General features: G+C 38.4%; 2 protein-coding genes across 2 annotated transcripts in view; one reads left to right on the forward strand and one right to left on the reverse strand.

Moving 5' to 3' along the window:
* Positions 1–18588: 18588 nt before the first annotated feature.
* Positions 18589–51715, reverse strand: DGKE (diacylglycerol kinase epsilon). Its single transcript, XM_056816550.1, has 12 exons — positions 51409–51715; positions 49067–49550; positions 39158–39314; positions 36878–36997; positions 35544–35687; positions 34985–35142; positions 32986–33037; positions 32353–32466; positions 29498–29569; positions 28300–28427; positions 27658–27769; positions 18589–23137 (listed from the first exon to the last, which is right to left on the reverse strand). Exons 2-12 carry the CDS (start codon positions 49543–49545, stop codon positions 22940–22942), a joined length of 1734 nt encoding a protein of 577 aa, XP_056672528.1. The 5' UTR covers positions 49546–49550; positions 51409–51715; the 3' UTR covers positions 18589–22939.
* A 5224-nt stretch (positions 51716–56939) lies between these two features.
* The window catches only part of C2H17orf67 (chromosome 2 C17orf67 homolog), a 50454-nt gene continuing 35304 nt past the window's right edge, over positions 56940–72089 (forward strand). The window contains exon 1 of the mRNA XM_007481840.3: positions 56940–57480. Within this exon, the coding sequence (XP_007481902.1) occupies positions 57375–57480 (106 nt within the window). The 5' untranslated portion in view covers positions 56940–57374. The remainder of the gene's footprint in view (positions 57481–72089) is intronic.

Here is a 72089-nt window from a genome sequence, read left to right on the forward strand (position 1 = left end):
CCATTTCTTGTTCTAGATAGGCCTACCACTAGAATTCCTTAATCCCCTTCTTATTTGTTGCTTCTGGTATAGGTAAGCAAATGAACAAATTTGTAAAATGTAGATATGTAAATAACCAATAAATAGGTTTCCTCCTGGGGTTTTAGAGATAATGCTGAGAGATTGGGGGAGATCTCTCATGATTCCTGACTGATGTGCTCCTCCATTATCTATCTACCTGCTTGAAAATAAAAAACCTTAAAGAAGTTAATTTCTATTCAGCAAGTATAACAAAAAATTATGTGTATAAATGCACACATATATTTGGACACATGATTAAAATATATTTTATACTGCTATCCTCATTTTACAGATGAGGAACCTGACACTCAGATATGTGAAACAATTTGCCCATAGTCACATAGACATTATCCATTCATTGCCATTTACTTTTCCTTTGACATGAATATATTTAGTCTTTCCAACATTCTTCTGCTTCTACTTTTTCCTTTGTATTATTTCATAAAATGTTTTCTGAATTACTCTGTCAGTTTCAGGTGTATTTACCAGTTTCAGGTGCATTATGGTTTTCCTCTCTATTCATAGCCCACTGTTTAACCTTTTCCTCACCATGGATCATTTAGGTTGTTTCCAGTTCTTTTTTTTTTTTCATTTATATACAATGCTGCTTTGAAAATCTTTGCAGAGATCAACAGCTTTTTGTTTTTTGTCTTTGATAACCTTTCCAGGGAAATAACTGTGTAAAGGGTATGCCAGGGCCTATATCTACCAAGGTTCCCTCCTTCCAGCATGAGATAGACTAATTTTTTCCCTAAAAGATGATGACAAAGGACTTTATTGGCCCTGCAGTGGGACAAGGTTCAAGTTGTACTTTCCTTGATGTAACTTCCTGGTAACCTCTGTTGGTATAGATGGGGCTTCCTGGTCATCTAAGGTCATCAAAGGGTCTACCCATGTGAGGTCAGGGCTCTTCAGACTTGGCAAGCATCCCAAGTTTGCAAATCACCACACCCAACCCTAATGACAGAAGAGTTTCTGTATTGAGGCAAAAAGACACCTCCTCTATTTGAGCTCAGTCTTGTCTCCTTGATGAATATCCTTTCGATATTAGGGCTAAGAAAATCTACTTTTTTTTTTACTGGGTTATACATATATCCATTATCACTCCAATCCTATTTCCATATTATTTATTTTTGTAATAGAGTAATTTTTAAAAACCAAAACTCCAAATCAAAAAGCCATATAAATAAGTGATAAATTATGTTTTCTTCTGTGTTTCTACTCCCACAGTTCTTTCTCAGGATGAGGATAATCTTCTTTCTCATAAGTCTCTCAGATTGTGTCCTGGCCATTGCGTTGCTGCTAGTAGCAAAGTCAATCACATTTGATCACCCCATAATGTTTCAGTTATTGTGTATAATGCTCTCCTGGTTCTGCTCATTTCACTCTGCATCAGTTCATGGAGGTCTTTCTAGTTCTTATAGAAATCAAGCAGTTTATCATTCCTTATAGCACAATAGTATTCCATCACCATCATATACCACAATTTGTTCAGCCATTCCTCAATCAAGGAATACTCCCTCATTTTTCAAATTTTTGCCACCATAAAGATTGTGGCTAAGAATATTCTTGTATGAACATTTTTTATCACATCTTTGGGGTACAAACCTAGTAGTGGTATTGCTGGATCAAAGGATATGCATTCTTTTAAAGCCCTTTGGACATAGTTCCAAATTGCCTTCCAGAATGGTTGCATCAATTCACAACTCCACTAGCAATGCATTAGGGTCTGAAATAGGTGGTTAGAATAAGGGGTATAAACTATTAATATATAACAAAATAACAGTTTATTTAAACTAAAGGAAGAAAGGAAAGGGAGTCAGGGAATATCTAATTTTTTAACCCACAGCAGAGACTACTTTCTAAAACTATTCTAAACTAACTCCTTAATTACTATTTAAGATTAAGGAGGGCTGGTAAAAGCAAGAGCAAGGGCCAAAGTAAGTCTCACACAACTGGAGTCCTCTTTGGGTCTAGCAGAAGTCCCAGTAGGAAGAGCAGCACTGCAGGATCAGGAGGGGAATGATGATTTAACGCACATACCATTCACCAGTGTAATATAATCACTCACTCTACTATTCCCTTAAGATGGATTTTGATTGAAGTAAAGTTCAGTCTCCTGGCAAGTTCAAACCTCCCTCTCTCCTCCAGAGAAGAAGCCAACTGCTCCCAGAAACTGTCTTGTGTAATCAGTTCCTCAGCTCCTGAGAGTTCTGGAATGTTGGCCTGAAGGATCTCCTGCTTTCAGCTTGCTCCTACTAAATTCCCTTACAACATATCTCAATTAGTAAATCTACTGTTATTACCTGTTCAGTGCCCTACAAGTGCCTCACAGATCCTAAACTAACAGTGCATTGAGTCAGGTCTGTGCCTGATGAAGGGCACGATTATTTTTCTATTTTTTAAACATTACTGCCAGATTGCTTTCCAAAAATATTCTGAAAGTTTGTTTTGCACTAGCGATCTATAACTGTACCTGTTTATCTACAGTTTCACCATTGTTGAGCTTCATTGTTTTTAATAATGCTTACCCAGTGGGATGAGCGAGATGGAACTTCAAAGCTGTTTTTTAAAAATCTTTTAAAAATGTAACTCTTACTTTCCATCCTAGAATCAATACTAAATATTAGTTCCAAGGCAGAAAAGTGGCAAGGACTAGGCAATGGGGGTTAAGTTACTTGCCCAGGGTCATATAGCTAGGACCTGTCTGAGGCCAGATTTGAACTAGGACCTTCCAATCTCTAGACCTGGTTCTCTATCCATTGAGCCACTTAGCTGCCCCTCAAAGTTGTTTTAATTGTCATCTTTTTGACTACTAATGAGGCCAACATTTTCAAGTGATTATTACAAATAATTTATGCTTTTTCTTTAAAAATATTCATATCCTTTGACCACTTAGCTATTATAAATGGGAAATTAACATGATGACTTTTTAAATGTTGCTAAAATATATGTGTAAGGAATAGTTTTATACATATCACACAGATGTGTATATATTTTGTGTATACACACATACACAAATTCTAGGTAGCATTGGTTTCACATGTAGCAGAAGAAGTGGTGAATTTCTGTTCTGCGGTCTTATCAAAAATGATAATGATCTATTGAGTAAATAAGAACACTCCTATATTCTAGGAAATGAAACCAAACACAGCTGGGAAAGGTGATTAAGAGATGATAGTTGAGGTCAAAAAGTTTCTGCCAACTGAGATCAGATGATGTAAACATTACTCTATTCTTTACTTCCTGTTTATGAAGGTAGGGCAGACCAATGAAACACTGGGTACTGCCACATATTTTGGATCATCAATCTCAAATATTGGGGAAAAGCCAGCCTGAATTAGTGGCAAGAATGAATTCTCAAATACTTAAAGATCAGTAAAGCTGGAGGTACCTTGGAGAGTTCAATACTCTCATTTTACAGGTGAGGAAATTGAGACTCAAGAGGGTGAGGTGACTGACCTAAAGTTGATTTTAGGGATCAACCAAAGTCTTTCAAATCAGAGTATAGCTCTTTTTGCTCTGTTTCTCCTCCTCCTCCTCCTCCTCCTGCTCTTCTCTTTATCTCTCTTCTCTATCTCTCTTTGTCTCTTTCTCCTTTGTCTTTCTCTGTCTCCTCTCTATGCCTTTGTTTCTCTTTTCTGTGTCTCCTGCTCCTCTCACCTGTCTCTCAGTCTCTCTCCCCCCATCTATCACTTTGTCTTTCTTTCTCTGTCTTTTTCTGTCTCCTCTCTCTATGTCTGTCTCTCTTCTCTTTGTCTCTGTCTCTCCTCTTCCTCCTCCGTCTCCTCTCCCTATCTTCCTGTCTTTGTCTCTCTCCCCATCTCTCTCCCTATGTCTCTGTCTCTCTCCCTCTCTTCTGTTTGTCTGTCTGTCTCCTATTTCTCTATGTCCTTCTCTGTCTCTGTCTCTCTCTGTTTCTGTCTCTCTCCTCTATGTCTCTTTGTCTTGGCTTCTATAAGTATCCAGACTCAAAACAAAGTTAGGAGATTTGAGGTATCCACAATGCATATTGGTGGTCCCCATCTTAATTTGAGTTCCCTAGGTCTATCCACTGAGCCACTTAGCTGCTTTGCACATAGCACATGCCAGATATTTACTTAGGAAGGTGTGTTCTTGACTCTAGGCCTGGTGCTCTGTCCACTATAGTGAAACTATGATCTTTAAAAGGGACACCCAAAGAAAGAGGCATCATGATATAGGGAGGAGAGTCAGGAAGACCTGGTCTTGAGTCCCACCTACCTTTGACCCTTGCTAGCTGAATCACAATGAACAAGTCATAGACTCCTAGGTCTAAAGCTGGAAGGGCTCTCAGAGACCATGTGATCCAACTCCTTCATTTTACAGATGAGGATACTGAGGCCCAGAGGAATGAAGGCCTCAGAGGCAAAACTTAAGCCCAGGTTCTCTGTCTCCACAGTCAGTGCTCTTTACACAGTCCAATTCTATTTCCATTGAGTCCCTTAAACCCAAGACATTACCCAGTGATGTCATTGGCCCTTTCTGAAAATTAAGGATACAAGTGTATGACATTTCTTCAATATGGATTCTAGTTGGTGTGCAGAGTAGACATCAAATATTGTACCTTCATTCTGAACTTGTTCATCATCCACTTGCCCCATGAAGAGCAATGGATAATGTTTTAAAGAGTCTTTGGGTAGATGTAGAAAAATTTTCCCCGATTTATCACATTGAATAGTTGTTCCAATTTTTACACAAAAAGTCTCTCCCAAGAAGGTTAATTGGGTCTTTTGGAATTAACAAGAATGTGTGTTCTGTTGTTAGGGGTCCTAGTGTTACCATTTTTTATTTTAGTTTTGGTACTCTCTGTTTTTTCCCTGTAGCCCCCATTATTTGTACATAACTTGTGATTTGGCTGTCTTTGGGAGATGTTTTTAAAACAGATTTAGTTGCTCCTGTATCAATAAGAGCTGGGTAGATCTCATTACCGACTTTTATTATGACCCTTGGTTCTGTATTCTCATTTTGTTGGCACACTTGGACCATAGGTGCCTCTATTTTTATTTTGTTCAAATCCCAGATTTCCACTTCTCATGTTGACTGATGGATCTCTTCTTTCTTCCATGTTATGTAGTGATGCATGCTATTTCCCTAATATGTGAAATTACTTTCGTTTTATTATTTCAACACACTCAATTTTACATATAAGTCTTGTTTTCCATCTGTCCTCTAATATAAACAAATTTACAAGTTCAAAGTCTTAGCTGTCCATTTCAGCTTTTCCTCTTTGTTTCTTGTCTCTAGCATCTTTTCTTGATGCTTTTCCTCTGGGCTGGTTTAAAATCTTTTCCTCTGGGATGCTTTTCCTCTGGGCTGGAAAGTTGTCTCGAACATTATGTTTCACTATTATTTCTTTGTGGTATACTTTTTATGTTAATCAGTTTTTGTTTTCATTTCTCAGCACTATCTTTTGTCTAATTATCTTCTATGTCTGTTACAGTGATGTTGAACTTTTTCTGGTTTTACATGGGAACAATGAAACCATGAGTCTTTCCCTGCAACTTTTATAGCTGTTGGGGTAGTAAGCAATACTTCATGTGGTCCAGTCCATTTTATGTCTGTAGCCAATTTTCTATTGAAATTTTTTAAGTATACTATGTCTCCTGGTTTGATGTTGTGCAAATTATAATCCAGGGGTACTGTTTGTTGTATCAAGCCCATTTCATGCAATTCTGCTATTCTTGTCTCTAAAGCTTGTATATATTTTGTTAATTCACAATCTCCACCTATCATGGCAATGTAAGCTGGTTTACAAGTCCTTCCTTGCCAAATTGCGTGTCCATATAGCATCTCAAATGGAGAGATGTGCAAATCTCCATTGAGTCGTGTTCTAAGATGGAACAGAACTAATGGCAGAATGTTTGTCCATTTTTGGTGTGTTTCTGCACAAAATTTTCCTATCAATGTTTTAATGTCTTTATTTAATCTTTCCACTTGCCCTGAACTTTGGGGATGAAATAGGAAATAGGATTGGAAAAATGTGGGATAAAGGGAGGTTTGTATGGGGTATGGAAGAGAGAGGGAATATTGCTTGGAGAGGCAAAGGAGGGAGATGCCCCCTGCTGAGAGGAAACAGCAGGGGTCCAAAGAGGCCTGTTTATCTTTGAATGACTGAAACTGAAGTTCAGCTCCCTCTATGACCAGAAAAGATAGTCCACTTATCTGACTGCAAATTCAAATAATATAAAGTTTAATAATCCAGTTGGAATTGGAATTTTTCCTTAGCTTCAGAGTTTAGGGCCAGGCCCTAGAGGCTGGCGGAGGGTTTTCCCACTTCCGTCTCCTCTATATCAGTCCAGTTTTGTATACTTCAGAATCTTAGCAGTAGATAGAAAGCATATAAGGGGATAGAAGGGGATATATAAGCCCAATTGCCCAGCCCTTACTGTTCTTCTGCCTTGGAACTGCCTCTTAGGGGGGAGAGAGAGACAGAGACAGAGACAGAGACAGAGACAGAGAGAAGAGACAGAGGGAGAGAGAGAGAGACAGAAAAAAGGAGAGAGAGAGAGAGACAGAGAGGGAGGGAGGGAGACAGACAGACAGAGTGAGAGAGAGAGACAGAGAGAGAGAGACAGAGAGAGAGACAGAGAGAGAGAGAGAGGAGAGAGACAGAGAGGGAGGGAGGGAGACAGACAGACAGACAGAGTGAGAGAGAGAGAGAGACAGAGAGATAGAGAGAGAGACAGAGAGACAGAGAGAGAGGAAGGGGAGGGAGAGGGAGAGAGGGAAAGAGACAGAAAGATAGAAAAAGCGACAGAAAGACAGAGGCAGAGAACTGGGATTAGAGACACCTAGAGGCAGGGAAAGAAAGACATAGAGAGGGAAAGAATTAGGGTGAGAGGGGGAAAGAAAGAGAAAGAGGGGTTGACAGAGATAGAGTTGTAGAGACAGAGAAAGAGAGACAGGGAGAGAGAGCAAAAGAAAGAGAACAGGCATACCCATTGTACAAAACCGTCACTTTCAGCAGAGAGGGTCAGTTATATATAATGCCCAAACTTTGCTTTTGCACCAGTGCTGTGACTTGATGGGTGTAGCATGCACCTGGTAAGGAATTCCCTCTACCCACATATAGCTCAGCCCCTGCTCTGCAAATTCTAGTCTTTTTTTTTAACCCTTACCTTCCATCTTTGAATCAATACTGTGTATTGATTCCAAGGCAGAAGAGTGGTAAGGGCTAGGCAATGGGGGTCAAGTGACTTGCCCAAGGTCACACAGCTAAGAAGTGTCTGAGGCCACATTTGAACCCAGAACCCCCCATCTCTAAGCCTGGCTCTCAATCCACTGAGCCACCCTGCTGCCTCCTCAACTATTTTAGAAAATAATTTCGAAATTTTATTTTCACATATCTTTTCCTTGTTCAAGATTCCTATAAATATTTCTTCAAATAGTCTCGAGGAGAGTCATATAGGTGGGTATCGGGGAACTATACCAGTATGGACATCTTTCATCCTCCAAACTAGAAATGGCAAGAGTATAGATGAACAATATATCTATTAAGGGGGCAGCTGGGTGGCTCAGTGGATTGAGAGTCAGGCCTAGAGATGGGAAGTCCTAGGTTCAAATCTGGTCTCAGATACTTCCTAGCTGTGTGACCCTGGGCAAGTCACTTAACTACCATTGCCTAGCCCTTCTCTTCTGCTTTGGAACCAATGCACAGTATTTATTTTTAAGATGGAAGATAAGGGTTTTTTAAAAACACATCAACTAAAAATTATTTCTACCAGACTTAGGTCTACAACTTCTGTGAGTTCTAGGACAGCATTAGGAGTACTTAAATAGCACTTTGCATATGTTACAAATGTTAACTCATTTTAACTTGAAAACAAACCCTGGGAGGTAGTTGCTATTTTTACTCCCATTTTGTAGATAATAAAATTGAGGCAGACAAAATGATGTGGACTATGAAACCAAAGGGCCCAGTTGCATTCACTTGTGACATAGGGATTCTGCAGAAAGTGGAGCACAAAATTAGGATCATCAGTCCAAGTTTTATTGGGGGGAATTCCTTACAGGTATCCCCAGTGACAGCATCTCACCACAGACAGCCAGCAGCCAGGGCTGGGTCTGTGCAAGGCCTTTGTGCTTAAACTATTTCTGTGTTTTCTAGCAAAACTACTTAGAGGAGTCAGCCGAAAAACGGCAGGAAGTGTAGCAGGAGTGTGGCTGAAATTATAGCATGTATAACTGGTCAAGCAAAATTGAATTGACTGCCAGCCAGCTGCCATTCTTGCCCTTGCTAGCATCATGATGAGTTTCTTGTCCCTAACTGAAACCATAAAACCTACAAAGCTCCTAACTGTAACCATGATCTATATAACCCACCCAGAAGTTATGTGACTTGTCCAAGGTCACACAGCTATTCAGTGTCATGCAGGATTTAAAAACGAGGTCTCTATTACTGCAACATGTAGTTGATTAGAGGAGAATAGCAGGATACTCCAAAAGAACCCACTTGTGAAGAACTATTAAACTTGACCATAGCTTTAGTTTTCCTTTCAATTTCCACTTCATTAAAAAAAATATTTCCCTTAGTATCAATTCTTTTTTAAAATTATTTTTATTTTAATAACAAATTTTCACTGTTTTCTGAAGTTATATGATCCAAATTGTCTCCCTTCCCCCCTTCCCTCCCCTCTCCTGGGGCTGACAAGCAATTCAACCTCAGTTATATATGTATTATCATGAAAAAACACATTTCCATATTATTCATTTTTGTAAGTGAATATCGCTTGTAATACCAAAATCCTGAAACATATACACAAATAATGAAAAATCATCTGCTTTCATCTGCATTTCTCCTCCGCCAGTTCTTTCTTTGAAGGTGTGTAACACCTTTGTTCTAAAGAATTGTCCTGGATCATTGTGTTGCTGAAAGTAACCAAGTCTATCACATTTGCTCATTCCACAGTATTGCTGTTACTGTGTACAATGTTTTCCTGGTTCTGCTTATTTCACTCTGCATCAGTTCATGCAGATCTTTCCTGCTCTTTCTGAAATCATCCAGTTCATTATTCCCTATAGCACAATAGAATTCCATCACCAATATATGCCATCATTTGTTCAGCCATACTCTAATTGATGGACATGCCTTTAGTTTCCCGCTCTTTGCCACCATAAAAAAAGAGCAGATAGAAATATTATTGTACAAACATATCCTTTCCCATTAAAAAAATCTTTTTGGTATATAGACCTAGTAGTGGTATTATGCATTCTTTTTTAGCCCTTTGGGCATAATTCCAACTTGCCCTCCAGAATGGTTGGATCAGTTCACAACTCCGCCAGCAATGTGTTGGTGTCCCAGTTCCTTAGAATCAGTTCTAAGACAGAAGAGCAGCAAGGGCTAGCTAATAAGGGTTCAATGACTTGCCCACGGACACACAGTTAGAAATTGTCTGAGGTTAGATTTGAATCCAGGTCACCCAACTCTAGACCAGGGGCTGTATCTACTACATGAACTAGCTGCCCCAATTTCCACTAAATTTAAAGCTAAGCTATTAAGTCAAGTACTGGGGGAGGGAGTTAGGTAGCATGGCGGATAGAGCACTGGTTTTGGAATCAGGAAGATTCACCTTTCTAAGTTCAAATCCAGCCTTAGATACTTCCTAGCTGTGTGACCCGGGGCAAATCGCTTAACCCTGTTGGCCTCAGTTTCCTCATCTGAAAATTTATCTGGAGAAGGGAATGGCAAACCACTCCAGTGTCTTTGTCAAGAAAATTCCCAAATGGAGTCATGAAGAGTCAGACATGACTGAATAACAATAACAAAATTAAGCCGTTTCCCACAAGTTGTATAAGAGCAGCTTAGTATCTATTGAGATGGTCTATTTACAGTAACCCTATATTTCAATTATAAGAAAAGCAAATTTAGCAAGGCTTCACAAGAATTTATCCAATCATATGAGCAACTGGTAGTATAGTGGCCAGGGCTCTGGATTTGGGCTGAAAAGGACCCAAGTTTGAATCCTGCTTTAGATACTAGTTATGTGACCCAGATAAACCACTTAAGCACTCGAGCCTCAGTTTTGGCATCTGTAAAATGGGATTAATAACAGCTCCTACCTCACAGGGTGGTTGATGGGTTCAAATGAGATAATAAAGTATATGTAAAGTGCTTTGCAAACCCTAAAGTGTTATATAACCTCCACTCATTTTTAAAAAAATCACTTTTAGTTTGAGAAACATGGTCAGTGGAGATCTAGTACACCTTTCTTTCTTGAATAGCAAACAAAGGCATAGAAAACCATAAATGAAAGATGAAGAGGGCTCTGAGCAGCCACAATCAGTGTCACAATCCATTCACTAAAGCTCATGGTAAGCCTTCCCAGCTTTTTCTCAGAGGCTTCTGGCAAATGGCCCTATAGACTACAATGAGATTTGAAAGCATTCCTCTGAGATGGTAAGAAAGTAGGCTTAGACATTATCTGGTGTGGGAGGCAGCTAGATGCAACAGTGAATAGAATATCAGGTCTGGAGGTCCTGGTTTCAAATCTGGCCTTTTGACACTTCCTAGCTGTGTGACCCTGGGCAAGTCACTTAACACTATTTGCCTCGCCCTTGCCCTTTTGTCTAGTTGTTACTGAGATAGAAGGGAAAGTTTTTTTTTTTTTAAAGTCATCTAGCGTTATCAGTTCTTCCACCTTAGCCACCAATGCTGGATCTCAGAAGGCCCACCAGCCCAAAAACCTCCAGAGAAGAGACCCTTCCTCTCCAGTCTCATTTTTATTGCCATCCCTCTCCATGTCAGGTCCTTTCCCTCTGTGCTTGTCTACCACATCTCAGGAACCAAAGTCTCTGTTTGGAGTGTTCTAGTCAACCTAATGGGCTGGTTTGGACAAGCAGAAAGTTCGTGACACTGGGAGGAAGGGGTTCCCTTTACATACATGATCATACCTGTAGAAGCCAGATCAAATTGCTTCTCATCTCCAGGAAAGGGAAGAGAAGGGAGAGGGAACATTTAGACCTTGTAATTTTGGAAAACATATATTGAAAATTGCTATTATTGGGGGCAGCTGGGTAGCTGAGAGGATTGAGACCCAGGACTAGAGATGGGAGGTTCTGAGTTCAAATTTGGCCTCAGACACTTCCTAGCTGTGTGACCCTGGGCAAGTCACTTAACCTCCATTGGCTAACCCTGACCACTCTTGGTTCTAAGACAGGAAGTAAGGGGTTTTTTTTAATTGCTATTATGTATAATTGGTTAAATGAAATGTTTTTAAAAGTTCTAAATTTTAATTTTTTATCTATAAATATTTTATTTTTCCTAATTACATGTAAAATTTTTTACTATTCCTTTTTTATTAAATTTTTAAATTTAAAATTTCCAAATGACTTCTCTCCTTTGGGAAGGTGTTTCCTCCCTCTTCCCTGAGATGACAAGCAATCTATTACAGATTTTACACAAACATTTTTCCATATTTGTTATTTTGTAGAAGAAAACTAAAAAAGAGGGGAAAAAAAAGAAATATAGTACGCTTCGGTTTGCATTCAGATGCCATCAGTTCTTTCTCTGGAAGCAGAGAATTTTGGGATTGACTTGGATTATTGGATTGCTCAGAATAACTGTCATTCTAGCTCTTTATCATACAATATTGCATAAATCACTTTGCACAACTTATAGCGTTACAGAAATGCTAGTGATTATTATTTTGGTGATGATGGCAGATAGGGGATTGAGAAAAAAACTAGGCATTAGTGTGAGTGAGTGAGTGTGTGTGTGTGTGTGTGTGTGTGTGTGTGTTTGTGTTAAGGGAGGGAAGGAGTACAAAATGCCTCATCACTTAAGGCTTAATGAATTTATAACAAGGGGCAGAGATTGACCCCATGTTATAAGAGTGGGGCAGGTCTTTAAGTAAGGGGCTTTGGGCATTGAGACAAAAGAGTGACATAGGGACAGACTAGATGGGATGACACCTACATGCATCACTTAGTGTAGACAGGATCAGAGGAGTCATTTAATCCTAAACCCTCATTTCCCAAAAGGGAAACTCAAAATCTGGAGAGGTTATTTGCCCAAGGTTGCCTAGGAATGAGTATTAGCAGAGCTGGGATTTGATAGCAAATCCATCGTAATCTCTTCTGATTCCAAATCAAGGATTCTTTCTATCCTATCTCAGCTCTATAGGGAAGAATCATAACCTTTGTTTGTGACTTTGGCATGATTACCATAGTAAGAGCACACTTTGTGGTGGTTCAGTTCTCTCCGACTCTCTGTGACCCCATTGTTCTATCAGATTTTCTTGGCAAGATGGTAGAGAGCTTTCCATTTCCTTCTCCAATGTGCCCCCATTTTGTAGATGAGGAACTGAGGCAAATAAAGACTTGTCCAGGGTCCCTTAGTTAGGAGGTGTTTGATCTCTATTTTGAACTCAGATCTTCCTTACTCCAGGGCTGGTGCTGTATCCAATGCTGCCACCTAGCTGCCCAGGAGCACACCAGATCTGGTTAAAACATGAAAATGACACTGAATCATTGACCCTGGGCAAGTCATTTAAACCCATTTACTTTAGCTTCCTCATCTGTAAAATGAGCCAAAGAAGGAACTTTCAAAAACGAATGCAACATTTTTTGCCAAGAAAGTCCCAAATGGAGCCATGAAGTGTTGGGCTCAACAGAACAATCACATTGATTGGTGTGGGGTTTTCGGTATTTTTGTCTTTGTATTCCCAGAACCTAGCACAGTGCCTGTAACATAGTAGGTAGCTAATAAATATTGGTTAATTGGTTCAATTGGGAATGGTTTGGGTTTTATCTTCTCAACCATTTTGCATTGTACAACAGGGAGTCAAATGGAAAGAGGGCAAGGGGAGAAGGTAAAGGTCATCTTTAAGAGGTAACTTCTTCAAAGTGGGGACTTCCGATTGTCAGTCCAAATGACAGGGGTTCATAGCAAAGCTTGAATGTAGGAAAGAAGCAGCAAGGGGGAGTCCAGATGCTAGTAGAGGTGGCCGTGGAGTCTCATCTGGGTGGGGGAATCATGAGATATTATAGCATTAAGGGGCTTCAGGGGTAATACAACTTAGGTTGCCTCTATTGGTTATCTCTGGGGAAGGTGAGCTGCTTGGATTAACTTCATTGGATGTCCCAGAGAGGGATGGGATGTTGTAGGCAACAGTTTTGTTGGCTTTCTGCTGCCTAGTTGGGGTCTTTGGTTTATCATTGATCGATCTCAGCAACCTGGAGGATGGAAGCCCTTTGTTTTTGGAAAATATTTCAAAGTGATTAATGGCATCTCCTTCTTGAAGTTGAAACTCCATACCTCCTCCTCACGACCAAACCCATTTTAGGATAGTTAAAACATAGTAATAATAGTTGGCATTTATAAAGCCCTTTGAGGTTGGAAATGATGATTGATAGAGGCTCAGTGGACTTGATTCTTGCTTTTACTGGTGTGTTTCAGGAATTAATGTGCAAGAAAGTCACAGATTCCATAGAATTAGAATGCTTAAGCCTACATCCTTGCTTCCCAATAGTAAAATTTCTCTGTGCATTATCCCTCTTCGTTTTTTCAATGCAACAACATGGAAAACTGTTCTCTTTGTCTGTTCAAGAGATTAATGATGTTTTTTTTTCTAGGCTCCTACGCATAGAATTGGAATGTTACACTGAGGAGGATGATAATTTGTTCACACTTGACTAGGCTGAGCACACTGAGATCTGCTTGCAATTGTCTTACTTTCAGCAAGGCTGGTTTCTGTAGCCATCTCCTTTGGTGTTGTTCAGTCATTTTTTAGTTGTGTTCCATTTCTCATGATCCTCTTTGGGGTTTTCTTGGCAAAGATCCTGGAGTGGCTTGCCATTTCCTTTTCTGTCTCATTTTACAGATTTGGAAACCGAGGCAAACAGGGTGAAGTGACTTGGGTTACTTTGCTGCTATCAGCTTGCATATACACAGGAAGGGTCCCACAGACCATGGATCCCAGAAGCTAGCTCTCCACTGTGAAATGATTTGAGCCTGCTTTCCTACCACCCCAGAGGAATGTCTTCAGATCTCATAGTGCCATCTTCCCTTGGAGAAAGGAGAATCCTACTTGAGGTTTGTGTCTGCTGCTGCTGTAATATGTGGCACTATTGGGACATCACGTTATTGGGTCTGTGGGATGCTGGGTCCCATGTTTATTCTATTCTACTAAAAGTTTACTAAGGTCCTTTTAAAATTTTTTTTATTTTGAGCTCTTACTTTGTCTTAGAATTAATACTATCTGTTCCAAGGCAGAAGAGTACTAAGGGCTTAGGCGATTGGGGTCAAGTGACTTGCCCAGGGACACATAGCTAGTGTCTGAGGTCAGATTTGAACCAGGTCCACTCATCTCCAAGCCTGGCTCTCTATCTGCCAAGCCACCAGCCTGCCCCTAAGGTTTTTTTTTTTTAATTTTTTAGTCAATTTATGTATTTGTATTTTATTCATTTATTTATTTAGTCAATTTAGAACATTATTCTTTGGTTACAAGAATCATATTCCTTTCTTCCCTTCCCTCCCCCACTCTTCCCATATCCCATGCACAATTCCACTGGGTATTACATGTGTCCTTGATCAGAACCTATTTCCATGTTGTTGATGTTTACACTAGGATCTTCATTTAGAGTCTCCATCCACAATCATATCCCTTCGACCCAGGTAGTCAAGCAGTTGTTTTTCTTCTGTGTTTCTACTCCCACAGTTTTTCCTCTGAATGTGGATAGCGTTCTTTCTTGTAGATCCCTCCAAGTTGTTCAGGATCACTGCATTGCCACTAATGGAGAAGGCCATTACATTCAATTGTACCTCAGTGTATCAGGGTTTTCAGTTTTAATTGAACTGAACACACATCATTTTAGGTTCATGAATATCATTGGATAACAGGATCACAAATATAGGTTTGTAAAAAGGGACTTAAGAGGCTCCCTTATTTTACAGATGAGGAAACTGAGGCACGAGAGGCAATTCGCTCAGGGTTCCACAGCTAGTAGGCTTTGCTGTTCCTTGAACACATGCCAATCCATGACCCACCTCTGTGGATGGCTGCCCCCTCTCCTCATCTCCATATCCTGGCTTTCTCCAAATCCCAGCACAGCTCCCACCTTCCCCAATTTCCCTTAATGCCAGCGCCTTCTCATGGCGATCATCTCCCGTTTATCCTGTATAGATTTCGTTCCTATAAAGCTGTTTGATTGTTGTCTCCGTCAGTCAGACAATGAGTTCCTTGTGGGCAGGGACAATCTTTGCCTTTTTTTTGGTAATCCCCAGCACTTAGCACAGGGCCTGGCACATAGTAGGGACTTACTTAATAAATTCTTGTTGACTTAAAAGTGTCTGGAACTAGAGAAAACTAAGGTAGACCAGTTTCAGCCTTAGTTTAAAAAAGCAAACAAGGCCTTCCCTTCTGTCTTAGAATCAATCGATCGATTCTAAAGTGGAAGAGCTAGAAGGAAGTAGCCAAACACTTCCCTTCTGTCTTAGAATCAATCGATCGATTCTAAAGTGGAAGAACTAGAAGGAAGTAGGCAAACACTTCCCTTCTGTCTTAGAATCAATCGATTCTGAGGTGGAAGAGCTAGAAGGAAGTAGCCACTCTTCCCTTCTGTCTTAGAATCAATCGATTGATTCTAAGGTGGAAGAGCTAGAAGGAAGTAGGCAAACACTTCCCTTCTGTCTTAGAATCAATCGATTCTGAGGTGGAAGAGCTAGAAGGAAGTAGCCACTCTTCCCTTCTGTCTTAGAATCAATCGATCGATTCTAAGGTGGAAGAGCTAGAAGGAAGTAGGCAAACACTTCCCTTCTGTCTTAGAATCAATCGATCGATTCTAAGGTGGAAGAGCTAGAAGGAAGTAGGCAAACACTTCCCTTCTGTCTTAGAATCAATCGATCGATTCTAAGGTGGAAGAGCTAGAAGGAAGTAGGCAAACACTTCCCTTCTGTCTTAGAATCAATCGATTCTGAGGTGGAAGAGCTAGAAGGAAGTAGCCACTCTTCCCTTCTGTCTTAGAATCAATCGATTGATTCTAAGGTGGAAGAGCTAGAAGGAAGTAGGCAAACACTTCCCTTCTGTCTTAGAATCAATCGATCGATTCTAAGGTGGAAGAGCTAGAAGGAAGTAGGCAAACACTTCCCTTCTGTCTTAGAATCAATCGATCGATTCTAAGGTGGAAGAGCTAGAAGGAAGTAGGCAAATACTTTCCTTCTGTCTTAGAATCAATCGATCGATTCTAAGGTGGAAGAGCTAGAAGGAAGTAGGCAAATACTTTCCTTCTGTCTTAGAATCAATCAATTCTGAGGTGGAAGAGCTAGAAGGAACTAGGCAAGTGGGGTTGAGTGACCAAGGCCACATGGTTAGGAAGTGTCTGAGGTCAGATTGGAACCCGGGACCTCTTGCGTCTAGGCCTGGCTCTCAATCCACTGAGCCACCCAGCTCGACACCCCCACCCCCAACCCTGGGCCAATAATTTATAAAGGAATGTTTGCTCTTTAGGATTTTTACAACTGCAGGTGGCAACCTTCTACCCTGGAAGTAAAAGTTGAGATTATGGGACTTGACCAACAAAGGCCCAGTCATGGCATCATTCATTCTAGGTGAGTCTGCTTTTGCATGATGACTGAATTCGAGGGGGTTTCTGCATTTCAGAGTATGCACTGGCATCCTGCTGTTTCCTGTCTGCTCACTTCATGGTAAAGAATGGCTTTTTGGCTGGTTGCTGAGCCAGAACTGAGAGTACATCCAAAAGGCCCTAACAAACTCACCTTCCTGGTGGCCATGTGGTCTATGGATGCTGCACGCCAGAGGGCCTTCCTGCACAAGCCTGTGTTGGAGATGGGTCTGTCTCCTGTTTGGACCTTCTTTCCTTTGGTACAGGGCCTTGTGTGCCTTTAAAAAGTTGGAGCAAAGACCTAGTGCTGGGATTCTAGACAATAGTTTGTCCAAAGCCAAGCTTGGTGGAAGAAGCAATACCCCAAGAACGACCTGCTAATTTTTTTTTTTGGCATTATGAATAGTTGAGTATGTCTGTATTTTTGTTAAATAATCAAATGGTTTTAAAAGAAACATACCTTATCTAGACCCCTTTCCCCCCTCCCCCCCTGACTAAATTTTAAACTTCTTAATAGGAAAGAGGGTACCATTGCTTTCTCATCATTCATTTTCTAGCACCTGGGACAGCATCTTCTAGAATCAGAGGATGAGACTAAATGACTTCTTAAGATTCTTGATGTTCTAAATCATACAATCCTGTGGTCTACAATCTTGGGTCATCAAAAAAAAAGGTCAAATTGCAGATAGCATCTTAAGGAGGCAGGAAAATGTAGAAATATATTTTAGGGAGATTTCCATTAATGATGGTTGACATTTTGGGGGGTTTTATTTAAAAGGATTCTATTAGGATGATTTCAAAAAGAGCTGGAAAGGCCTACATGAACTGATGCAGAGTGAAACAAGCAGAACCAGGAGAACATTATACATAGTAATTGAAATATTGTGAAATGATCAAATGTGAGACTTTGTTACTAACAGCAATCCAGGTCAGCTCTGAGGGACTTATGACAAAGAATGCGATCCACCTCCAGAGAAGCAGATCACAGCATAAATTTTTTCATTTTAGTTTATTCTGTTTTTTATTTTGGATTTTTGGTTTTATATGATTTTTCTCTAACAAAAATGAATATGGAAAAAAATTTTTTTAAAGGGAGAATCCAAAAAAACAAAAAATAAAAGATTTCTGTTCTGACAAGTTTACTCACTCATGTGGGATACTTGTTTTCTAGCTATTAGAAGTCTGTGGAAGGCCTCCGTCTACCTCTGATTTTTAAGTTGCGTGTGCTGGCTACTGCATGTTCACACTAAGTGGTCAATATAACACCAAGGCATGTGGCAAACAGCCCTGGCCCTCTCAGCAATGATCAGGACTTTTCTATTAAAACAACAGAGAATTTTAGAGACATAGAGTTGCTCACAAATGCAAAAAAGAAAAAACAAATCCTTAATGATCCAACTTTAATAGTCCCGATTCTGTTTTTTGGTGGGGAGACAACATTTGTGATCTCATTGGTACAGGGAAGTCTCAATGAGAAAATGCCCATTACCAATGCCTTCTGGAACCTGTCTGGAACCTAAAGTCTTAATTTTCCAGAGTAATGAGCAATTGACTGTCTTGCCTAGGGTTGCATGGTTCTTTGAGGCAAGATTTGAACCCAAGTCTTGTTGACTTTCTGGGTCTCAGTTTGCAAAAAATAAAGAGGGCATGACCTGTAAGGTCCATTTCAGGATCTATGCTCCTATGCCACATTGCCTCTCCAGACATAAACCTACATCCCTCCTCACCCCAAAAGCATGTTATCTAGACCTCACTATGAAAGGCAAGGGGCATTTATGAGAAAGCTGCTGACTAACTTAACTGAATTATGATTTTATGCATCTAATCCAAAGCACTTTGGATATTTTACCTGTGTCTTTAAAGACATAAAAATAGATTGGAAAACCACACTCTTTTTTAAAGGTATACTTTTATTCTCCTGAAGAAATAGGTAATTCATGCCTGAAATGTATTAAGATGTTTTAATTCACATTTTTACTGTCTTATACAGCACAACAGTAGAGCCCCAACATAACAAAAGCAGACTGTAGCAGTTAACTAATGGACAGTCAGTGGTATTTTAAATAAATAAATATATATTAACTTACACATCTAAAAATAACAGAAAACAAATAGATCAGCTCTGAACTTTCCTTGAACAGAGGAAAAAGGGACTAAAGTCAGTGCATTACTTACTCCTCAACCAGCATCTGTTTAACATTACAAAGTGGCCAATTGACCACTGCTCCAGAACCCCTGAACAAAACCAAAATACAAGAGAAAAAACTTATTATAAGAAAAATCAAAGGGGAAATGAGTTAGAAGTGAAAATAACCATACATAAGTCACCAGTTTTAACAATATCTTCTGTTCCCTATTGAATATATTCTCCTTCCCCAGTTGTCTTAGAAAGAACACTTTGGGTGTCTGAGAATAAGGAAAGGAAGTTAGCTTTTCAACCAAATTTGAAGTACATCCTTTTAGATTGTGTAGTTTTTCTGTACAGATGTAGGGGAACAGAAGATTTGGGGGATTCAGGCCCCAACAGCAAGTACAGTAGCAGTGGTCAACTTCTTTAAAATACAACAAAGCAAACCAAATCATACTCTTGGGTCTTGTGTCTGGGAATGCATCTTCACAAAGCTTGGCCTGCTTTGAAAGGTATTTTCCTTGCTTTTAAGCTTCTGCTTGCTCTTCCCCTCATCTCCTCAGATTTGCTGGAAAAGTTTATTTCTAGATAAAGTGCTGATTCTCCTTTCTCTGTCAACATTCAGTATGGGCGGAAGGCAGAGAAACTTTACCTCTCTCACTGCTCATTTGGGACAAAAAGAATTCTGCATTCAGACCTACATTAATCTGTAAAATGATACAGCTTTTAAAGTTGTCCTATTTAGTGCAATATTAGAATTTCATAATACATATTAAAATAAAAATTTATTTATATTACAACTGTAAAGTGTTTCCAGAAAAAGGAATACGTTTTCACTTCTGACATGCTGGTAGTTTCTGGTTTTATATGGCAAAGAGGACATAGCTTCTTAGTCACTGGATTTTACAATACCAAGGAAGCTACTGAATTTCCAAATACAACTACTATACATGTCTATGACAGACCTTACTTAAAACAATAAAAAATAAACCACTTTGACTATAAAAATTCTAAAAATGTTAGTAGCTTTGCCGTTAATGGCTACAGAAAACAAACATTAAAAAAAAATGAAACAGAAGTTGGTGTTATTCTTAATATCAGATAATCTTTTTTTAAAAAACAGTACAATTTAACTTAGAAAACAGTTTTAAGTGACCATATCCCTATTTACTTAGCTCATGGCAAGGGGAAGCATGAGAATTTCAAAAGTTTTCAAAAAATTACACTTGTTGGGAATTAGGGATGTACCAGGACAGTGAAAGAAGACAGGAATTTGGATATGTACAGAGATTTAATTTAGCACAAATGGTCTCTTCCTGAGAAATTATAAGTTAATATTTTTAGTAGGGGGGGGGGGAGGAAGGAGTATATAAAAACATTTTTTAGGGGCAGCTGGGTAGCTTAGTAGAAAGTGAGCCAGGCCTAGAGATGGGAGGTCCTGGGTTCAAATCCGGTCTCAGACACTTCCCAGCTGTATGACGCAGGGCAAGTCTCAACTCCCATTGCCTAGCCCTTACTCCTCTTCTGCCTTGGAACCAGTATTTAGTATTGATTCTAAGACAGAAGATAAGGGTTTAAAAGAATTAAAAAAAAAATTTTTTTTAAATGAACCGGGAGAGTGCAAGGTGAACAGTTTTGTAAAATAAAACATTCCTTGTGATGCAAAAACACACCTCCTAAGATAGTTGGATGTCACCCTGGCCTTTCTTAAAATGAAGTTCACCTGTATACATATTCATACTGTTTGGCTTTATGTCCAAAGGCTTTACTTTGTTAAAACAAGACAGGAATACTTTTTGTAGGACACCTTCCCTCCCTAATACAGGACATCCTGTAATTGCTTTACAAAATAACAAAATTTGTTTAAAATCTTTACTGGATAATGAACTCTTTAATGATGCTGGAAAGGTTACGTTTAAAGAAAGAGAAAGAACAGATGAATTAGCTAGAACACAGGGCAATTTCAAAATTCACTAGGTGGTTTTGCTTAAAGCACAGTTCTTATAGGCTATTTTATGCAGTGGCTTGAGTTCTGACTCAAATTGATTGAAAGAAAATTAAGGATGTAATGTATAAGCCAGATTGAATCACCTGCCAGCACGGGGAGGGTGAAGGGAAGGGAGGAAGACAGTCAAGTTTGATCAACTTAGAAAAAACGTGTGTGGAAATTTTTACATGTAATTGGTAAAAAAAAAGAAAGAAAAAAGTAAAATTAAGGATGCAGGACAGTGTTCAAGTAACTAGTTCCTTTGTCCCTATCCTTTGCCCTTTGAATGATAGGAAAAGATGCTATAATCTTGTGCAGTAAGCACGGGAAAATGTGAAATATGCTAGCAGCCCAGCATTGAATTTGGAATAAGAACAGGTCATAATTTCATTATACTGATAAATGATTACTCTGTTCAAGGACAGAACAAAATAAACCAAACCTGTGAAATTCTCCCACTACTAAGGTCTTCCAATACTAAAATTTCACCACTTGAAACTCGAGAGGTAAAGTCAGGACAAAATAAAAATGGCACACATAACCTGCTATACTCTGAAAATAGTATAGGCTGAAAATATAAATAGGTTCAAAAAGGGGGTGAAAGAAATTCACAAATGATATAGTCAAGGTTAGTTACTAAGAGAAGCTAGGGATGTCTGGAGTGCCAGAAGTACATTCTTAATATTCTGAGACTGATGCCAGAGAAACAACCATACCTCTTCTAAAAACTGATGGGACTTTGTTATGGCATAATGGGCAGGATGGAAAATGGAAAGCCTGGTCAGCTCATAGTTGTGACTGACATCTGGGGCAAAAGTGGGTGACTACGGGACCAGTTTTTTAATACTGTACTTTTGCCAGTTTGCCAGGCTAGAGGGTTTACAGATGCAAGTTATCCAAAGACCACTTGTCAGTGCTTTTCATCAATTCTCGAATTTTTAGGAAGGCTATATACTTGGAGAGCAATAATATTTGGCTAAGCTGCCCCCCCCCCCCCATCCAAGCAAGGGTCATGGATTTCCTTAAACAACATTGGGATGATAACATTTAGACCAACAGAAGTAGCTACCACAGTGTATTAAACAAACTGATATGTATTGCACATAGTTACATACCAGCAAATAAATAAGTAAAAAATACATATATTTCTCATTTTAAACAAATCATAAGATGCAAACACTTATTCATTGGTCTTTTTTAAATGGAAGAATGTCAAGAACATTCTATTTCAAATATCCAAGAATACTCAAAATGCCTATTAATCACCTCTGCACCTTTTTTCTTCCTTAAAACTTGTGACTGTATTTAAAATACTTTACTTACTTTGTACAGTGCCTGTTTAATGAACGTCACTTGTATATTTTAAAATATACTTTAAATCTTCAATATCTCTTTAAATGACCAGATTTCTATCAATAGTGAGAGTTTTAACAGAGTTCAGACAAACTACTTAATTATAGGTTTTTCCTGCTTAATTCATTTCGAGTGTTTTGGTTCTAAGAATGTTACAGAGAGATTCTGAAACCAAACTCTTTAAGTCATCATCTGTTGACTTAACCAACTAATGCTGTCTGAAGATGATCCTATAATAAAATTTAAAGGGATCTTCTTTCTTTAAAAGCACTCTCATGGTTTCCTAAGAATGAGTATTTGTGGATGAACTCTGCCTAGTGATATAGGAATCTTCTCTTAAGAAATAAAGTGCAGCCAAGTAGATGGACATTTTTATCAATGACTAAGATTCCATGCAGCCCTACTTTAAATCAGTGCACTTTTTATGTTCCAGTGCCATCAACCAAAAAATGATATAGGAAAAGAACCGTTTTTTTTCCTTCAGATCACACCTTGATGCACATAAAATGTGCACACAAGACATGTTATACAAGAAAAATGAATGAGACAGTACATATTTAAAAGTGACTCCCTGGCTTAAAAACATACAATGAAAAAATAATATATTTTGCAAATGGTGTAACTTCTATAGCTTTTAGCCGAAGAGCATACAATGAAAGTATTTTGCTGAAACTAAGCATTGAGCTTTTGCAAATAACGAAAAGCTCAGTTTTCTTCAGAATTGTCCTTACCATAAATATCTTATCTATTTTTTTTTATACAGTGCCAGTAACACACTAAAGAAACTGAAGAATAGATTAAGATCTCTGTGGTCTGCTCTGAGTAGATGATTAGATGTCTTCATCAGTATGCTCAGTCTCTCGGGTGTGCTCCTGCTCAGATGTGCTGGAGGCATCGTCATCGGTTTGTTCCCGAGTATAAGACAACATCTTGGCGTGTGTTTTATGAGTTATGGTTACTATGCAGGGCCCTTGGGCCCAAGGCTCTCCATCTACCTGCATTGGCATCTTTGAGCTCTTCAAGATCAACTAGATTGGGAAAGGGAGGAGGTGGGCAGAAGTAGAAAAAAATAAGTGATCATTAATAGTTTACAGAAGCCTTTACTAACTAATATTTCCCCAACTCTAGCAAATCGTTCTACCAACAAACATGTTTAGAAGGAGGTGGATAACTACTTGTCACAGAGGGAACTGATGAGTTGGGTAAAGGTTGGATTACAAGCAAGGAGTCTTTGCTTTTTTGTGTGTCATAGACCCAGGCATCCCTTCTTGGAATACTTGTTGCTTAACGTTCATTATGGAGGAAAATGCTAAATTTTAGTTAGAGGTTAATGATAATAAAGATATTTTCCCCCACATTTAAGTTCCTTTCAAATTTATCCATAGATCATCTGGGGGGCCAGGCACCCGAGGTTAAGAATCCCTGGAACTAAGGTTAATGTTTCTCTATCCAACTGTACTGAAGTATGATAGAATATCTTTAAAAAGCTTTTGAATCTTGAACTACTTTATTCTCTGCTGCCTGAGGAAGTGGCTCTCAGCATTTGGGAGTGAGGTAGGTAGAAAGAGACCAGGAACTGTGGGGAGAGACAGAGCTGGGATTGGAGGAACAGAAATCAGGCAGGTCTTTTTTGTTTGTTTGTTCACAAGTCTTTAAGAAGTCCTTTTGGCAGTCAAAGGGTGCTAGAAGACTGTCTGCCCTTTGATCCAGCCATAGCACTGCTGGGTTTGTGCCCCAAAGAGATAATAAGGAAAAAGACTTGTAGAAGATTATTCATGGCTGCGCCCTTTGTGGTGGCAAAAAATTGGAAAATGAGGGGATGCCCTTCAATTGGGGAATGGCTGAACTGTGGTATATGTTTGTGATGGAATACTCTTGTGCTAAAAGGAATAATAAAGTGGAGGAATTCCATGGAGACTGGAACAACCTCCAGGAATTGATGCAGAGTGAAAGGAGCAGAACCAGGAGAACATTATACACAGAGACTGATACATTGTGGTACAATTGAATGTAATGGACTTCTCCATCAGTGGCAATGCAATGTCCCTGAACAATCTGCAGGGATCTAAAAAACACTATCCACAAGCAGAGGACAAACTGTGGGAGTAAAAACACCGAGGAAAAGCAACTGCTTGACCACAGGGGTTGAGGGGATATGTCTGAGGAGAGACTCTAAATGAATACTCTAATGCAAATACCATCAACATGGAAATGGGTTTGAATCAAGGACACGTGATACCCAGTGGAATCGAGAGTTGGCTATGGGAGAGGTGGGTGGGAGGGGGGGAGGAAAAGAAAATGATCTTTGTGTCTGATGAATAATGTTTGAAAATGACCAAATAAAATAATGTTTAAAAAAAAAAGTCCTTTTGGCAATAAACATTTTGTGGTCAGAGAACCTTAAGGTCCCTTCCAGCTCTGAGTTTCTGTGATTCTGAGGATTGAAGTCCACAATAGTTCTACAATCTATTTATTCATTTATGTGTATTTGTCCTTGACTACAGGGCTGACCAGGAAGGGTCACTGCCTTACTCCAGAAATGTCAGTGGTTCCCCATTATTTCTAGGACAAAAGAAAATCCAGTTTTTGGCCCTTGGAAATTTGAGTCCAAACTATCTTTGAAAATTCTGTGTCCCAGGTGCCCTGTCCTAGTACATGCCATGTCATCTCTGGTTTCTATTTGTTTTGGCATAAGCTTGCAGTCTACTACCTAGAAAGCGCTCCCTTCCACTCCTCAGCTCACATGAACAGGCACTCAATTCTATCTCTTCTGCCTCCACATCTCTCCTGTCCGTCTCCTCCCTCTATTCACACAGCCTCCATCACCTCTTGCCTAGATTACTGCAAAAGCCTCATTGGTCTTCCTGTTTTAAGTCTCTCTTCTTTCTCCAATTAAATTTTTTAAAAACTCTTACCTTCCGTCTTGGGATAAATACTGTGTATTGGTTCCAAGGCAGAAAAGTGCTAAGGGCTAGGCAATGGGGATCAAGTGACTTGCCCAGGGCCACATAGGTAAGAAGTGTCTGAGGCCAGGTTTGAACCTAGGACCTCCCAGCATAGGCCTGATGCTCTATCCACTGTGCTACCAGCTAGCTGCCCTTCTCCAATTCATCTTTCATGTGGCTGCCAAACTGATTTTCCTAAAGCCCAGATCTGGCCATATTACTCCATTATTCAAGTTCTAAGAGCTTCCTTTGACCCTTAGGACCAACTACAAAGCACTGTTTGGCATGCAAAAACCTTCACAAATTAGCCCCAAACTACCTTTCCAATCCAATTAGAGGTTTCTCTACCTCATGCATGTTAAGATCCAGCCAAACTGGACTTCTTTAGTGTCCCCCCATGAATATCCTATCTCTTGCCTCCAAGTCTTCTGCCCTGAATACAATTACCTCTCAGTTCTATATCTTTTTTTTTAATTTTATTTTTAAGTATTTTTCCATGATTCGTGTTCTCTCCCTCTCCTTCCCCTTACCCCCTCTTGGAGCTGACAAGCAATTCCACTGGGTTATACTTGTGATATCACTTGACACATATTATTCATTTTTGTAACAGAGTAATCTTTTAAAACCTAAACCCCACATCCTGTACCCATATAAACAAGTGATTAATCATGCTTTTCTTCTGTGTTTCAACTCCTACAGTTTCTTCTCTCAACGTGGATATCAGCTCTGCATATTAAAACACTGAGCTTTCTTTAAAACATTCAGAAACACCAAGCCTTTCATAGTCCTACAGCCACCCGACTGCCCCTCCTCCTAGATCCCCCCCCCTCGTTTTTATCATGTATGCATTCATCTGTGTATATGCTCTCTCTTTTAACAGAAGGTAAACTCGGCAGGAAGAAGGCCTGCTTCCTCTTTGTCCTTGTACCCCCAGAGCCTATGCCAGCCCCTGTAGGTCCCTTGTTCACTTCCAGGTCTAATTTCAGCATGGCCTCCTGAGAGGCTTTGCTTGATTTCTCCCATTTTTAGAAATGCCTCATCCCTACCGCCAATCCCTCTGTAGCTTTTTATGTACTTTGCATTTTGCTTTCATGCTTTCTTATGATTTTTCCAAAGTAGAATGCTTTTGCTTCTATCCCTAGGCCTTAGCACAGTGCCTGGCAGTCAGGAAGTGATGAAGAAAATGCTTATTGAGTGACTAAAAGCTTGTTGAAGGCAATAGGTATTTAATTTTTGTCTCTCCTCCTAGTCCCTACCATATAGATGAACTGATTGCTTTAGCTACACCTGTTACCTGCAGATTCCCCCCAAATGTCTATGCCTCAGTGAGGGGCTGTGCCTGTGTGCCTGTCTTTTAGGGTGCTGTGCAGTCATAGTCAGAGCCACGACTTTTATGTTTCCTTCCCCTGAAGGCCTCACTGTGATGCCTCTGCATGACAGAAATGATCCTGTTCTTAAGGCTAAGATGGGGGGTGGGTGGGGGTGCAAAGGGCGCCTCTGCTAAGCACAGGGCCTGCCTACTCAGGCTCTTGTCTTTGCTTTCTGGGCACCACACTCATTGCTGGGTATTTAATGAAGATCACCAGCAAGGGAAGGGGACCCATATCAAAGGAATCACTGATCCTTCAAGTACTGAAGAAAGAATGACATTACTTTGAGAATGGTATCCGTAAGAATGACTTAGTGAGAGCCATTCCCCAGTTGATAAATGGTCAAAGATTAGGAATGGGCAGAAGAAGAAATCAAAGAGATCAAATCACGTGAAAAAATGCTTTAAATCACTACTGATTAGAGAAAGGCAAATTAACACAACTCTGAGGTACACAGCTATCAGAAATGACAAATGATGGCACAGATGAGGGAAAAAAGGTACACTAATGAACTGATTCAATCATTCTGGAGAAGAATCTGGAACTAGGCCTGACGGGCTATCAAACTGTGAGCCAGAAATCTCCCTAATAGGTCTGTATCCTAAAGAGATCAAAGGAAAAGGAAGCTGTATGTCCAACACTATATATAGCTGCTCTTCTTGTGGTGGTAAAGAATTGAAAATGGAGGGGATGCCTTTCCATTGGGGAATGGCTGAACAAGTTGTGGCCTCTGATTGTGATGAAATCCTACTCTTCAATAGGAAATGATGCCGAGTCATGGTTTCAGAAAAACATGGCGGCACCTATATGAACTGATGCAAAATGAAGTGAGAAGAATTGGGAGATCATTGTGCACAGCAACAGCATTGGTGGAATGGGTGATCCATTGTGAAAGACCTGGCTACTCTGATCAAATACAATGATCCCAAACAATTCTAAAGGACTTACAATGAAAAAATGCTCTCCACCTCCAGAGAAAAAACTGATGAACTTGAGTGTAAATTGAAGCATAATTTTCTTTGTTTATTTTTCTTGCCTTTTTTAAAAATATGGATGACATGGAAGTATGTTTTATATTTCACATGCATAACTTATTGCTTGCCTTCTCAGTGGGTGGAGTGTTGGAACGCAAAATTTTTAAAAGAACATTAAAAATAAATAAATTTTTTAAAAAAGTGATTTTAAGTTGAGTTAAAAAAATGAATAGGGATAAACCTATTCTATTATACTCACCCGAACCGTATGTGCCTGACCTATTCGGACAGGATTAGCCAATTTCACTTGAATCTGAGCACAGTGGAAAGAACCATACACTCCAACTACTTCTAATAGCCCATCATCATGACTAAAATTGGAAAAGCAAACAATGATTACATAACACCATAAAATAAAGTCCACTTTGTCAATTGTAATTCAAGGCAATGCACAATTTTATTTTAGGCTGGCAATAGCAAAATTCTATCAATTTATCACCGTTATTAATCTGTCTTTACTGATAAATAAAATGAGACAAACAGAAACAAATTCATAAGGGCAAATATTCTTCAACTTATTAGGAGAGACACAGGTATTCAGTCATGTCCAGTTCTGTGATTACATTTGGGGTTTTCTTGGCATAGATACTGTAGTAGTTTTGCCATTTCCTTCTTGAACTCATTTTACAGATGAAGAAACTGAGGCAGACAGGATTAAGGGATTTGTCCAGGATCACAAAGCTAGTAAGTGTTTGAGGTCAAAGTTGAACTCAAGAAGATGAATCTTCCTGACTTCAGGCCCAGCAGGATATCTATCCTCTGTGCCACCTAGCCACCCCTGGACACAGGTGGAATACTTTAAAATCCAATGATAAGGTAACATGAAGGACAAGTTACGTACCTGGCTAGAGGGTAAGTCTCATCTCCCATTCCTTCCCACAGTCTGCAGCCACCTCCCCAGTATCCAATATTGAGAACTATGATTCCTTCCAAATTAGGCAGATTTACTTGCTCACCGTCCAACTCTAGCTTTAAAGAGATACAACAAGTAGTGAGTAAGAGACAAAACCCAGATGTGCCTGCTAAAGAGTCAAGCTTAAAAAAATAAAACAAGAAATTCCAGAATCTTTGTCTATAGATATATGACATAATTACTATTTATGATGAATGTGATGGACAGAAGGCTGCTCTTGAGGTCAGGGTGATCTGGTCTCTTTTTCTGATATATTCTGGCTGGGACCCTAGACAAATCACAACCTCCACGTGCTCAAGGCATCTCTCTTAGTCTATAAATTGCAGAGAAAGTGCCAACCTGAATTGGTAGAACTCCCTCATACCAATGAAATCACAGGTCTAGTTCCCATCCCTATCTATAAAGAAAACCATGTATTTTCATTGATACTACATTGAATCTATACTTAACTTGGGAAGTATTGACATTTTGGAGGGAGAAAGATTATATTTACTGTCTTTTTTATGTGCAAGGGATAGCCTTCCAATTGGTCAGGATTTTCACTTAACACATAGAATATTAAAACTAGCCTAAGGATATGACTTGATTAATTTTACTTAAGGTGAATGCATGTTTGAAGACTATACTACGAGTTGGGTATGCTATAGTAGGGGTTCCTTTTGGGTATGGGTTGGATTAGGTTGGGCACAGAGGTCCCTTCCAACTCTCAGATTCAGTGAGCATTTCTTTGCCTAATTTAGACATAATTTCAAGAGTTGTAAGAATTTATTGAGCACCTAATACATACAATGTGAAGCATGGACCTGTTTAAAACATTAAACACACATGCAATAATTAGAAACAATCTTAATAAAGTGCTAAACTACAATGTCAGTGTTCAGAAAAAAAGAGAGATACCATGAAAAAAATTCATTAGAGGATAGATTATACTGTGATAATCACTAACAATTTCTATAGTCAAAAAGTTTTATTTATATTTTTAACTTTATAAAAAGGATAAACATCAGATAGCTAATTTGGCCCATGAAAATCTTGGTATGTTAATGATGCAAAATTTTGCATTCCTGGACAGGACATTAAGGGGGAATAAAGGAAAGAAGAACTGGAAAGATTGTGAATGCCTTACCTGAACTTTTTTATTCAGATCTTTACATTCTTGTACTAAACAATCTTTGGTTCCATAGAATAAATAAACAGCCTATGTAAAAATGAAAGAGAATATAATGTTAAACATGTGACAAAAACTTTAAATATTGAGAAAAACATTACACTAACTTTGCCTCCTTGATGTATGTCGAAAAGGATACACTAAAATAAAGATGTTTTCTGCTATACCCTAAGACTTCCCCTATGTAATTCCAGTTTATCACTGCCCTCCTCCCTTAGGAAAAAAAAAGTCCTCCAAACTATGAAACTGAAATTTACTCCACCCTACTTATTCTTTAGAATTTTAGTCACCAGGAAGGTATACATCGCCACTTAAGAATTAAATGTGGGAGAGGAAAGTCTATGACCCACATGTGCTAGCAAGTGACAAATCAGAAATAACTGACTGCCCCCCTGGGAAGTCCAAATACAAGTTTAAGCCACCATTGGTACAGGTAAGACATAGGAAGTGATGCAAAGAACTGCCTTTATATTTTGTGGTCACTTCCTGTGAGGAGGTCTTGGCCTTGGAACTTGACTGTGGAGGAGCTTGGGCTTGAGATCTCTGACTACTTCCCCTTGGACTGCCACGTGGTGAGTGAAAGGGCTGACTCCCTTTCCCTTGGCTTTCTGGAGTCACTAGCTTCTGGGGAGACCCCTCATCTTGGAGGAGGCCTCATGGCTGGAAGCTGAGTTAAATTTAATCTGCTGCTCCTCCCCTCCCCCCCCTGGCTGGGGCTTCTTAATTCCTGCCTGGTTCAGACCAGGCTGGAGCAGCTATCTCTCTTCTTTCTTTCTCTCTTTCATTTCCTTAATATCTTCCCTCCATTGTAAATAAATTACCATAAAAGCCATTCTGACTTGAGAAATCATTGGGATTTAATAATTAAAACTCTGGTGACCAACTAAAAATATATTCAGTCCAATCATAAATTTTACTTCTAATAAAACCAAACCAAGATTCTTTTATTTTTTCTTAAAAATAAAAGATTGTGGTTAAAGAATTTTAGCAAGGATTTCCATGTAGGGTTAGAATGAAGAAAATAGAAGATGAAATTAGCTTTAATGCATTGCTACATTTTATTCTATTATGTTATTGATAGTTTGAAAGTGCTAGCAAATTCTGGAATAGCAGGTTAAATGACCATTCTTTAGTAAAACAAACATTGATTTAACTTTTCTTGGTTGTTTTCATGGCTTTACTTGCAAACTCACTGAGGGTAGGACTTATTCCATTCTCTGCATTTGTATCTATAGCACTTACCACAATATTTGACACATTGTAGGCTCTTAATAAATGCCTGGTGATTGGATGGCTATGTATTTTGACAAATTCATTTTTTACTTGGTTTTCTGCTCTAAAAGCTTCACAAGTTTATGAAAAGAGCTGTATTTTAAATGAAGTAACACATCATTCTACTCTAGCAAATTTGTCATTTGTTTTGAAAATAGAAAGCTTAAATGCTTGAGGATTTGAAATAATTAAAATCCTGAAAATATGGGGCAGCTAGGTGGCATAGTAGATAGAACATCAGACCTGGAGTCAGAAGGACCTGGGTTCAAATCTCGCTTAGACCCTTCTTAGCTGTGTGACCTTGGGCAAGTCACTTAATCCTGTTTGCCTTGCCCTTGTCCTTCTGTCTTAAGAGTTGTTACTAAGGCAGAATGTAAAGGTTAAAAAAAATCTTGCAAATACTTCAGTACTCAATCACCTTTGTAATAAAAATTGTTAAAAAGGCTTAGATTCATGGTACACGAACGTAATGTATATTATTCTGTTGTATGAAATAACAAATATAAAGAATACAGGGAATATGGGGAGACTTCTATGAACTAATGCAAAATGAAAAATAATTGGGACCAAGAAAACAAGATATACAAAGACTATAGTGAATTAAATGGAAGGAACTACAACAAAACCCTTAAAACTAATACTTCTCATTTCTGGGAGGGGGTGAAAAGGAAGTGGGAGAAAATTTGGATCATATAACTTCAGAAAACTTATGTGGAAAATTGTTATCACATGTAATTGGCAAAGTAAAATATATTTATAAAAAAAACCACCAAAAAATTAAATAAATAAACCCCTAGAACCTCTGAAATATAATGGCCAAATTTGGCCCCAAAGCAGAGCTATGAGCAGGCACCTCCCTCTCCCTGGCACCGGTAAGATATAGTATGCCATCAGACTGGATTGATGTGGGGGTTAGTTTTTGTCTAACTGCTGTTTTCCCCTCTTTTGTTACATGGATGATTCTGGAAGGGATAGGAGGGAGGCACATACTGGGGGAAAAAGGGGAAGATATAATAAGATGTCAATACATTTTTCTTACTCAGGCTTTGAAAGTCATGTCGAAAACTTCCAAAGAGATTGATTCTATGAAGAAGATAAAGGAGTAATTCTGGCTAATGGCCACAGCAAACAAGTTTTCTCTATTTTTGTATGAAGTTTTGGTCACTCCAACAAAAATCTTGGGTTTCGTTTTTTTCATCAGTAAAGTAAATGCTACTTCACCAAAAAGTTCTCTTGGTTAAAATTTATTCTTGATTGTGGTTGTCATCTAGTCAGAACAAGTTATGAACAAAATAAACTAACTTTTAATTTGAAATGATTGGATGGTTGTTATAAATTACACTGGACTTGATGGAAATTCTTTTTAATATAAACATTCAATTTGACAATCTTAAATGATCACACACATTGCAGAATGTGTACAAATGTTTTTATAAGTTAATTCAATATGATTATTTCAAAGGAAGTCAAATAAGAATGGAACTGTTTATTTTTACTGTACCTTCAGAGATAAGCAGGAAATGTTATTTTATCCAACACACCTTATTAATAATTCTGCTAGAAAACAGGGATGGCGTCTTCTCACGGTGAGCATGAAAATTTAGAGCCATCAGAGCATCAGGTCCAATAGAAAAATAGTTATTCATTGTGAACACCTGCCAAAAAAAAAAAGAGGAATAGTAACATAGTGTTCTTCAGCCCAATATTTTGTCACACATCAAGTATGTGAGGTTTTAGTTGTTTATGCTTATTGAAAATAGTAATACATGCAATATTTGCTTTTTGTGTGAGACTTATGTACACTGAATCACAGAATTTGAAAGCTGAGGGGAACTTTTGGAATGATCTAGTCTATTTCCCCACTTTATAAAACAGGAATATAAGAATGAGAGAGGAAAATTTCACAAAGACACTAAACAGAAACATCCAAGTGGAAGGTCAAAAACTGATAATCACCCAATGATAGAGCTCTTAAAAAAAACCCTAATCTTCTGCCTTAATATCAATTCTTGCACAGAAAAATGGCAAGGACTGGACAATCGGGGTCAAGTGATTTACCCAGGGTCACAAGGGGCAGATTTGAACCTGGGCCTTCTGACTCCAGGCTTGATGTTCTAACCATTCTACTATCTAGTAGTCCTTAAAGATACAACTCCAAAGAATACAAGCCATACCTTTGGTTTTGTTAAATTGTAATATCCTTTCTTCGTTACTTGGACTTTCCACCTAAAAACAAGAGAAAGAAATGGCACATGGTGCTTTTCACTCACAACTACCCAGAAGACTAGAAAGCAAAGGCTCCTCTGCTACCTAGCACAGTGTCTGAGAAAGGCATGAAGGTCTTCAATGCTCATTAGAATAACCACTGGCCCATAACTTACATTTTCTTCCTCTGAGGGAAGGAGAGCTATAAAGTTGATGTCCATTTTTTAGATATGGAGATGCACCAGGACAAATTACATTACGTAACCTTTGCTGGGCTTTGTTTCTGACAACCCCTCTACTCTCAACTTCCTGATTAAAGCATTTATTCTAAACCTCACATTCTCACATGAGCTCTTTACACTTTCCCCTTACGGCTTTTCCTCTTTCAAAGAATAAGACTATTCACTATGATGACTTCTAAAGCTCTTCTCCTTTCCCTTCCATTTTCCAAGGCTCAATATCAGCACCTGTTCCAAGAAGAGGCACCCCAGCTAAGGTTAATCCCTCAGCCCCATTCTCTTCCACTCACTTTTGGGTAAAACAGATGTTCCTTTTGCCTGATTTTTTTTTTAATCCCTTACCTCCCGTCTTAGAATCAATGCTGTGTATTGGTTCCAAGGCAGAAAAGTGGTGAGGGCTAGGCAATGGGGGTTAAGTGACTTGTCCAGGGTCACACAGCTGGGAAGTATCTGAGGCTAGATTTGAACCTAGGACCTCCCTTTTCTAGGCCTGGCTCTCAGTCCACTGAGCTACCCAGCTGCTCCCTTGCCTGACTTTTAAAGCAATCTCCAATCTGGCCCTACTTTGTTTCCAGCCTTCACTCACATTCCTATCCTCCACAAGCTCCAGGTTCTGAATACATTTGGCTTCCCTTTTGATGTCCCATGTACTCTTCTACCTCTGTGGCTCTGTGTATGCCATTCAGATCACAGGGAACTCTGAGGTCATCCTGCATACCAGGCCAAAAGTACCGATAAGTGGTCAACCAGTCTCTGCAAGATGACCTCCAAAGACGGATCTCTGGCTCCATCCCAAGGCAGTTCATTTCACTTTTGGATGGCTTGAATAAAGGCATTTTTCCTTACTTCAAAGTGACTAATTCACTGCTCCTAGTTTCACTCCTGGAAGTCAAGCAGAACAAATCTAATTTCTATATTCTATGATGGTTCTTTAATTATTTGAACCATCACACTGCTTTTAGGCTTCTCTTTAGTTCCTTCAAATTTTCTTTCTATAGAATGGGCTTTAGTCCTTTGTTCTGAATGTATTCTATCCCATCTTTGCTTATCAAAGTCTTACTAACCTTAAAAAAAAAAACCCAACACACCTTATCTATTGTCTTAGAATCAATACTAAGTATTGGTTCCAAAGCAGAAGAGAGGTAAGGGCTAGGCAACTGAGGTTAAGTGATTGAGAATCTAGCTGCCTTCCTACTAACTTTTAAAAACCGTCTCTGAACTCCAAGCCATTAACAACTCACTCCCAAAGATTTCACATAGCATTGAGTTTACAAAGTCTCTAATGCTCTTAGAATGCAACTTTTATATTATACTTATCTGTGCTTCTGCCTTTCTCCCCTATTATACTGTAAGATCCATGAAGGTAAACCCATGTCTTTTTAACATTTTCCATCTCTCAAGAAACTAGTACAAGTCCTTAATAATGCCTGAATGTTCTTATTGTTATGTTTTCATTTATAAAACAATCTTGTGGTATAAAGTTGGCAGCATTTCTGTTCATGTTTTTGAAATAAATATTTTGAATGTACACTTTAATTTCTCTTAATGATTCTCTCATCTCTCTGGTGTTATTTTTAAACATATTAAAATTAAAATAGGTTAAGTGTATCTGGTGCATTGCTGCTCAGTGTTGAAATTGTGGTTAACTTTATATGGCTATAGTTCTTCAGATTTGAATGTCAGCAAAACTCCCAAAGCTCAGAAGTTTTACTTTCCCCCTGTAACTTACCTATCTAGTTCAATTCTATCTGCTTCCATTACATTTCTTAAGATCTGTTCCACTGGAACTTCACCAGCATAACCTGCACCCCAACCCAATGTATTGGCCAGATCGTTGCCTGTTCCTAGAGGCAAGACTGCAACTTGTGGGATGTGCCTTTCTTGACCCTGGAATATAGAATGGATAGATTTTAATTTTCTTTTTAGGTTATTTCTAAGGTCACCATGTTTGATAGAATTCAAAGTCCAAAATGATAAAGTTAATGATATGAACTATATATTAAGCATATACTAAGGAGAACACAGGGGATAAAAAAAGGCAGACTTAAGATTCAATTTAATTTTTTCATAGTTAGCAACTTCAGAAATTCATCTGTGACCTTTTAAACCAAGGCTATTTTATATCAACAGAATGGTAAATTCCTTTCTCTTTTAATAAAAAAAATTTAAAATACAGGATGAACTAGTATTATCAACTTCTAAGTCTGCCACAGTAAAGTTGTCCTTTGAGGGAAGAGTCCCATTATAATAGCAGTAGTCTCAGCACCCTTAAAAAATTATTTAAATACCTTGATCTTCATCTGATCGATTGCATCCAGGACCCAGCCTACAGTGCCATCTCCACCACACACAAGCACTTGAACAGAATTGTCAGGAAGTAGAGTACAAAGCTGCAAGGCCTTGATGGGGGGAACTTTGGTCAGATCAAAAACCTTAAGACAAAGGAGAACCAAAAAGATGATTTTATGAATCAGTATCCTTCAAATCTAAAGATGACTCACTGATACTGATTTATGTTTATGTGTCCAGTATAGCTAAAATAAAAACAAATGGGGCCTTTGCTATATGAAATGTAAAAGGTTTTCTTTCACTTGTGATTCTAGCTATTAATGAGTTACAAACTACTACCCTAACCCTACTGCCCAAATCCTGCTCATAAAACTGTCCTATATTCATTTATTTTTTTTTCCTCTTCCTAAAATATTTCACTTGAGAAGTATAGCTCACAATTCATAGGCAGGCAGTTCTCTAGTACATATAGTTTCGCCAGACACCATGAATGGACAATGAACTGGGCCGGGAAATGAATAGGAAGGGATGTACAGTATGTACTGGATTGTCTTTAGGAATCTGCACAGGGATCCCAATGACCCAAAGCATCTCCATGGAAAAAAAGGCTCACTTTTTAAATGTCAATGTTCTTTCAGTGATATTATGCAGCTATAAGCCATAAAATGCTAATCTGGGAAGAATGAAAATTTTGGGGCCTCCAAAGGGTAATGGAAAGATGCATGGTAGGAATCAGTAGACTGAAATCTTAACAGTTACCAATCATTGGACAGAAAAAGTGGTGTAAAGGATTTCATTAGAAAGATGTATGTCCTGAAAAGAAGATGAGGAGGCCACAGAGTATGAGCAAGGGACAACCACTGTCAGTCAGCTTGGAAACTCTACTGGCAGACACCACACATTCAGAGGTGGAGAAGAAAGCTCCAAGCCTTTTGGGGGGTCTTTACAGGATGAGGTGTAGAAAGTCATTGTTTGCTTTGCTGGAAAGAACTTCTCTATTGATGGGAGCACAGATCCATTATAATAAAGTGTGTCTGAAGATCATCTTTGTGACTGAGTTTTCAGTTTCTTCACTCAAATGATTGTTTCTGACTGACATTACAGTAATTATATGACATTACATGACTGTAATGTGCTTTTTCACAACTAAGGAGAGTACCACAGAAATACAAGTAGACACAGTCCTCTAAAGTTAGAAGCACAGTTCTTCTGTAGCCATAACACATTTCTACAATGAAATGGCTAACATTTATAAGGGCTAACTGTCTTTGAGGAGAATAAGACTATAACAAAATTAACATAGAAAAAAATAGAAGATTTTTCCTATAGTTACCTGGACTGGGTTTAAAAGAATCTTAAATTCTCCCAGTAAGATCTGACCCATGTTATTTCCACTACGAGTATTGACTAGGATGATTATTGGGGTCCACTGATTTCCAACAGGTGAGGGTAGCTATAGAAAGAAAAACAAAGAAATAGGTGAAATAGATAAGAAATAGAATTGATTTCCCACTTCCTTCTATCATAAAACCTGTGCTTTTAAAGTGATCATTACTATAGCGTGCTGAGAAACAGATGTAGACTTCTCATGACCAACAATACAGCATACAAGGTAGGTCTTGGAAGTAGAAAAGACCTAAGTTGATCTAGTTCAACCTCCCAGACAATGAAGAAATCATGTCTACATTAGCCCTGACAGATGGTTTCCAGAATCTTTTGAATATTCTGATGACAGGTAGCTTTACTAATTAGCCTTGTACTATGCTAACAATGGGGGTCTGTGCAGTACTAGGCAACTGTTAAATTCTCCTATATTATGAATCAAAGGCTACTTCCCTCTAACTTTTAGCCATTGTCCTAGTTCTGTCCTTAGGAACTTCAGGGAATAAGTATTGTTTCCAAGGCAAAAAGAGCAATAAGGGCTAGGCAAAGGGGGTTGAGTGACTTGCCTAGGGTCACGAAGTTAGGAAGTATCTGAGGCTAGACATGAACCCAGGACCTCCTATCTCTAAACCTGGCTCTTACATAACAATGCTTCAGATATTAGAGAGAACTATATTCTTCTTCTACTTAGTGTCATTATTCTTCCTTCACCCATCTCATATTCTAGTGTGAATTTTTGAGTTTGGTTGTTCCACATGACATGATTTCTGGACCTATCCCCTGTGAATTTTAGATTGACTCCACCCTGCTTAGTCTTTAGAATTTTAGCAACCAGGAATGTATACACCCCCACTTAAGGATTAAATGTGAGGAGGATGTCCTATGACCGACATGTGCTAGCAAGTGACAAATCAGAAACAACTGACAGACCCCCTGGGCTGTCCTAAGCCAAGCTTAAGCTACCATTGGTACATGTGAGATGCAGGAAGTGGTGTAAAGAACTGCCTATATATTTTGCATCACTTCCTGCGATCGCTCACTCTCTCCGCAGCGTTTTGGCGTGCTCGCGGCATTTGACTCTGTGGCATGGTTTAGGTGAAGCATCTTCCCTGAGCGACCTTGGTGAGTAAACCAAGGCTGATTCCTCCTTTCCTTGACTTCCCGAAAAGCACTATCCTCCTAGGAGGCCCCTCATCTCGGAGGCCTCTTGGCTGGAAGTCAAGCTAGATTTAATCTTCTGAGAAGGCCCCTTGGCCAAGGCCTCTGAACTTCCCTTGGCTTAGGCTAGGCCGGAGAAAATCTTATACCCCTTTCCCTCTTTTCCTTCTAAATTTCTTCCTTCTATTGCAATTAAACCACCATAAAATCCCAAACTGACTTGAGTATTTTATTGGGATTGAATTTTAATCCCTGGTGACCACTAATATAACATATTCGGTCAACACCCCATCTTAGTCAGCCCCCCTCCAGCACGGAGTACTTCAGTTTGTTGGTTCCTCTCTTAAAATGTGACCACTAGTGCCGAACATAATCTATTAGATGTTGAAAGGTTGCTACACAGAAAGAGGCTCTTAGCCTTTTATGTTGTTTGTTGTGCCAACAGACAGTTTTGGCAGTTGGGTGAGGCACACATATCCCTTCTCAGAATATTGTTTTTTAAATGCATAAAACACATGGGGATTATCAAGAAAACTATTGTAATTACCAAAATATGGGGGAAAGAAGTTCCTGGCATATAAGGTACAGACCCCTGATGCAGATCTGATATGATAATGTTTTTCTTTCCTATGATTTAACCACTTTCCCATCTTTTTATTTTTCTTCAGAGATGTATCCTCTATGATTCTAGGTCATAGCTTTGCTCAGGAATTCTTATCTTTGAATCTTTCCTAATGGATATAGTAAATCTTTTTTCTTTAAACCCTTAACTAGCATTTTAAGCTAGGCAATGGGGGTTAAGTGACTTGCTCAGAATCACACAGGTAGGAAGTGTCTGAGGCCAGATTTGAACCCAGGATCTCTAGGCCTGGTTATCTATCCATTGAGTCACAAAGCTGCCCCCACTAATAAATCTTAAACATAGAAAAGACTATGGGTATTTGGGTTCTCAGGCTCAGACCAAAGATTAGTTAAACAATTATGCTGGAAAGCCTGATGTTGAACACTTGCTGGAATACCAAGCTCATAGTAAGTCATTTTAGAAAGCTATTTCAACAGGAATTGTAAGTACCTTTCCATAATCAGTTTTTTTTTTACGCATCTGATTGATGGCATTCAAATAGCTTGGGGGAATGATGAGGTTTCTGAATTCTCCAAAATCACATTTTTCATTCTTTAGGCTACTTTCCATACAATCATCATGTACTGTCTGCTGACACCAAATGCACCTGTGGAAGAAAATATGCATGAGAAATTAATGGCAGTGATTGTAAAAAGGTCAAATATTCTCATTCAACTTAACACGTATTTTTGGACTTCTCATCCCCTATGTGTCTTTTTAGGTTAATGGACTTCTCATCCCCAATGTATCTTTTTAGGTTAAAAGCAAAATGAATCTATCACCAAATTGGTGATTTTGTATCAAGAATATTTTTTTCAAGAAGTTATCAAGAAAATGTTGTTATAAAAGCTTCTAAACAACTTTGAAAACAGTGGACTGCTATAAGATGTTTGCATACTTCAACCTTCATGACACTGAAAAACATCAATCTAGGTAAAGCAATAAAATTTAGTAAACTTTCAGCTAAGCAATGAAGGGGAACAACTAAGACAAGGTTAAAGATTGCCAATAGGAAACCACTGATGTTTGACACATTGGAAGGTGGAATGAGGCAGAAGTTTACATGCAGATTCTCCCTTGGTCTGGCCTACCTATTGTGACCTAAACTCATAAGCCAGTGGGATAAAGGTCCCAGATTTTCATCCATGTAAAAGTTACAGGGTAGATTCAACTCTATAAAAGAGAAGCATAAGAATCAGTGGAGATGAAAGGAAGAAAATGAATTTGGCTTCAGTCTGAGTACAACTCTCTCTTTTTTTTCTATCAGAGTTTCCAAAATGTAAGGTCAGGAACAGTGAACCAAGAAGTCATGTTTATTGCTCCTAGAAGGGAGCTAGCATTTTCTACCACCTGAAAAAAGAAGAAATTTGGGAGTCATTTCTAGAGTAGTTTTGAGTTTGATGTGTTTGGAAGTAGAGCTTGGGCAACTGTTGGAAAAAAGTTATTTATTGTAGATTGTAAAATTGTAAAACTCTATTTTACCATTACTAACTATTAAAATGTTAGTAGAAATTTTCAGCCTCATCAATATGCATAAAATGTTAATTCTCAAGATCTACTCACCCCCACCCCCTGCAATTTCTTCTTTCTCTGAGAGGAAACAATGATAGTTAAATTAATCAAAAAGGTATAAAATGAGCATTTTCTTTATTCATCTGACATAAATTGTTACTTTCTATTACCAAGTGTCTATTTCCACGAATACCTTTTAATAATTATGCACAAGAGGGTAGCACAGTAGAGCATCAGGCCTGGTGAGGAGGACCTGGCTTCAAATCTGGCCTTAGATGCTCTCCTAGCCATGTGATCCTGAGCAAGTCACTTAACTCCAAAAGCCCTTTCCACTATTGTTTTAGAGCTGATAACTGAGACAGAAGGTAAGAGTTTAAGAAATAATCATTATGCCCATGACAGCTGACTTCAATCAAATGAGCACCTATTACTTGTCGCTTATGTGCCCAGTGAGAGGTGTTGTGGCTTTAGGGCATGGGGAGCGCATCCTGGCTGTCAGAACACACTGAGCTCTGAACCTCTCAAGGCCCCAAGCGATTGACTATTAGACTAAATTGCTGAGGAGTTACTGACACAACACGTATGAGCATGATAACTAGGTAGACAGGGCTTCCTGCAGGAGGCAGCACATGAATGAGCCTTGAAGGTAGAGATTCTACGGGGCAGATGAGGATGGGGCTATTCCCTGTAGGAGAGAGAGCTTGGGAGAGGCCCAGTGGTGGGGGATGGATCAATAGCCAAGGCTAGGGCACAGCAATATGCAATCCGTCTGTAATAGTATAGTGAAGCCAAACCTGTGATGAGCTTTAAAGTCTTTAAAAACCAAACCAAACCAAACCAAACCCTCATCTTCTGTCTCAAAATCAACACTGTGCCTTGGATCCAAGGCACAAGAGCAGCAGGGTCTAGGCAATGGGGATTAAGTGACCTGTCCAGGGTCATACAGCTAGAAAGTGCCTGAGGCCAGATTTGGGCAAGATGGTATCACTGGCAGACTGTGGGAAAATTATCCTTGAAGCTTGAAGGGTTCATTTAAATTTTTTAAAAGTTTTTTTTTTCAATGTTTTGCTCTGGATCTTTTCAACATATATTGAAAATTAAGACGTATTCCTCTCATCTCACCCCCTCCCTTCATTTATCTGACTTAAGTTAGAAGGTCAAACCTTACTAGATAGTAATCTGATAGTCTAAAAGCCAACTAAAAGCTAACACAACTAAAAGCTCACACAATCAGAGGACGGAGAGAGGAAGACCTGAGTTCAAATCTGGCCACAGACACACACTAGCTGTATGATCTTGGGTAAGTCACTTAAGCTCTGTTTGCCTCAGTTTCTTCATCTGTTAAATGGGGTTAATAACAGCACTTCTCTCACAGGGTTGTTGTGAGGATTAAATGAGACAATAGCTACAAAGTGCTTAGCACAGTGTCTGGGACACAGTATGTGCGACATAAAAATGCTAGCTGTTTTTATAATTAAACCTGCTAGTTCTAATCCCAATAATTGAAAAGCAGTGTAATGGATAGTGCTAGATTTGAAGTCAAGAAGACCAAGTTTTGAATCCTGCCTCAGAAACTTATTAGCTGTGGGACTCTGGGCAAGTCACTGACCTTTTCTGGGTCTCAGTTTTCTCATCTGTAAAATGAGGAAATTTGGACTCTAGAACTTCAAAGGTTTCTTCTAGCTATAGATCTATGATCCTATTACTAAATCAAACTCCTAGACCAGTCCTAGATTTATCTATCATTTAAAGAAGGCATAATGCTAATATTTCAGTACCAAGAAAATCTTATCTCCCTTGAAAAGTTTAAATTAGTGGTACAAAACCTTCTAATTATTTACTATTAATATAATTACAATTGCATACAAGCTTAAAACTCTCTGTGAACTCATCACAGGCAGGTGCCAAGAGAAGATGAAAAGAACTAAAAGGACCCAAGGACACAACTGAATGTAACACTTGCATTGAATTTTAGCTGCTAAATCCCAGCATCAATGTCATGTGGAAATTGCTTATGAATATCACTAATTTCCATAAATACATTAACACAAGGAAAAGGAACTCCTGGCAATACTGTTTGTTCTTTGGTCTAAAAATAACTACCAGTTTACATCCTGAAAAACACCAGGAGAGGATTTTGTGATTTTTTTTTTTATTGTTTTGAAAATAAGTGTTAATAGATGAAAAGTTAAAAACATTTAACTGTAAATAAATAGAAAATCAAAGACCAAACCAAACAAAGAAGGCTAATAAAAAATCACTTTTTAGGACAGGGAAAGGAAATCTTTTGGATGAATATAAAGGTAGAAAAAATAAGCTGAAGAACATAAGTCAAAAGCAACTTAATTTTTTTCCCTTGGAAATATTTCCATAATTTAAAATTCCTTTTGAAATTATGCAATAAAGAGGGTAAAATGTCCATGATTTCACATACTTTAAATATTTCACTTAAAACAGTGATATAATGAATTTAGAGAATCATGGATTTATTTTAACTGACACATATAAATAAGTAGATTCAAGAAAACAATCTATGCACTGTATATATTGTTATATATTTTTGATGTTGTGATTATTTTTTTCTCCCCTTCCCCTTCCTCTTTTTCTTTTATTACTTTTGTTATTAACATGATCAATTGTGCTGATAGTATTCCAAAACCATCCCAGCACTCCTGGTATAAATCCTATGTGGTCCCAATGTATAATCTTTGTGATTTATTATTGTAGTCTCCAAGCTATTATTTTATTTAGGGTTTCTGCATCCATATTCATTAATGAAAGTGGTCTATAATTTTCTTCCTCTATTTTTGCTCTCCCTGGTTTAGGTATCAGTGCCATATTTATTTCATAAGAGGAGTTTGGTAAAATTCCTTTCTTTACCTATTAATTCATTTTATAAATTCACATATAAATTTATATAAAAATATAAATTCATTTTATAAACAAATAAAATATATAAATAAAATTTCATTTTATAAATAAATCATTTATTTAATATTGGAATTAGTCATTTTTAAGTGTTTGGTAGAATTCAACTATGCTTTTTTTTTTTTAAGGAAGTTCACTGATGGCCTGTTCAATTTATTTTTCTAAGATAGGTTAATTTAGATATTCTATTTCCTTCTTTGATAGTCTAGACAGTTTATATTTTAAGTATTCACCCTTCCTCTTTTTCTTTTAGAAAATATATTCTGTTTTATGAGATGACTGTCTGGAAAAAGGAAGGAGGGTTACAGAAGGAAATTTAGGTGACATAAAAACCAAATAGAGTATAGAAATAAAAGTATATTAAAAAAAACCAACAACACAGAACATTGCCAATTGTCTGTGCCTGCTGAAACATTTCCTCCTAGATGTGCTATAGGTATCACTCAATTTATCTAGAACAATTACCCAACCCTTAAAGATGATCCACTACCAGACTTCCTTAGTTTCTGAGAGTACCATGTTTCCAGTGGCCCAGGTTTTCAGCCTTTGACTTCATCTCCTCTTCCAATCCAAGCTGGAAGCCAAGTTGTGTTGGTTCTATTTTAGCCATCACACAGATATTACCCTAGTTCCCACCCTTACAAAGTTTCTATGGGACTACTGTAATGGGATTCCCTACTTCAACTCTTTCCCCTTTCCATTTCTAGACTCCACTCTGCTGCTAAAATACCCTTCCTAAGGTACAGGATGATTAAACTCTACTTGAAACTCTTTAGAGGCTCTCCATTGCTTATAGGAAATAGAGTCTTCTTGGCCTGTCTTTTAAGGTACCCTCTCTACAATTTGGCTCCTACCTTTCTCTACTGCTAATAGCTGCCCTCTTCATCAGCTTTTAAAATAAAGAATTAAAGAACACAGGTCTACAGAAGGTTAGAATATAGAAATGACTTCAGGGGCAATTTGGTCCAACCTCCTTTTTAACAAAAACTGAGGTCCAGAGAAGTGGGCTGACTTAGCCAAAATGTTAGTCACTGCCAGAACCAGGAGGAAAACTGTTCTTTTCTGATTTCCAGTCTAATGCTTTTTCGTAATCTTTCATTTGGTGACTTTGTCAGTTCTCATGTATTTAATTACCATCTCTTGAACTGAATTAAAATCTGGCCTCAGATACTTACTAGCTGTGTGACTCTGGGCACCTAACTTCATGCTTCAGTTTTCTCATCTGTAAAATGAGGATAATGATAGAACCTAACTCCCAGGGTTGTTGTGAAGATCAAATAAGATAGATATAAGTATTTTGTTTTTCTAACCCTTACCTTCCATTTTATAATCAACACTATGTATTGGTTCTAAGGCAGAAGAGCATTAAGGGCTGGGCAATGAAACTTAAGTGACTTGCTGAGGTGGGAAGTGTCTGAGGCTAGATTGCACAGGACCTCCCATCTCTGTTCCTGACTCTCAATCCACTGAGCCACTCAGTTGCCACTTTAAATGCAAACTATTCTTAATATTATGCTTCGTGAAAATTTTGTTAACTGTTTGCTAAAAAAAAAAAAATTACCATCTCTCCACAGATGGCTTTAAGATCTCCATCACCATCCCTATCTCTTTCTTTTAACTAGTCAGGTATCATCACTAAATGGCTGTTTGATACTTCAAACAGTCTCTCTTTTATGAGATGATTCTCTGAAAGAGAAGAATGAGGATTACAGAAGGAAATTTAGATGATGTGAAAGCCAAATAGAGTATAGAAATAAAAGTATATTAAAAAAAAAAAGACAGCACATTGTCAATTGTCTGTGCCTGCTGAAACATTCCCTCCTAGATGGGCTGTAGGCATCTCAATTTATCTAGAACAAAATTACCTGACCTTTAAAGATGATTTTTACCATCAGGCTTCCTTAGTTTTTGAAGGCACCATCTTTCCTGTGACCTTTCCACAGACATGCCAAAATAATATTAGAGAACTCTTTCCCTTCAAACTCATCCTTCTTCAGAACTTCCCCATTTCAGTGAGGGTACTCAAATTAAAAATGGTGCAATCCTCAACTAACCACTCTCCCTCATCTAATCTATCTCATCAGTTGCAAGTCTTTAATCACATTTTAGGAGATGCCCTTATGATCTCTTGTGCACAGTAATGTCCAAATTGGTTTTTCTTGTGGTGGATCAAGCCTCTCCTTACTCAAATCCATCATGTTGTCAAAGAGATTTTCCTTAGGTTTAAGTCTATTATTTCTAGGATCAAATTTAAGTCTCTGAAAGCCCTTTCCAGGCTTCTCTTTCTCATTGTATGTCATACCCCTTCCCTATTCTGCTAGTTTGGTCTCTCTTCTAGTCTGTATTATTCTGTCTTTAGACTTTAAATCTTTACACAAATCATTCCCCATAACTGGAAAACTCTCTCTCTTCCCTTTGGGACTGCAGAATTCCTACTTCCTTCCTCAGCTCAAGATTCACCTTTTACATGAAGCCTCTTCTGATAGTTTCTAGTGCCTCCTTCCCTAAAACGAATTAGTATTTATTCTATATTTTTTCTATCTCCTCCAGGAGAATGTTGATTGCTTGAAAGCAGGGACCTTGATTCTTTTTTTCTTGTCCCCAATGCCTGGTACTAATGAATATTAACTGTTTTTGCCTTTGTGTGCCTCAGTTTTTATCATCTTTGCATTTGTATTCCCTATGCCTAGCACATGTTTTTGTTCAGCTGTTTTTCAGTTATGTCTGACTCTCTGTGGTTCCATTTGGGGTTTTCTTGGGAGAGATCCTGGAATGGTTTGCCATTTCCTTCTCCAGCTCATTTTACAGATGAGGAAACTGAGGTAAACAGGGTTAAGTGAGAGGTCATATTTGAACTCAGGAAGATGAGTCTTTCTGATTCCAGGCCTGGCATTCCATCTATTATGCACAGAGTATCTGCTTACTAGATACTTGTTGACTGATTAAACATATAAGTTCTGAGGTTCAGGGTCAGTAGAAGGTAAATTCCTTTATTTACTTGGACTTAATTGGACATTTGATTTCCCAGTAACATTTTAAAAGGGCAATGATGAATCACTTGGTTAAACATTGTTTATATTACTAAAGCTATTCTTTAACCTAAAATTTTGGGGAACTTGCTGCAATTAGAAGACATTGCCTCAAGGGTCAGAAAATCAAGCTGAGAACCAATCTGTTTTGTTATAGAGGTTTTAAATATCTATCCCCTTTATTTCTTGTTCTAAAGCATCTCACTGTTATGGAAGGCCATAGCAGACTAATGCTGCACACGATTCTTGGCTGAAATAAATCTGCCTAAACATTACCGAATGTGCAGCCCTTCTAAGCACCGTAGTCTTTCCCTCAGGGAACTATAAACACGTAAAAGATGAAAGAAAATCTAACTAGAAACAAACCCAGCTACTCACAGCAACCTTTAAGAATAAATTCTTGAAAAAGGAACCACTATTTACCACTGATTAAATGCAATCAGATTATATAAAACAAATTGTTTTTGTTAATTTTGTTGGATGAAAAATGTTCTAGAAGTGATGACAGAAGAATCAATTTCTTTGAAAAAGGGGAAAAGATGGAAATGACTTCAGTATGAAACCTAAATTTAATAGGAACAAATCTACTATACACTCAAAAATCACTTTCTACAGGGGCAGCTAGGTGGCTCAGTCGTAAGAGAGCCAGGCCTAGAGACAGGAAGGCCTTGAATTCAAATTTGGAGTCAGCTACTTCTTAGCTGTGTGATGCTAGGCAAGTCACTTAAATCCAATTGCCTAGCCCTTACCTTCTTCGGCCTTAGAACTAATACTTAGGATCAATTCTAAGACAGAAGGTAAGGGTTCTTAAAAAAAAAAAAATTTGTCCACAATGCTGGAGCCTTATGTTCATCCACCATATAGAATCCAAAATGAGTTATTTTGTTCATTATGCTAACTCAATCAATTATTTGTCAGTTGTTCAAGAAAATTTCTTTTACCTAATTCTGTTCAGGGCCAAAGTCTGAGAAATATCATACTATATTTATGACTACCTTCTTTATAACCTAATCCCAACTTTCAAAATCAAAGCTTGCCTATAAGCAGTTACAAAAACTATTTCGAGCCATTGTTAATCTGGCTCTCGATGAGAATAACAGGATAAAGTATAAATAGAATACCAAATCCGAAAAGACAAAGACCATACTACTTTCTAGATGTACCTCTCTGAAAGCTAACACACAAGTCTATAAATCTTCAAGGACCTGAGGGAAGGTTTAAAAAAACAAAGACAAAAAAATCCCAGAGTCTGACACTTTGGAAATATCATCCTTACTATCAGTGTACATAAACTAACTTTTTTAGAGAAAAATGACAAAACCAAAAGATCATTAGGAATTTAAGACAGTCTACCTGCTTTTACAAAATCTCATGGCTGAAAGGAACTTCAGGGGCTGTCTAGTCCAAATTATAGCTGAATGAGAATCCCACCTAAACAAATCAGACAACTGGACCACTCATTCCTTCAATGAGGGGGCACTGACTTCTTCTTTTGGATACCTCCAAATCATTAGGAATTTATTCTTTACTTCAAACCTAAATTTGTCTCTTTACAAATCCCATAATTCATATTATAATACATTGATATTTATACAGTGTTCAAGTGTTCATTTTTTCTCCTTTTTTCTATACGTTCTTAGTTTTCCTGCTCTGCTCAGCATGCCTTGGTTGTGGAGAAGGCAAGAGCAAGAGGCTCAACAGAAGGTAAGATTCTCAAAGGCAAGGACTGTTGCAATTTTATCTCTGAATATTCAGGACCTAGCTCAGAGTAGTGGTTTAATAATGTCTGTTGAAATAATTTGCACAGACATTTTTTGAGTTGAAAAAATTGAGGTTCAAAGGATTCAAGGACCTCATCTTTGCTCACACAACTAGTATCAGAGGAATGATTTGAACCCAGAGATCTCTCCTGAGTCTAGGTCCATCACTCTTTCCCACTACAGAGATTTTAACAACCTTGTTGCTTCTCCTAAAACATACCAGAGGAGGAACTAAAGGCAAAATTACCTTTTAGATAGGAATGGCAAACTTACTTTCACTTTTCCTTTCAGACAGTATTCATAAAATCAAACACCAGTACAGAGGAGCAGTAAGGAATGAAAATGTAGGGGCAGCTCAGTGGATAGAAAGCCAGGCCTGGAGACAGGAGGTCCTGGGTTCAAATTTGATCTCAGACACTTCCTAGTCCTGTGTGGCCCTGGGCAAGTCACTCAACTCAAATTGTCTAGCCCTTACTGCTCTTCCTTCTTGGAACTAACACTTAGTATCCATTCCAAGATAGAAGGCATGGGTTTAAAAAAAAAAAGTGGTTAACTATCATTTGTGCATAAAAGTCATTATGAGGTCTTTTGTTTAGTCAAAGTCATTAATTAATACAGTGAAATCTGATAAGGAGACTGCACGTACTTATAGATTATCTGTTAAAAGAACAATTTTTTTCCTGTGGCCTTCTTAAGCAAATTAAGCTGACAACATCCATACTGGATCTCTCAAGAACTTTAAAGTGGTGTCTAAGAATGTCACCTAGAATCAGATCCCCCCCCCCCCCCCCCCCCGATATATATGGTGACTAGTAGACTTCTGAATTAAGAATAAATTAATTTTGCCATCCCAAGAATAGAATTTATATTTTTCTAACCTCCTCCATTAACTCTGGCTCTAGGATTGAACTGGATGTTTGGAAGCACAGGACACATACTGTGCATTCATTGAATGGTTCCCTTATTCGTCACTGCAGTCCTTCCTCAGTGCTAGTGAGATGAGTCATACCAGTGATGCTAATTAGTCTGCTTCATGAAAGCAGTCAGCCAGAACATTAGCAGAGATCAAGGCAGGCCTCCCCATCTACTTTACAAAATCATCCTAATCCTGTACCTTGCAACTTCAATACCTGTAATCGCAGAGCTTGGGCTGGTTACCACACTGCAGCTTGCAAACAACACAGTAACTGCAGAGAGGTACATTGCCTCGGATCCAGTGGTGAGGCATGCAGTCCTGGACCATCTCATCACTTTTAAGCATGATCTCTTTGCACTGGAATTGGCGGTCTGCTTTCTTGAGGCAATCTTCACCAGTACACAGCCCACAACAGTTACAAAAAGCACCCTGGAGGATGTGCTGGGTGCACACACAGCAGTAGGTCGGTTGACTGAAAAGATCTGTATCCTGCCAGTTGTGTTTGCTCTTTCGGAAAATGTCCTTCTGATAAAGCTGCCTCCGGGATCTCTGGAAACTACACCACAAGGTGATCAACACAGGCAGCAACACTGAGCAAAGAGTCCACAGGAACAAATTCTTATCAGCAAACATACCCACAGACTGAGGAGTAGGAGTGAGACATGGTTGCTTCCTTCCTTCCATGTTTTCCATTTATGCTTATTTAACAAGAAAAAAAATAGGCAGAATTAATGTTAGTTTTCCTCCTCTCCCCTTTCACCCTATACTCTCTACTTTAAGGGAACATGAACCATAGAATCATAGACCTCAGTGGTCATCAAGTACAGCTGCAATTGTCATATTTTATAACTGAGAAAAATGAGGCTCAATGAGATCAGGCAATTTTCCCAAGGTCACACAGGTAGTAAGTATGCTGAGAAAGGATTTGAAGTCAGGCCCTCTGGCTCTTAATCAAATATTTTTTTCTAACTATACCACCCAGAAGGGGCCATCTGTCATCCTGCCGTATCTAGGGTTGAAAACAATTATAATTTTTCTCTCTGACTTTTCTGAGAGCATGCCTTACTGTTCTCCTGCCAGCATTGGCCACGGATACCCTGTCAAGGAAGTTCCTGAAGAACAGCTCACCCTCAAACCACCTTGGGTCAAATTCAGCATTCCTTCTCTCAACTCTGTTGCCCCCAGCACTCCATAAAAACTCCATGAAAAGCAGTCTCTTCTCATCTTCTATTTTCCTAGATAATTTTTCTTGTGGGGTCACAGAATTTTGAGCTGGAAGGGATCTGAGATCATCAAGCCCTGTCCAATCACATTATTCCTCAGTTCAGAGGTAAGAGATCAATTTTTAGTTATGGCTTTCCCTTCCCCAAGAAAGAGAATGACCTCAATATCCTGAGTTGTCTTCTTCATGAAAAGATCACAGGACTAGGATGTCCATGCCACCCTCTTCTCTTCCTCTCTCTCTTTCCCTTGTTCAATTCATAGGATCATAGATTTGGAAGGGACCTCATTAGTTGGGCTCCCAACCTTTTTTATCCTCTGTATCTCTTGACCTTCAGTAAACCATCCTATTCAATATGAAAGGAAATAAATTCTAGAATTTCCAAGCATATCACAATAAAAAAGACCTTGATTCAATGTTTAGTTTGCTTCCTCATCTCTAAATAAATCCTCTCTAAAATGAGAGGATTTAATTTCTAGCTCTAAATATAGGATCATTTATAATACTTGAATTTACCATGCATATAAGAAAAAACATATACCCCCCTAATTTAATAACCAATCTCAGTTTCTCCATCTGTAAAATGAGGGAGAGTTGGATTTGATGCCCTCTAAAGTCCCTTCTGGATCTCAATCTACAATGCTAAGGCATTCAAGAATGTATTATGTAAATGCATGTAAGAAAAATATCCCCACATTCCTAAATAACCAGTCTTAGTTTCTACATCTGCAAAATAAGAAGGCTGGTCTTTAAGATCCCTTCTAGCTCTAAATTTTTGATCCTGGGACATTATAGAGTTTACCAGGCATGTGCACATAAAACCTTCCTAAGTCCACTAATTCTTTACAAGGGGAAACAAGACTAAGGTTTTTCTATGCATATAGATACATAATAAATAAGACAGATGAAATCCAGTAGGATATAATCTAGTTAATTGCTAAAATACTCCCTATACCCCTTGACGTTCTTCTCCTTAGTATCTCAGTTTGGAAACTCCTAATCTGGTCTAACCTGACCTTCTTCTCAATTTGCAGGAAACTGAGGCCCAAAGAAGGGAAGTGAATTGCCTACGGTTCCACAGTAGGTGGTCGAGACGGAATCTGAACCCAGGTCCAAGGGCTCCCTAAACCCTGCCGCCTCCCGTTCGCATCAATAATTGAAGTACCGGCTCTTCGTCGGGCTCTGGGGAATGCAGGAACAAAAAAGGAAACAGCGCCGCTCCCCAAGTGAGGGCGGGGACGGGCCTCAGTTTCCCCAGGGGAGCAAGGCAGGAATTGGGTTACTACTCCCAGTTCTAAACCCTGATTCTGACCGACTCGCGTCCCTCTACCTACCCGGGCCGGAGGTTGGCCGCTCCCGCCCTCGTTTCCTCCTGAGCTCTCTCACTCGCTCGCTCCCTCTCGGCCCCTTCGGGGCGCGAGGGAATCTACAAGCGGAGCCGGAGCCTGGAGGCGGGGGTAGGGGCGGAGCCAGGAAAGGCCTCAGAGCGCAGGAGCGGAAGTTGCATCACGAAGGCGGGGTAAATGTGGAGAGCAAGCTGATTATTAGCCGAACTGTTCTGGACTCGTTTTAGGGGCGGAGAAAAGGGAGGGACCTGAGTGGAGGGAGGCGGGAACCAGGGTAGGGGCGGAGTCTAAGGGACACCAGATGGGAGGTGGGGAAAGAGAGGAGAGGCGGGAACTTTGAAAGGCGGGAGTTCGGGGGTGGGCCTGATGAAGTGACGTCATCGTTTGTAATGGAGTGGAAACTTTTTGAGGCCAGGAGGACCCCTCGTTTGTGAGTTGTGTGTTTTTTGTATCCCTAGCAGTCAGCAAAATGACAAAGCAGCGTGGTTTGGTGGTCACAATACTAGTAATACCCCACAGGGGTGTTGGGAGGATGAAATGAAATAACAATGCAGGTATATTAAGTACGTTGAAGAACTTAAAATATTTCTATAAATGTCAGCTGAATTTGACAAAAATCATCTGCGATCCGCCCGGGAAAGGGCAGGCTTCCAGGAGTACATGGTAATATAAAAAATATAAAAAAAATGTATATTTTAAGAAAGGAGATAAATTAACTTATTTGAGAAATTTAGGTACACAATATCGTTGCAGTATCAGTCACATCTCTTTCAAGTCTGGCATATGTAAGACTTGAATGTGGTAGACACTAAAAAAATCACAAGTTTCCCCAGCATCAGTATTTGCTCTTAATTCTCTGAATTGTGAAGGGTAGCATCAACAGGAACATCTTCCTCAGTGTCCCACACATTCTCTGGAGGACACTAACCCAGAGGTTCTGTAAGGCAAGGGATGCACTTTCTGCATATATATATATATATACACATATATATATATATATATATATATATATATATATATATAGAGAGAGAGAGAGAGAGACACCTGTCTCTGCTTAAGTTTCCTCATCTGTAAAATATAGGGGGTGGGCTGGATGACTGCTAAAGTCCCTTCCATAGATTGCTATGGCCTCTTATGGGGCTTGTATCAATCTAGTAAGGATCCAAAGTAAGACCAATTCATGTTTAATGTTTCCATTAAAGAGAGTTATAGATCCAGACTTTTAAAATTGGAAAGGAAGTCTAGTCTAACATTCTCCCTTTACAAATGAAAAAAATAAAAATAAATAAACATTTTACAAATGAGTGGCTTAAGGTCATATAGCATAATTCCATTATTATACAATAAACATGGGTAATACCTGGTACCTCCTTTTTTTTTTTTTAAAAACCCTTACCTTCCACCTTAGAATCAATACTGTGTATTGGTTCCAAGGCAGAAGAGCAGTAAGAGTTAGGCAATGGGGGTTAAGTGACTTGCCCAGGGTCACATAGTCTGAGGTCATAATTGAACACAGAACATCCCATTTCTAGGCCTGGCTCTCAATCCACTGAACCACCCAGCTGCTGCTTCCCCCCCTCTCCTACCTGGTACCTCTTTAAGCTCCTTTATATGTAAAATTCTTGAAAATAGTAAAATTCTTGAAAATAAGTAAACATCTACATATTATATTGAGCAGAGAGGGTGTCAAGATAGCATTTGTGTTGTAAAAAGATCATTTATTGTTGTTTCAAAAAATGAGGAGGCTAGACTAGATGATCTCTAAGATCTCTTCCCACTCTAAATCTCTGCTCCATCTCCAGTGATGAAATTATAGCTCTTTGAAGTACTAAGCTTTAAGTTCTATAAGGAGAGGGAGTGTGTCATTCATCTTTGTCATCCCCACAGCTTAGGAAGTGTTTGCAAGGGGAGTGAGTGTGTGTGTGTGGTTGTAGGAGGAGAGCTGAGGAGATGGTACGTGGGATGGGAAGGCAAGGAATGACTGATTTATGTTGGGAAGGAGCAAGATTTTATTCCTCTGTAAAACCAAGGACATGCGTTTACAGGAAGCCCTATGATCAGCCATGACTGTGATGCTTCAGATATGGAAATACTGATTATCAAATCACAACCTTCCCTAAATCACACTGAGCTGTGGCTTGGAAGTGTTCAGACTGGCAGTCAAATGTGGCTCATGATGTTGTCATTGCAATGCTAGCAACCCTACCAATTGCTTTTGAATAATGGATCAGGTGGCAGCTGAGATGGGATTTCAGAGGTGGTATGAAGACTTCCCTTGTCCTGACAAAATGCCATCCCTTCTTCACTTGCTGATGCCAGAAATTCTGCCACTAGAGAGTCATTTCTTTGGCTTAGAAACTCACAGATTTAGGGCTTGAAAGGGACCTTAAAAGTATTGATCAAGTCCTTTGCAGATGAAACTCAAACTTATGAGAGTAACTTGTCTTAAATCACAAAGAATGGAACTCCTCCTATCCCTAATGTCATATTTAGGAAAATTCCCATTGCTCTAAATCAATGATGGTGAACCTTTTAGAGATGGAATGCCAGGCCCTGCCCTCACACCCTCCTCCCCCATCCAAGTGCTGTGCTCAACTCTCACCAGAGACCAAATGCCAGGGGTGCTTTGTTTCCCCTTTATCCCACATAGGGGAGGGAGGAAGCACTCCCATTGGGCTACTGGGTAGAGGGGTGGGCAAAGTGAGGAATGTCCTCAGCAAGTAGAGAGGAGGAGAGGAGTGGCCCAAGCTCTCTGCTCCTCTCCAGCTCTGTTGCCTGTGAGCTGACCACTTTTACCCCTTTCGAGCTCTCATTGGCTGCTGGGCAGAGGGGGATGGGAAAAAAAGTCCTCAGGAGAGGGGGAGGAGAACAGCTTTACCTGAGTCCCTCAACCTTTCTAGTAACTAACTCTGTGGGGGGTGGAGGCAGTCCTGTGCCCCCAGAGAGTGCTCTGTGTGCCATCTTTGGCCCCCATGCTGTAGGTTTGCCATCACTGCTGCTCTAAATGGTCTGACCATTTTAAGTCCTTGCTTCTTACAGTACAAATATTCCTGAGAGGTAGAATCCTTGTAAGCCTCAGGGTCCACTTGCAACTTTGAATGAATTTTTTCAAGTCTTGCCCTTAGGGCATTTCATGAGGATGGGAAGAGGAGAGGAGGCAGAGAACATTGTACTTTCTCTACCTGGAAGTTTTAATGAGGACCTAAACCTCAGGGGCAGCTAGGTGGTACAGTAGATGGAGTCTCCTAGCCTCTGACACATTAACTTTGTGACTTAATCCTGTTTGCCTCAGTTTCCTCATTTGTAGAATGAGTTGGAGAAGGAAATGGCAAACCACTCTGGTATCTTTGCCAAGAAAACCCCAGATGGGGTCATGAAGGGTCCATCATGATTGAAATGACTGAACCACAAGAAGCCCTTATCTGTTTTACGATTGAGTCTTAACCTTTATGGTATAGGTGGGCTAAAGTCTCCTTGGGCAGTGAGTGGGAGATAGCCCGCCTTAGTCAAGGTATGTTGTGAGACTTATATGAGATAATCGATATAAAGCCCTTTTTTCACAAACCTTAAATTGTTATATAAATACAAGTTATTACTATTATTATCATTATTATCCTTTTTAGCTTTCTATTACTAAGCCTTCAATCTGGTGATTGAACACTTATCTCTTCTCCTGAACTCCTGAGCTCAAGTGGTATTTATAGAGAAATATTGGGGTAATGATGGTAAATGTTTAACATCAGGGCTGGGGGTAGATGGAATGCATGCTAACACATTTTTATATATTTAATCTGCATTATTCATATTTAAATCTAGATAATAAAAAAACAATAAATCAAGCATTAGGGTGTAAATATTCTCACAGAAAATTTAACAATTGACTTTTGTTACACTTAAAACTGGCATCAGCACAGCTCTGGCTGTGGGGCTGTGAAATTATTTCAAGGAATTTGGGAATTCAAATGTCCACCCATGTGTAAGGGTTAAATTTAATGGTTGGATTTATATGAAATAACGAGGTCACCAAAATTATTATATCTCACGAGAAGTTTATTTACCAAAATAGAGGGGGAAACAATAAAGTAGAGAAATGTGAAAGAGTTTAGAGAAAATATCTATACTAGTCCTCAGCCAGGAGGGCCTGTAGTGAATAACCACATGGTCTTCTCCAAAATGGAAGATAGTCTTTTAGGAAACTAGGAAGGGAGTCAGCCTTTTCCCTCATCCAACAAAATAGTCCAGGAGTCATAGTCTAAGTTGAAGTCATGATCCATGCCACAGTCTCCAGTGAAGTTTCCTCAAAGACTATCTCCAGGAGACATTCTCCAGGAGACTCAACTTCATGAGACTGCCCCAGCCAAAGGATTTTGTGCTTTTATGGTGGTTTCCTGTCCCTGCCCCTTTTCACAGGGGCCAACCACAGTTTCCAAATTGTCCAGCACTGCCCAGGAGCAGTGTCTATGGGACTGACTTCTCACCTTTAAAGGTGTTAACTCTCTCTCCTATGATTCACAGGTTTCTGAGTTGTCACCTTTGGATTCACATGTTTCTGAGTTTGTGAACTCTTAAAAGAATTCAAAAGTTTCTGGCTGTTTGAGTTAGAAAAAAGGGTAGAACTGCCCAAGTATCTTATTGGCTTTTTACCTAGTACTACTTAAGTAGGGTGTGAATTCACCAAGTGGTTTGTGAGCTCCTCTACCTAGTTCAAGCCAGTGTTGTTTCAATCAAAAAGTAGACAAAGGAGAATTAATCCCATCTTCATAATCTAGTTCAAAAAAGAAGAAGGAGAAAAAGAAGGAGGAGAAGGAAGAGAAGAAATGTTTATTGTTTGTTTATTGTTTGATTATAGTTTTCAGGGAGTCCAGAGTCTTAAATGAATTCATCTTGGCCTTTTTGCAGGTCAGTTGTTGATAGTAAATACCTTATATTTCCCCCTCAATATTTTGAATTTATTATCTCTTAGAATCCTTAAAATCTGTTGGTTCCATTCTATTTTTCAGGGAGTCTACTATTAATTTGTGTTAGTTCTGCTTCCAATTTTTTCCTCATGAGTTCTAATTACATTTTTTGAATGACCATTTATTTTAATCTGTTATTATATCTAGCATAATATAAAATGTAATATGATAACAATATACTATATTATTTATTATAAATATGTAATAAATTATAATAAATATTCTTATACAAGGGAAACATCCTCACATTCACTATGTCCCAAAATCCATGTTTCATTCTTTTTTCCTCTCTTTCTTCCATCCCTCCTCCTTCCCCAAGAAGGCACGTAATATGATATAGGTCATATATATATATCTATATCATATTATACATATTTCCCTATTGGTCATGTTGTAAAGCAAGACATATTGTATACTTTATTTTTTATTTTAGTTTACTTTTTTTTACTAATTATATATAATAACAAATTTCCATATAAGTTTTCTGAAGTTATATGATTCATATTGTCTTCCTTTCCCCTTGTCTCTCTACTCCCAGAGCTGGCTAGCAATTCAACCTGGGTTATATAGATATTACCATATTATGTACTTTAGAGAAAAATTCATGTAGGTGATAAAAGTGAAGAATTGCATGGTTCATACTGTATTCAGATTCCAGCTCTTCCTTTTATGGTGGGGGATGGGCTTTCCCACCATTCATCATTAAAAAAACCCAACACAACTTTTTGCTTTATTTTTTCAGCAATTCTTGTAGTTTTTGTAGAGAACAATTTTTCCTTCTGGGGTTTTGACTTGAATTCATGTGAGGTTACTCTCTTCTGCATTTTTTTCTTGAGCTTCTCTTAATCCATAATATCTTTTCATTGTATTTGGCATTTTCTTCTGTTTGCTCATAATAGTTTCTGCTTTGGAACTTTGTTATAAGACCAGATTCTGCTCCTTTCTGTAAACTTGGATGGGTAGGCTCTGCTTAGTTCTGTCTTCTCTGAGGTCTGAATGCTGTTCCTTGCTGTTGCTGATGTGCAGGTTGCTGATGTGCTAGCTTCCAGTTTCTTAGAAGGTTATAGATGCCAGAAATTCAATGATTGCAGTTCTGGATCAGGTAACTAAGCTCTGTGCTAGAATCCATGGCTTCTGAGTTCCAGTTTGGATTTTAGCTTGTCTCCTTCTCATCTTCTATCTTTTTGCACAATCCCAAACTGAGAGTTCCATCCTTTGCTGTGTCCCACTGCTCTGCTCACAGGCTTCTTGTAAGGATCCCTGCTAGATCCTGTGTCAAACACACACTCACACCCACACCCACACACACACACACACACACACACACACACATCTCAAAGTATCATCATGGTATGAAGGTAACCTTAGGTTCCCAACAGCTATCACATGCTATTAATCTGGATAAGCTTCTGAGCAGAGTCCAGCTAACAAACTATGCTTAGACTAGCTTAGCTTAATACAGAACAGTTTATCATCAGGAGGTTGGCCACTATGGGATGAATTTTTTTGGCTAAGAAAATTTAAGAAACAAAGAAAAATGTATAATAGTTTTTAGTCTTGGAAACGTAGTAAAGTAGGCAGATGGTATTAAGGATCATATATAGTTTTTAGGTGTTCTATTTCTATATACATTAACTTAAGTGTTGGTATTCTAAATGTGAGATTTATCTATCTATCCATCTGTCTGCTATCTGTCTCTCTGTCTATCCATCTGTCTGACTGTCATTACTTCAGTATTCCAATGCATCAATATATTATTGAAAGAAAGGAATCATATCAATCTTGACATCCATGCTATAAAGGAAGTTAGAAACCAGAAGTTATAGTTAAATAGAAGGATGATCAATCAGTCAGTTATTCAGTAAGAATTTATTAAGTTCCTGCTCTGTGCGAGGATCTTTGTTAATCACTGGGATACAGAGAAACACAAAAGACAGTCCCTGATCTCAAGGGAGCTAACATTCTAAAGGGGTAGAAACATGCTAAAAACTCTGTATAAATAGTCTATACAGGATAGTTTACAGCTTCTCCTGGGAGAGATAAATAAAAGACCTGGATGAATCATTTTTAATTGTGAATCCAAAGATCTGGATGAATCATTTTTAATTGTGAATCCAAAGATAACAAGAGACATCATTTCATCGGACTTCCTTGATTGGTCATGATGAGCTCTTGAAAGCAGGCCCAGAGAAGAAAATTACTCATAAATCAACTTAAGGTCTTATGCAGATAAAGAGAGGAAAGGGCCCTTTGAGGCCATCTAATCCAATTGCTTAGTTTTATAGATGAGAAAAGCAGAACTCACACAAGGTCACACAGGTGGTAGATGCCAGAATCGGTCCTTGAACTCACATCCTTCATCTCTAAATACAGGGCTTTTCGTTTGGAAGTATGCCCACTATACACACTGTAAAATTGTGTCTACTCTTTGATCCAGCAATATCACTACTAGATCTGAATCACCAAAGAGATTTAAAAAAGAGAAAAGAGCCTATTTGTACAAAAATATTTATAGCAGATCTTTTTGTAATGACAAAGAATTGGAAATTGAGAGGATGTCCATCAGTTGGGAAATGGTTACACAAGTTGGGGCATATGCTTATAATGGAATACTGTTGTCCTATAAGAAATGATGAGCAGGAAAATTTCAGAGAAGCTGGGAAAGACTCACATGAACTGATGTAAAGTGAAGTGAGCAGAACCAAGAGAACATTATGCACAGTAACAGCACTATTGTACTATGATCAATTGTGAATAACAGCTATTTTAAGCAAAATGATGAGCCATAACAATTTTGAAGGGCTAATGATGAAAAATGCACTCCATCTCCAGAGGAAGAATTGATGATGGCTGAATGTAGATTGGATCATTCTATTTTTTCACTTTATTTTCTTTGTTTTTTAAAAAAAATATATATTTCTTTCATACAACATGACCAAATTAGAAATAGATTTTGCTTGATATCATATGTGTAATCTATATCAAATTGCTTGTATCTCAGGGAAATGGTGAGAAGAGAAAAAGAGGGAGAGAATTGGAACTTGAAATTTGAGAAAATTAATGTTAAGAATTGTTTTCACATGTAATTGGGAAAATAAAATATTGCGGGGCAGTTAGGTGGCTCAGTGGATTGAGAGCTAGGCTTAGAGATAGGTCCAGGGATCAAATATGGCTTCACATGTGACCCTGGGCAAGTCACTTGACCCCCATTGCCTAGCCCTTATCACTCTTCTGCCTTGGAACGAATACACAGTATTGATTTTAAGACAGGAGGGAAAGGCTAAAAAAAAAGAAAAAGAAAATATTGAAAGATAAAAAAAATAAACAAATTCAGTGCTCTTAACACTGAACATTTTTGCCTCTCATCTATTCCAGAGAGTGAGGAAGAAGTTCTTGAAGAATTTGCTAGGGCCTTCTAAGTTAAAGTTATTTCTATTTTTTTCTCTTTGTCATTACTTCTTCTAGTTATCAGTATCATCCTTCCCCTTTTATTTTTCTTTCTCTTCGCCTGTACTTTGTTTAACCAACAGACCTCAAACTTGAATGTGGATTTAGAAATATGTCTGTTCTGAGCATGTGAAGACTTTCTCCAGTGGAGTGAGTGGTTGAGAATAATTTGTTAAATGGCCATGAAGGTGGCTGAAGTAGGTACCATGGAGTGCTTAGAGCTTGGTCAGACATTGAAGATACCAAGTTCACCTGCTGCATCCTGGCCATTGTCAGTTGTCTTGACTTTTGTCTTGCCACTGGATTTTGATGAACTAGGAAGAATGAGGATGACAACTGTGTGCAACTCAACCTCACTTAACCCAATTTATAGACAAGTCAAGACACCAACCTGTGATGTGATTGGCCCTCTTTGAAAATGAAAGACTAGCAACTTTGTTTAGAGCATTGCTGGAGTGTTTCTGACTTGTTATCTCCTGGAATGACTGTGCCTGAAATGTTCTCTCACTTAATCTGTCTCTTGGCTTCCTTCAAGGCCCCAGAAAAAAATGTTCTCTTCTACAAATCCCCTTTAATTGTAATATCTTCCCTCTGTTGATTAGTTCCTGTTTATCTTGTGAATAGCTTGTTTGTTCATAGTCATTTACATGTTGTCTTCCTCATTTGTCTGTGAGTTCCTTGAGATCAGTGAATATCTTTTGCTTTTTTTTTTTTTGTATCCTCAGTGCTAAGCACTGTGCCTGGCACATAGTAGGCCCTTAATAAATGCTTATTGACAGACTGAATGACTGAAGCCAGCTTTAACTTACTTTAATATTCAGTGACTTAAAACAAGGAGGAGAGAAGAATGGCAAAACTTGTATCAGAAAATAAGGTTCAAGATTAAGAAACAAAAGAGCCCTGAAAGTTGTAGAATCCTTAGAAGCTTCATTCCCATATATCATGAATACATTTATTTAAAGAAGGGGGTAGTAGATAGAGAGATAGACCTGGAGATGGGAGGCCCTGGGTTCAAATAAAACCTCAGGCACTCCCTAGCTCTGTGGTAAACAAGTCACTTACTGCCAATTGCCTAGCCCTTACCTCTCTTTTGCTTTGGAACTAATAATAAGTATCAATTCTAATTGTAGGGTTTAAACAGTAAGGGTTTAAAAAAAAAGAAGAGAGTGGAGAGGTGAACATTATGAATGCTGACAAAATCATAAGAAATTAAGCATATTTTAACATGTAGGAAATGATTTGTTATTGGCATGAAAATCATACATGAATCTTTGTGCAGTTAGACCATTAACTTGTTAGAGCAAGTCTCAAAATCATTACCAAATTAGAAGAAAGGATAAAAATGTGAAGACATGAGATAAAGTGAAAATAGTTACAATACAACCTATACAAACAAGCCTTTCTAATAAAAGTTTATATTTTACTAAAATAAAAAAAATTAAATAAGTTCTTGATGTTGAAAATTGGAAAATAGGACATTTATATCTACATAGATTCTCTATATAGATTCTACTTTTTTCTAGGGATATAAGGTTTTGTATATATCATATGCCACAATGAGGAGGCCAAAAGAGCTATGCTATTGCCCGATCCAGCAAAAACTTGATCTCCTTAAATAATTAATAACTTTAGCAAAGTTGCAGGATACAAAATAAACCCTCATAATTCATCAGTATTTATATATATCTCCAATAAAAATCAGCAGCAAGAATTAGAAAGAGAAACTCCTTTTAAAATCACTCTAGATAATATAAAATATTTGGGAAACCATCTGTCAGGACAAACACAGGAATTACACGAATACAATCACAAAACACTTTTCACACAAATAAAGCTAGATCTAAACAACTGGAAAAATAATTTTTCATGAGTAGACCAAGCTAATATAATAAAAACGACAATCCTATCCAAATTAATTAATTGCTCAGTGCTATACTATCAAACTACCAAAAAACCATTTTATAGAACTAGAAAAAAATAATAAAATTCATCTGGAAAAACAAAAGATCAAGAATATCAACTAAACTAATGAAAAAACCAAACTAATGGATGGTGGCCTAGCAGTACCAGATCTTAAACTGTACTATAAAGCAATGATCATCAAAATAATCTTGTACTGGTGAAGAGATAGAAGGGAGTGATCAGTGGAATAGACTGGGGTAAATAACCTCAGCAACCTAGTGTTTGACAAACACAAAGATCCCAGCTTTTGGGATAAGAAAAAAACTGCTGGGAAAATTGGAAAGTGGTATGGCAAAAATTAGGTTTTGACCAACATCTCACACCCTATACCAAGATAAATTCAAAATGGGTATATGACTCAAGCATAAAGAATGATATTATAAGCAATTTAGGTGAAAATAGAATAGCTTACTTATCAGATTTATGGAGAAGGGAAGAATTTAAGACTGAATAAGAGACAGAGAACATTACAAGATGTAAAATGAATAATTTTGGTTATATTAAATTAAAAAGTTTTTGTACAAACAAAACCAATGCAACCAAGATTAGAAGGGAAGTAACAACTGGGAAAAATTTTTTTTATAGTAAATTTCTCTGGTAAAAGTCTAACTTCTCAAATATATAAAGAATTAAGTCAAATTTATGATAAACCAAGTCATTCTCCAATTGACAAATGGGCAAGGGATATGAATAGGCAGTTTTCAAAGGAAGGGATCAAAGCTTTCAATAATCATATGAAAAAATGTTCTAAATCCCTCCTGATTAGAGAAATGCGAATCAAAACAACTCTGAGGTGCCGCCTTATACCTAACATATTGACCAGTGTGATGGTAAAGGACAATAATAAATGTTGGAGAGGGTGTGGCAAAATTGGGACACTAAATGCATTGCTGGTGGAATTGTGAACTGATCCAATCATTCTGGAAGGCAATTTGGAATTATGCCCAAAGGACTTTAAGAGAACGCATGTCTTTTTTTTTCCCATCAATACCATTACTAGGTCTGTATCCCAAAGAGATTTTTAAAAAGTAGGGATGGTCTTGTTTGTACAAAGATGAGCTTTTTGTGGTGTAAAAAATGGAAATTGAGTGGATGCCCCTCAATTGGAGAATGGTTGAGTTGTGGTATATGATGGTGATAGAATACTATTGTGATATAAGGAATGCTGAAGCAGATGATTTCTTTAGGAACTGCAAAGACTTGGGGGCAGCTGGGTAGCTCAGTGGATTGAGAGTCAGGCCTAAAGACGGGAGGTCCTGGGTTCAAATGTGACCTTAGACGCGTCCCAGCTGTGTGACCCTGGGCAAATCACTTAACCCCCATTGCCTAGCCCATACCACTCTTCTGCCTTGGGACTAATACATAGTATTGATTCCAAGACAGAAAGTAAGGGTTTTTATTTAAAAAAAAAAAAACAACTGCAAAGACCTATAGGAACTGATGTGGGGTGAAATAAGCAGAACCAGGAGAATATTATACACAGAAACTGAAACATTTTGGGATGATTAAATGTAATAGACTAACAGTAATACAATGATCCAGGACTATCCTGAGGAACTTATGACAAAGAATTCTATCCACCTCCAGAGAAAGAATTGTTGGAGTAAGACTGTAAATGGAAGCATATGATTTATCACTTGTTTATTTGAGTATATGATTTTGGGGTTTTGGTCTTATAAGATGATTTTCTTACAAAAGTGAATAACATGGTAACAGATTTTGAGTGATAATACATGTATAATCCAATGGAATTGCTTGTCAACTCTGGGATGGGGGAGGCAAGAGGGGAGGGAGACAATATGAATCATGTAACCATGGAAAGATATTTTTAAAAAGAACCTAAAAACTAAACAAAAAAAAAAACAACAACTGAGGGAGGATAATGGTGTAAGGTTATGATTAATATGACTGAATAAAACAGTGAGAAGTAGTGGTTAGAAAAATATAGAAAGCTTGTCAACAGCTTCAAGCCAGATCATCCTAATTGTGTTTAACTGTAGGAAAATGGAAAATATCTGTTTAGATTTTTATAACAAACTTTTATTCCTTCAGTGACAGTGGAGACAGCACAATTGAATTTTAATATCACAGTCCCCAAAGTATTATTGGGAAAAACAGGAATATCACTAAAGAAAACAAAGATGAAAAGGGCTCCTGGACCAGACCAGGTATTTAGAGTCAGATCCATGTTGGAGATGATACAGTTTAGGGGTTGTTGAGGTATTAAATTCTCAACCCATCTGAAAGAGAGGAATATGCCAAATACTTGGGAAAAAATCACAGATGTTATCATTACCCAAAAAAGGCAACTGAAATAATAACAATAGCTCTAGTGACCATATGCCTACTTTCCCATCTCTATAAAATCTGAGAAAACTCTTCCCACATATTGAGGGCATCTGGGATGAAGTTTCTTTCTGATGACTCAGTCAGTCTCTGCCTTGAAAAGGAGTTTAACATTCAGCTAAAAGGAGAGAAGGGAGAATCGTCCTGGACCTATGATTTCTCTGGTATAGGAAAGAGTTTATGAGGAAGGTGCCTCTAAAAACCTATCAGAGCAGGGAGGAGAGTTGTTTGGGGCATCGAGAGTTTAGGTGATTTGCTTAGTCACTTAAATATACTTAGTCACAATATACTTATACTTAATAAAAATAACAATCAGTATGTGTTGAAGAATTTGAATCTATGTCTTTCTGAATCCAAGCCTGGCTCTTGGCCAGTAATGTGCTGGCTTTTATTAAGGATGGACAGTGTAAGAGGTAGTTGGTGGGTTTGCTTTCTCTCCTCATCTCCACACTGCTCCTACCCTTCAACCACAATGCATGGAATATAGTGTTATATAGAACTATTGATCCAGAGAGCCCCTATCAGGTTCAAAAAGATCCATGTTTAATCCTCATCTCCCATCCCCAGGGGAGTCAGGTTCCTCTCTCTCTGACTCTGTTTCCCATTCTAGCCTTCCCCCAGAATAAATCTTGTAAAATCTCTGAAACAAACTTAGGTTTGGATTATGTTTGTTTCCTTCTAAAGTAGGGTCCTCTCCCTACTCAATATATAATATAGGTATGGAACAAATTTCATTTCACTCTTATGAGAATAATGCTTAAGATGTAAAGGACTCTAGGCAGCCAGGTGGCTCAGTAGATAAGAGAACCTGACCTAACTAGAGATGGGTTCAAATCTGATCTCAGACACTTCCTATCTTTGTGACTCTGAGCAAGTCACTTAATTCCCATTTCCTAGTTCTTTCCATTCTTCTACCTTGGAACAGATACTTTGCATGGATTCTAAGACAGAAACTGATTTTAATTAAAAATAAAGATGTAAAAGCCTCAGAGACATTTATGAGCAAATAGAGGAATTCTCAAATCTCATATGATCTATTAGACTCCATTTACCAGAAATGTGATAATCTGATAAGCAGAAATTTACTAAACACCTGTTATGGAGTAGGCATTGTGTTAGGTACTAGGGAGAAAAATACAGTGAATAGTAGTAAAGACTGTCTTCTGAGTGGATGTTTTTTATTCACTTTGGATTTGGACTGTTTGAACAACTCCAGGGTATGACTCTCTTTTAATCTGTCTATTACAGTATGATTTTATTGAACATATCCTTATGTGTTATCTAAATCTCTTCCATCAGGTTCACTAATGGTCAATTCTAAACACAAGAACTTTCAACCCACAGAGTAACCACTAAAGCTGGAAATGTCCATTTCTCAGGATTATTAGTCACTGATCATCACTCAATAAAGGGAATAAGCAGAAGAAAAGCAGTCTGGGATTTGTGGTCCAGTTTCAGTGCTATATGCAGAAAGCTGCCATTGCTAGGGATTATAATAGTGATTATGATGATGATTATTAATATTAATAGCTCAAATTTATGGTATTATTTGTGCCAGGCACTACACTAAGCACTTTACAATTATTATCTGATTTGATCCTCACAACAACTCTGGGAGGTTAAATGCTGATATTATCCTCACTTTACAGATGAGAAAACCGAGGCAGACAGAGATTAGGTGACTTGCCCAAGATCACATAGCTAATAAGTGTCGGGCCAGATTTGAACTTAGGAAGGTGAATTTTCTTGATTCTCAGCCCAGTTCTCTATCCACTGTATCACCTAGCTGCTTAATTAGCTAGATGGAAAGTTGGGGAAGAGAAAGAAATCTTCCCTTACCTTGATCCTCATCTAGGAATCTAGATGAGAAAATTCTGGAAAATCTCAGATAACTGAGCTATTTCTCCTCACTTCTATTACAGACTACAAGAGGATAACTCCTCCTAATAGTCAGCAAGCATTCATTAAGTTCTTTGTGCTCATTGTTAAAAAAAAAAAGAGCAAAACCAGTTCTTGCCCTCAAGAAGCTGACATTCTAATAGGGGAAACAACATATAAACAATATAACAACAAACACAATATACAGGGTAAATGGAATGTAATCTCAGAGAAAAGTCACCAGTGGTTGGTGAGAGGGGGTGATGAAAGATCTTTTGTAGAAGGCGAGTTTTGAGATGAATCATGAAAGAAAGCAGGGAAGACAGGAAGGCATAGAGGTGAGGAGGGAGAACATTTCAGACATGGGCTTATAGTCAGTAAAAAAGCACTGCGTCCTGTGCAACAAACAGCTAGTAGGGCAGTGTTGCTAGTGTGAATCTTAAAAACTACTCAGACTGTACTTTAGAAGATTTGATTTAGCTGTTTCCTTATTGTAACAATGGAGATATTTGGTCTAACAAGAATCAGGAATGTCTTGGGAACTTTACATTACTCCACCCATACTTTAGAGGAAGATAAAGTTGTAAACTCCTGATTGAACAATGAAGGTACTTAACTCATACCTTATAGTGAAGCTAGAACTTTAAGCTGTCTATTTTTAGATCTAATACAAAAAGGTGTAAAGTACCTATAAAGGTTAAATTAATCACAAAAAGGTCAAGTAACTTACAAAAGGCAAGCTTGACAAAGGAGTGTGAAGTACTCAAAAGATATAATCTAACCAGAGAAGGTGAGAACTAAAGAGTGGTGAGAACTAAAGAATGGGCAGTCCTGGAAAAAGCGTCTACTGTGATTGGTAGCTGTAAAAAATTAGGGGAGGTGACATAAGAGAAAATTCTCTTTAAAAGGAGGCTAAAAGTCAGTTCAGAGTACAGAACTCAGTTCAGGAGATTGATTTCAGTGCAGGACTGGAACCCAGCTTGGAGATGGTCTCATCATGACTGATAAGACTGACTCCCTTTCCCTTAGGCTCAGGGAGGCCACTTTGGCCAAGATCTTTAACTACTGCCTGGCTCAGCCTGAGCCAGAGCAGTTTAAATTAATTTTCTCTCTCTCGCTTTTCCTTAATTCCTTCTCTCTATATTAATTAAATCTCCATAATTCCCAGCTGACTTGGGTATTTTATTATTTGGGAATCATCCCTGATGACCAATTATTAAGATTTTAAGTCAATACACTAAAATTATCTAACACTAGCCAGGAATCCATCCTTCTTATAAGTCACCAATCATCTCCATCCCAACTCTTGCCAATGGGGATCAATTAGAGTAGCTTGTTGAGTCCTTCTAGAAAGGCAAATATCCCTTAACAAGGGGGCAAGCTCCATCAGTTCCAGAGATTGTGCTTTAGTGTATAAGAAGGTCCCTGCTCTATAATTTCAACTGATAGTTGAGGGCACCCATCAAATCATTTGGATGTTCTCCTGATCATTTCTGTTATATATAAAAGGTACAGACCAAGTAGTATAGGATGATGGGGAAACAAGAAAAGGATTTTAACTGGGGGTATCAGGGAAAGATTCATGGAGGAGGTCACATTTAACCTAGGTCTTGGAGATAGGAAGGATTTAAAACAAATGAAGATCAAAGGCAAAAAAGCATTCAAGGGGAGGAAAATATGTAAGGCCAAGAACTCAGGGAAGAAAGCAGAGGATTTGTTCAGGGCATAGTCATTAATATGGCTTAAGTTTTAGATATATGGAAGTTATAAATGGAAAGGTAATTTGGAGCCAGATCATGGAAGGTATTGAATACCAAGCTAACAAATCTGATCTTTTTTCTATAAGTGAATGTAATTGATGGGATCTCTTTGATGAGAAATTGCATGATGGGAGTTGAAGTTCCAGAGTGAAATTTTTTGATTTGCTCTACAAGTCTGGCTCTCTATCCACTGAACCACCTCACTATCCACATTGTGGTCTTTTCTGATAAGTATCCAAAGAACATGGTATGTCTGCCCTCATACACCACTCAGAAGGACCCCCTTGTGGTCCCATTCCCTTACTCAATAAATTAATAAGCAATCAACATACATTTATTTAGCACTTACACATGTGTGTATATATCTATCAGTGTTAAATAAATGTGAATAATCTTTCTTAGAGGGCAGGGGGCACAAAAGGAACCAATAAGGAAGCCAGAGGAGAATTCAGTAAGGTGGAAGAGAAACAGGAAGGTGCCATATGGGAAGATAAAGGGAAAGCTTTGGGAAAGAGAGAGTGGTTATTAAGATTAAAGGCAGCAGGTAGAGGAGAAGAAGAGATAAGAAAAGGCTATCAGAAAAGGCCTAGGTAATGCACCTAGATGGTGCAATGAATGGGTCAAGAAAATAACTCGGAGTCCAGAAGATGTGAATTTCCATGGTGTCTCAGACCCTTATTAGCTGTGTGACCTTGGGCTTCAGTTTTTTTTTTTTTGCTTCAGTTTCTTCATCTGCAAAATGAGGGGAGGGTTGGACTTGATATGTCTTACAACTCTAAATGTATGATTCTGTGACTTGATTTGTAGGGCATCATTGGTAAACTTTGAGGGAGTAGTCTCTGTAGCAGGATGGGAATAAGCCAGTATACAAAGAGTTGGTGCATGAATAGGTAATGAGAGGAATTAGAGGAGGCCAGTGTAGGCTATCCTCTTATGGAGTTTAGTGAATATTGGAAGGAAATGGAACAAAAGCTTGAGTTGAGAAAAGGTCTCATTAAAATAAGGGAGACCTGGGGGCAGCTGGGTGGATCAGTGGATTGAGAGTCAGGCCTAGAGATGGGAGGTCCTGGGCTCCAATCTGGCCTCAGACACTTCCCAGCTGTGTGACCCTGGGCAAGTCACTTAACCCTCATTGCCTAGCCCTTACCACTCTTCTGCCTTGGAACCAGTACACAGTATTGATTCCAACACGGAAGGTAAGAGTTAAAAAAGAAAAAAGATAAAGGAGGCCTGAACATGTCTGTAGTCCAACAGAAGGGGCTTGTCCAAGATCATATGGGCCAGTGGGTAGTGATGGAATCAGGGCTCAAATGCAGTTCTTCTGATTTCCATTCTAGTATGCTTTCAGGATAGGAAGAAAGGAGAAGAAAATGATGAAAATGAAAATACTATAGTCATTGAAGTGCATAGAGTGTGGGCTGGGCGTATTGGCTCATTGCATTAATGACTCTGTCTAGATATAGTCTATCCATATCTGTAATAGTAGGTAAATTCCTCTTGGAGCAACTAAAAATATTATAAGGAAACTACTGATATACTATTGATAATAAAATATTGTTTTATCCATATTCTTTAATGTATGCTTATTAATTTTTTGTAGTTTAAACATTTTTCATTGGCAGAAGAAATAATCATTTTTGATTATTACTACTCCCTATAATGTACAATGACTTTCCTAGAAGGGACCCCATTTTAGGAGTCTTTCATTTTGGGGGCGATCTCAGACTCCTAAGTTTTTAATTAGTTTGGGGTGGCATCAATGAGACAGAAAGAGAGAGGAATCTAACACCCAACCTCTCTTTAGGATCAGCCTCCCTCAGAATGAATTCAGGCTATTTGATTCCAGAGCCAAAGCTCCTTTTGGGAGAGTATGGGAACAGAATAAATGACATATTTTTGTATTTACTTCTATGTGAACATGTCTCCCCTAGAAGAACATAAGCTTCTTGAGAGCAGTAATGGTTTCATTTTTGTCTTCATATGTGCAGCAATAAGCAGAGTACTAGGTACATTAGACAATAAATGCTCAGCGATTTCATTGATTAAATTTATTTTGTAAATTACTAAATACACATGACATTGAAATAGTGGAAATATTTAATAATCTTTCATTTAGTTTTTCAAAACATTCTTTAGTTTGAAAACATTTTCTTTGGCTCACAAAATTGGAGTTGGATTGTTGCCACATTTACCAACATTATCCCTTTTCTTCCCAACCATCTCTGTCACCATTATGCACTTTAAAGACTCAGGTTATTATGTGAGCTAGCAGTCATCTTCTTCCATTGCTCAGAAAATAGTAAATGATGTTGACAATGATGACTGTATTCCAGTATCTTCTCTGAAATAAGTAGATTTGATCTTGTCAACTTTTGTGGGAGTTAAGAATTTCTTCAAAGAAAGGGACAGTACTCTGTGGCTTCAGGATTGGATGGAAAGTGTTCCTTGCTTATGTAACTGATGGGAAGAGACTTATTTTAGGAAACCAAAATTGGTTGTGTATCCTGGCTTCAGAAGAATGGCTATTTTCTTGATGAGAAGAAAAACAAAACTTTAACTAAAAACATGTAAAAAACATGGACTCCTTCAGCAGGGAAGCAGGGAGAAAATAAATATTTCTACTATCCACTTGTTCTGTGCCAGGCACTGTGCTAAGCCCTTTACAAGTATCATCCCAATTGATTCTCCCATCTTTGAGGGGAGGGTGTTGTTATTATGCCCATTTTACAGTTGAGGAAACTGAGGCAAACAGAGGTTAAATAGAGGTCCAGGGTCACACAACTGGGAGTATCTGAGACTGGATTTGAATTTAGGGCTTCCTGACTCCAGGCCCAGTGCTCTATCCAAGTACCACCCAACTATATTCCCAGTTACCTGTCATGAAGTTATTACTTTGGTATTTTTTGTCCATATGTATGATTTTATTGATGTGGTGAATTCCTGGGGTGGAAACTCTTTCCACTCATCCAGAAGAGCAACTCTTCTATTACTTATGGTCTTGGAGAGTGACCTGGGGCAGGAATAGCAATAAGAAGCTAAGTGACTTATCCATGGGCAGAGTATGGAGCACAGGCAAGTCTTGAACCCAGATCTTTTTGCTTCCAAGATATAATCTATGTTGCCTCTGTGACAAGAATAGCTAATTAAAATAAGAAGCTACCAGATTTTGGCATTGTTACTAATACCTACCTTTTAAGTATTAGGTATTTTTAGTATTAGGTAGGTATTAGCTTTTAGGTAACTATTTACCTGTTTCTGCTCAAATAAATTTATTTTAAATATATATCATTTTAAACTCATGAATTACAAAGTTGACTTAAGGACTTTTTTTGTGCTGCTTGCCCCATGTGCCAAAATTTCTGCTTATAGTTTTGGAAAAAGGGAAGAAATATTTGGTTATAGCTATACTTTACATTTTCTTCTCACTATCAGATAGTGTTATTTAATAGAAAAATTTAAGAAAAAATACCCCATTATTGAAACACTTGCAAAATATATTCCCTGGACACCCTAGAAATTAATCACTCATCAGTTTAACTCACTTAATTAGCTCTATTTTTTTGTGGAGGCAGGGAGAGTTGTCTAGATCAGTATAGGAACCTCCTAATAGCAAATCTCTCTCCATTTGTCTAATTGGGCACCTCTGATTTGTTTTAGAAAATTTCCTGGGGACACCAAGAGGTTGAGTGACTTGTCCATGGTAAAACAATTATTCATTCAGTTGACCCAGCAATACCGCTACTAAGATTGCAAAGAGATCAAAGAAGAGCAAAAAGGATCTACTCGTACAAAAATATTTATAGCAGCTATTTTTGTGGGGCCAAAGAACTGGTAACCAAAGGGATGTCCATCATTTGGGAAATGAACAAATAAGTGGTAGTATAGGATTATAATGGAATACTATTGTCCCAGAAGAAATGATGAACAGGATGATCACAAAAAAACTGGGAAGACTTACAGGAACTGATGCCAAGCGAAGTGAGCAGAACCAGGAGAACATTGCAGGCAGTAATAACGATATTGTATGATGATTAACTGTGAATGGCTTAACTATTATCAGCAATGCAAGGATCCAGGACAACTCCAAGGAATCTATGATGAAAAAAGACTATCCACTGCTTAATGATGGAATCTGAATGCAGGTTGAAACATACTATTCCATTTTATCTCCTTCATGAATTTTTCTGGAATGTAAGTGATATGTGTCTTCTTTCACATGACAAACATGCAAATATGTATTGTATGATAACACATGTATAACCTACATCATATTACCTGCCTTCTAGGAGAGGGGGAAAGGGTGGGAGGGAGGGAGAGA

Source organism: Monodelphis domestica, chromosome 2, assembly GCF_027887165.1.
Source record: "Monodelphis domestica isolate mMonDom1 chromosome 2, mMonDom1.pri, whole genome shotgun sequence".
NCBI classification, from domain to species: domain Eukaryota; kingdom Metazoa; phylum Chordata; class Mammalia; order Didelphimorphia; family Didelphidae; genus Monodelphis; species Monodelphis domestica.

What these genes read in the sequence shown, in the direction of transcription:
- DGKE (XM_056816550.1), bottom strand. Translation starts at nt 49,545, where the DNA reads ATGGAAAACATGGAAGGAAGGAAGCAACCATGTCTCACTCCTACTCCT. An exon ending in CCCAAGCTCTGCGATTACAG is followed by an intron (nt 39,315 to 49,066) that starts GTATTGAAGTTG and finishes TTTCTTCCACAG; the next exon opens with GTGCATTTGGTGTCAGCAGA. An exon ending in AAAAAACTGATTATGGAAAG is followed by an intron (nt 36,998 to 39,157) that starts GTACTTACAATT and finishes TTCTTTCTATAG; the next exon opens with CTACCCTCACCTGTTGGAAA.